Here is a 72,089-nt window from a genome sequence, read left to right as displayed (position 1 = left end):
CTTCTTCTTCTTCTTCTTCTTCTTCTTCTTCTTCTTCTTCTTCTTCTTCTTCTTCTTCTTCTTCTTCTTCTTCTTCTTCTTCTTCTTCTTCTTCTTCTTCTTCTTCTTCTTCTTCTTCTTCTTCTTCTTCTTCTTCTTCTTCTTCTTCTTCTTCTTCTTCTTCTTCTTCTTCTTCTTCTTCTTCTTCTTCTTCTTCTTCTTCTTCTTCTTCTTCTTCTTCTTCTTCTTCTTCTTCTTCTTCTTCTTCTTCTTCTTCTTCTTCTTCTTCTTCTTCTTCTTCTTCTTCTTCTTCTTCTTCTTCTTCTTCTTCTTCTTCTTCTTCTTCTTCTTCTTCTTCTTCTTCTTCTTCTTCTTCTTCTTCTTCTTCTTCTTCTTCTTCTTCTTCTTCTTCTTCTTCTTCTTCTTCTTCTTCTTCTTCTTCTTCTTCTTCTTCTTCTTCTTCTTCTTCTTCTTCTTCTTCTACTTCTTCTTCTTCTTCTTCTTCTTCTTCTTCTTCTTCTTCTTCTTCTTCTTCTTCTTCTTCTTCTTCTTCTTCTTCTTCTTCTTCTTCTTCTTCTTCTTCTTCTTCTTCTTCTTCTTCTTCTTCTTCTTCTTCTTCTTCTTCTTCTTCTTCTTCTTCTTCTTCTTCTTCTTCTTCTTCTTCTTCTTCTTCTTCTTCTTCTTCTTCTTCAACCATGCTTGCACTCTACTGTGAGACCTTCTTCTTCTTACATGCACTCTTCTGAGACCTCTTTAACCATGCTTGTATTGTACTGTGAGACCTTCTTCTTCTTGCATGCACTCTTCTGAGACCTCTTTAACCATGCTTGCACTCTACTGTGAGACCATCTTCTTCTTACATGCACTCTTCTGAGACCTCTTTAACCATGCTTGCACTCTACTGTGAGACCTTCTTCTTCTTCTTGCATGCACTCTTCTGAGACCTCTTTAACCATGCTTGCATTGTACTGTGAGACCTTCTTCTTCTTACCTGCACTCTTCTGAGACCTCTTTAACCATGCTTGCACTCTACTGTGAGACCTTCTTCTACTTCTTCTTGCATACACTCTACTTTGAGACCTCATTCCTTGTCGGTACACTCTACTGCAAGACCTCATTCCCCATGACTGCACTCTACTGTAAGATCTCAATCGTCGTGACTGCACTATACTGAACGACTTCATCTCTTCTGACTCATCCCTGGTGACTGCGCTCTACTTGGAGACCTTGTCCCCTGACTGCACTCCACAGAAAAGCTTTACGCCTATCACTATTTTAGTGACTGCACTGTTCAGACAGACAACCCTAGTTGTTTTATATAAACAGATAAAATAGTACTTAAAAAATAAATCTCTGTAATACTCACTGTGTAGAGACCCCCCTGATCCCGCTGCGATTTCCATACGTCCAGGCGTCCTACTGTGTTATAGTGGCGGAGGGGATGGCGTGCGCTGTTTCTATAGTATACAATGTGTGGGTGTCAGAGATCCATAGATACAAAGAGTGATCAGAGAAAGCACAGCTGGGGTGATGGAGTTTCTGAGCAGCAACATGTTGATGCAGCCTGTGTGTAACTGAGTCCATTGTAGGAGTGCAGGGATGAGCCTGACAGTTGGAGGGATGGGAGGATGGGGGCCGGTGTGTGATGCAGACAGAGGTGTGGACAGCAGCTGTGCAGAATTACTGGACACAGACAGTGCCGGACCTGTCACTGCATCTGCAAATAGACTCTGGATGAAGGCAACATTTATGAAAGCACAATTTTCTCTCCTGCATCATCTTGACTAGAGGATTCGTCAACTTACGGTCCTTGAACATATGATAAAAACACAACACTGCGTGACATGGGTTTAAAACGGCCACAGCAGCCCTTTTTATTTAACAAATTAATAATAACAAAATCAAACAATTTTAACACCAGGAGGGGGTGTTTGGGTGTCCTTAAATCGCATTACCGATCATGTCTTTAGCCGTGCCCCATCCGGCTCAAAGACGTTGCGATTTCCAAATTTTTACTTTCCCCCAGGGGACATAGCTCCTGGGAGAACCACCAACAACCAACCAGGTGGGAGCGCCATACCCTAGATGGGCCCCCAATTCTTCTACAATCTGACTAATTCTTGACCCGCCAGCTGCTGCAACAAAAGCGCAGCGTATTATATATACATTAGTGCTGTCAGTTAAACGCGTTATTAACGGCGTTAACACAAACCCATGTTAACGCCGTCAATTTTTTTATCGCGCGATTAACGAGGCGGCGTTCGGGGGTTATACCGGGATGATGCCTGCAGCCGCAGGCATCATCCCGGTACCGTTGTTTAGAGCGGGCGATCGGCTATCCAAACATAACAACCGATGCGACTAAAAGCCGCTCGGTTGTTATGCCGGAGGAGCGGGAGGGGACATCCCCCCCCTCCCGCCGCCTTTCGCCGCTCTGACCGGGCCTCCCGTCCCACCGGGAGACCCGATCCTCCATCCGGCGCCTTCTGTGTCCAGGCGGAGACTGACACTAAGCCGTAAACGGCTTTGATTCAGTCTCCGCATTGAAACCACGGAAGCGGCGTCATGACGTCACTTCCGGGTTTTTCGGCTGCCAATGGCGCCGGATTTAAAAAAGTACACAGTATTCAGAATCGCCGTTTTCGGCGATCTGAATACTTTGAAGTGCAAAGGAGGGCTCGGAGGTCTTTTAGACCCCTGATCCCTCCATAAAGAGTACCTGTCACCGCCTATTACTGTCACAAGGGATGTTTACATTCCTTGTGACAGCAATAAAAGTGATCAAAATGTAAAAAAAAAAAAACACAATTTAATATTATAAAAAATAAATAAATAAATAAGAAAACAAAAAAAAAATGTTTTAAAGGGTGAACCTCCTTAATCGCGCGATTAATCGTGAGTTAACTATGACATTAATGCGATTAATCGCGATTAGAAATTTTAATCGCTTGACAGCACTAATATATATATATATATATATATATATATATACATTACAGACCAAAAGTTTGGACACACCTTCTCATTCAAAGAGTTTTCTTTATTTTCATGACTATGAAAATTGTAGATTCACACTGAAGGCATCAAAACTATGAATGAACACATGTGGAATTATACATAACAAAAAAGTGTGAAACAACTGAAAATATATTTCATATTCTAGGTTCTTCAAAGTCGCCACCTTTTGCTTTGAATCCTGCTTGGCACACTCTTGGCATTCTCTTGATGAGCTTCAAGAGGTAGTCACCTGGCGCAGCACCCCATCACTCTCCTTCTTGGTCAAATAGCCCTTACACAGCCTGGAGGTGTGTTTGGGGTCATTGTCCTGTTGAAAAATAAATGATGGTCCAACTAAACGCAAACCGGATGGAATAGCATGCCGCTGCAAGATGCTGTGGTAGCCATGCTGGTTCAGTATGCCTTCAATTTTGAATAAATCTCCAACAGTGTCACCAGCAAAGCACCCCCACACCATCACATCTCCTCCTCCATGCTTCACGGTGGGAACCAGGCACGTAGAGTCCATCCGTTCACCTTTTCTGCGTCGCACAAAGACACGGGGGTTGGAACCAAAGATCTCAAGTTTGGACTCATCAGACCAAAGCACAGATTTCCACTGGTCTAATGTCCATTCCTTGTATTCTTTAGCCCAAAACAAGTCACTTCTGCTTGTTGCCTTTCTTTAGCAGTGGTTTCCTAGCAGATATTCTACCATGAAGGCCTGATTCACACAGTCTCCTCTTACCAGTTCTAGAGATGTGTCTGCTGCAAAAGGTGGAAGAACCTAGAATATGAAATACATTTTCAGTTGTTTCACACTTTTTTGTTATGTATAATTGCACATGTGTTCATTCATAGTTTTGATGCCTTCAGTGTGAATCTACAATTTTCATAGTCATGAAAATAAAGAAAACTCTTTGAATGAGAAGGTGTGTCCAAACTTTTGGTCTGTACTGTATATTTTTTTTTATGTATAAAAAACATTAAACATCAGAATAGTCCCCCACCCAGACTACCCCTTAAAAAACAGAATACAGGGCGGAAGGGAGGGACTCTTCAATCAACAGAACTTTTCGGAGTGATTACCCATCAGACCAAACCCTTGCAGCTCCACCCTGACCATCCTAATACACCAATCAGGTAAGCTACGTCCCATACCCCACCTCTACTTCTTACTTTTAAGCCTTCTCAGACCTGTTCCTCCCTTAGTCATGCCGACCCTGCGTCTATTTTTTCTTCTCCGGGTCGCACTTTATGTTTATTTGCAGTTATTTTCTGTAATTGCAGGAATCTCTCAGGCCCCGTACACACCATAGAATCCATCCGCAGATAAATCCCAGCAAATGGGTTTCAGCGGATAGATCCTATGGTGTGTACACGCCAGCGGATCTGTTTCCGCGGATATATCTCCCCTGGGATGGATTCCAGCAGATCGAATATTCGCTGACATGCAGAACATATCCATCTGCTGGAGTCCATCCCAACGGATGGATCCGCTGGTCTGTATAGACTCACCGGATCCATCCGTCCGAAGGGATCCCCCACATGCGTCGTAATGATTCGACGCATGCGTGGAATTCCTTATATGACAGCGTCGCCGCGTCATCGCCAGAGGATTTCGGCGCGGATTTCAATGCGATGGTGAGTACACTCCATCGCATTAAAATCTGCTGAAATCCTCGAGAGGATTTATCCGCGGAAGCGGTCTGCTGGACCGTATCGGCGGATAAATCCTCCCGTGTGTATGGGGCCTCAGTCTCAGGCCCCGTACACACCATAGAATCCATCCGCTGAAAAATCTCAGCGGATCGGTTTCAGCGGATAGATTCTATGGTGTGTACATTCCTGCGGATATTTATCCGCGGGAATTTCCCAATTCCAGCGGATAAAAATTTGTAGACATGTCTACAAATCTATCCGCTTGAATCGATCCCAACGGATTGATCCGCTGGTCTGTACAGACTCACTGGATCAATCCGTCCGAAGGGATCCCCCGCATGCGTCGTAATGATTCGACGCATGCGTGGAATTCCTTATATGACAGCGTCGCGCTCGTCGCCGCGTCACGTCATCGCGAGGGGATTTTGGCGCGGATTTCGATCCTATGGTGAGTACACTCCATCGGATCCAAATCCGCTGAAATCCTCGAGAGGATTTATCCGTGGAAACGGTCCGCTAGTACACACGAGATAAATCCTCTCGTGTGTACTAGGCCTAAGGCAATCCCACTTGTGTTCCAGGTTTTGGGACCCTACCTGTCAGTGTGCAGGGTTTAGGGGACCCGCTTGTTGGTGTTTTGTAAGTGGCTTTGTCCATTGATCCTGTTTATTATTGTGTTCATTTAAGAGGGTTGGAGTCCCTGCCTGTTATAAGATCCCACTTTGTGGATTGTTCTTCTTGTTTTGGGACAATCCTGTGATATGAATCTTGTGGCTCAGGCCCACCAGAAAATAAGGACAGAACCTGACGTTGGGCCTTCTCTGGGTGTGTTGGCAATTTTCATATAATGAAATTTAGGATTGTCCCGATACCACTTTTTTAGGACCGAGTACAAGTACCGATACTTTTTTTCAAGTACTCGCCGATACCGAATACCGATACTTTTTTTTAAATGTGTCCCCAAATGCAGCCATGTCCCCCCACAAATGCAGCCATGTCCCCCACATATGCAGCCATGTCCCCCCACATATGCAGCCATGTCCCCCCACATATGCAGCCATGTCCCCCCACAAATGCAGCCATGTTCCCCCACATATGCAGCCATGTCCCCCACATATGCAGCCATGTCCCCCACATATGAAGCCATGTCCCCCCACATATGCAGCCATGTCCCCCCACATATGCAGCCATGTCCCTCCACATATGCAGCCATGTCCCCCCACATATGCAGCCATGTCCCCCCACAAATGCAGCCATGTCCCCCCTATATGCAGCCATGTCCCCCCTATATCCAGCCATGTCCCCCCTATATCCAGCCATGTCCCCCCCATACCTAGATGCCGCCGCCGCATGGGTTAAACAGCGTGCGGGGAACATCACAGCTTTCATTTGAATAGCTGTAGTATTCCCTGCTGTGCCGCTTATAGACATCCCCCTTGCTCGGGATTGGACAGATCCCGAGCAAGGGGGAGTGTCTATACGCGGCGAGGTGGGAAATACTACAGCTATTCAAATGAAAGCTGTGATATTCCCCGCACGCTGTTTAACCCATGCGGCGGCGTTGTTGTGGTATGCGACGGGGTCGGCGGCAGCATTCGTTGCGGCAGGGGGGGTGGGTGTCTGGGTGGGGCAAGTATTCTATTTAGGTATCGGGGGTATTTGCGGGAGTACAAGTACTCCCGCAAATACTCGGTATCGGTCCCTAATGAAATTCTTCATCATTAATAACGGTTTTAAAACAATTGTGATGATGAAGAGGATTTCTAATTGCAGATGAACCCTTACATTCCCTCATACAGCTGGAGCTCAGCTAATGTTTCCAAGTCATATAAAGTGATTAATGAAAGGACACCGGACAGAGCAGTGTCCTGCCTCCACCCATATCCAATAAAACAATCAGCTATTTGGATCAATGCCCGCTGAGTGAAGCAGGAATTCCTCATGGTAAATCAGAGGCTTGTCTCCTGTTCGAGTTTCTTGCATTGCTTCATTCTACCTTCACATTTTCTGGAATTTCTGTTCCAACTTTATATCTCTCAATAAAAGTGCTACCTTGGTTAAGGTGACCAGATTTTTAAAATGAAATCCGAGGACATTTTTCTTTTTTACTAGTAATGGCGGCAATCAGCGACTCTCTGCCCGTCGCAGCCCGTAAAGAGTCATAAGCCCTGTACACATGATCGGTTTGTCCGATTAAAACAGACCGATGGACCGTTTTCATCTAACAAACCGATCGTGTGTGGGCCCCATCGGTTTGTTTTCCATCGGTGAAAAAAAATAGAACATGTTTTAAAATTTTCCTATGGATAAAAAACAGATAGAAAAAAAACGATCGTCTGTGTGGAAGTCCATCGGTTAAAAATCCACGAATGCTCAGAATCAAGTCGACGCATGCTCGGAAGCATTGAACTTCATTTTTCTCAGCACGTCATAGTGTTTTACATCACCGCGTTGGACACGGTCAGATTTTTGACTGATGGTGTGTAGGCAAGACTGATGAAAGTCAGCTTCATCGGATATCCGACGAAAAAATCCATCGGATTAGATTCCATCAGATATCCGATCGTGTGTACAGGGCTTTACTCTCCGGGCGCTACTACTGGGTGGAGAGCCGGAGAAAGATCACTCCGCCAGGGAAGGCAAAGAGATAAGCAGGCAGGAGGCTGGAACTTGAGCCAAGGCAGAAGAACATGCGAGTGGGGCTGAATGGGCACTGAAAAAATATTACCTCCGCTCCGACCAGCACATGATCATCAGAAAGGGGCACAGATAATGGGGGAAAAATTTCACCCCCCTAAGCTAGTAGGAGCGGCAGAGTGGGGGGGGGGAGTTGGGGTGTAATTCAGATATTTTTTTTTAATTCTGCACTGTCTTTGAAATTGCCCCAGCCCCTGTTCAAATCCAATCCGGGGACAAAACCGGGGACAGACTTGGTCCGGTGTCCTTAATCCAAGGACTGTCCCCAGAAACCGGGGATTTCTGGTCGCCCTAACCTTGGTACAGTAAGGATGGAGCACAATGCAGAACCTTTACCAGCAAAACCATATCATGATAGCAGTTCTATCCTCCATTAGTTAACCAGAAAATACAGAATCTACTCCATAATCTTGAGGCTAATGAAGGAAGTGTGGCTTGCTTCCGAAACGCATTCCCATTGCCTCTCATGGCGGATGTTCTGACAACTCCTCTCTACACTCCCGCTGGAGATACAGGGGGAGATTCAGATAGAGATACGACGGCGTATCTCCTGATACGCCGTCGTATCTCTGAGATCCGACGGTTGGATCTATGAGACTGATTCATAAGAATCAGTTACGCATAGATCTCCCTTAGATCCGACAGGTGTAAGTGACTTACACCGTCGGATCTTAGGCTGCAATCTCCCGCCGGCCGATAGGTGGCGCTTCCATTTGTATACGCAACGAATATGCAAATGAGGAGATCCGCCGATTCAGAAACGAACGCCCGCCCGTCGCTTTTTTTTTACGTCGTTTGCGTTCGGCTTTTTCTGGCGGATAGTTACCCCTGCTATATGCGGCGTATCCAATGTTAAGTCGGTCACGAATACGGATGGACGTAATTTACGTTCACGCCGAAACCAATGACGTCCTAGCGAAGCAATGCACGCCAGGAAAATTTGAGGACGGCGCATGCGCATTTAAATCGGCGCGGGGACGCGCCTGATTTAAATACTACACTCCCCCTTGCCGCGGAATTTGAATTCCACCGGGGGATTTACGATCCCCCGGCGCAAGTTTCGAGGTAAGTCTTTCTGAATACTGCACTAGCCTCTCAAAATTGCGCCGGCGGATCGTAAATCAGATAGATTACGCGGATCTAAAGATCCCCTAATCTATCTGAATCTACCCCTCAGACTTTGGACAGACATCTGAACACCGGAAGGACCATCACGACCACACAGGGCAGCCCGACACGGGTTCCCTCTGGGTGTATTCCAGGCTGATCTCGCTCACTCAATACGGCTTGCCTTCTTTCCTTTACAGATGGAGACCATAGCTCCCGGTTCATACTTGGACTTCCCATTCACTGCAAACTTTCATCCCCCACCATTACTGTTTATATCAATTTTTATTGGCGCATTTTTTCCCTTCCCTCTTGCATTTAAGATTGTGGATTCCCAGCCCACTTTTAATGGCAGCCTTGCAAGCATTTATGGTGTCAGCCAATCTCTTTAATATTGTCATTTTATCCTTATACCTCCAGGAATAATGACGTGTACACACAACCGTTTTTCGGATTGTAAAAAAATGACTTTTTTTTAATGTCATTAAAAACGACCGTGTGTGGGCTTTACGGAATTTTTCGGGTTCTAAAAAATAGCCAATTTTTTTTTCGAACATGCTCTATTTTTTCCACAATGTTTTTAACGTTGTCGTTTTTTAGGTTGTAAAAAATGGTCGTGTGTGGGCTTTAACGATGTGAAAAATCCGCGCATGCTCAGAAGCAAGTTATGAGACGGGAGCGCTCGTTCTGGTAAAACTACCGTTCGTAATGGAGTAAGCACATTCATCACGCTGTAACAGACAGAAAAGCACGAATCGTCTTTTTCTAACACAAAATCAGCTAAAGCAGCCCAAAGGGTGGCGTCATCTGAATGGAACTTCCCCTTTATAGTGCAGTCGTACGTGTTGTATGTCACCGCGCTTTGCTAGAGCATTTTTTTTTCACGATCGTGTGTAGGCAAGGCCGTTTTAACGATTGGGTTGAAAAATACGTTGTTTTTTCTAGAGCCTGAAAAACTTCATTTTTTTTTACAACCCAAAAAACAGTGTACGCGGCATAAGACTTTTTTGGCTGTTTATTTTAATCGGTTGCTCGAGTACATTCTTGACCACAGGATTGGCACAGAGATAGCACTGTAGTGTATTGTGTATTGTGTTTTTTCTGTTCCATAATCTGCCTACTGATTTTTCAATCCCCAAATAATCCAAACCAGTCCTGAACCTCTTTCACCCCCTATAAGAGGCATCTTTGGGAATTCTGTTCTTGTTAAAAAGATCACCTTGCAAATTGAACATTCTTTTTCCAATTAGCCCTGGTTCACATTGATTTGATTTGGCATGCGATTTGACATGCCAAATCGTCAGATATTGCCCACAATGGAGCCGTCCGAATCGGGGGGACGCCGACTTTGCAGTGCCGTACCGATTCCCAAAAGTAGTTTACTGTATATACTACATTTGGCGATTTCGGGTGCGATTTCAATAGACATCTGTGAAGAAACCGATGTCTCTGAAATTGTCAGACTGACATGCGAGAATGAAATTGTGCGCGATCAGCTGAACTTGCACGATTTCAATGCCACATCAATGTGAACCAGGGCTTAGTAAAGCAACCCCAATGTCTGGACAACGTAAGGCATTGGTGGCTGTGTTCTGGAAGGAATAGCAGTGCCCTGTTTAGTGTCTCTCCCTAATTACATGACACACTGTGAGAATTGAGCCACCATTGATCCAAAACTGGTAGAGCACACAGGGGTCCCATTGAAACTCATTTACATAATGTATATTTGCTGGGGTCACCCTCACATGGTCATCCCTGTTTAATGATTTGTAGCTCTGCAATCTTGACGACTCTTGTTGAGTTCCCGCAATCATTATCTGTCTTACTTTTCCCAAGACATTTTATTGCTACATCATTATTCTGATCAATATATACAGACGCTGTAATGAAAACCATGTCTGCTTTTTATTGGCTCTTGTGATAGGGCCAACATATGGGAAGATTACTGTAATGAGAACTCTCCATATCAATCCATCCAACGGGCTGCACTATGTATGCAGAGAAAATTATTTCAGTGGATCAATTACTTTTGCCAGAATTTTTTTGGGGTCAACTCTATTAGCACCGAAAATGTGGTAGACTGTACAGCAGTATACACCATATAAATAAATAATATGCTGCGCTGCGTATCAAAATGATTATCAAAATGAGTGATCAATATTGATATATATGAACATATGCATACATGATTAATGCGTGTATTGAACACATAAAATTGAAAAATGTGCTAATCAAAATTCATATAATATAAAATATAAAATAAATTAAAATAAAATAACATGTGCACACATAATAAACAACTGTGCAAACCACATATAGTGATACAAATGGTATTCAAGAGTTCATATGGTGTTAAATTCCCATGCAATTCCAAGGTAAATCTAAAATGAGTGCCAAGAATATCCCAGGAAACCGTGTCTGTTAGCAGGATAGAAGAAAGCCTCCACCTCTCATTCCTTATCTGCTTACCGACTGGATTTGATCTCTAATTAAAGAGATCACATACGCATGTGGCTCATCAGCCCTGCTGTTTCCTAGATATTCCTGTGTATAGTCTCCACCAAGTCACCCCGCAAATGGTGGCCCAGGAGGAAAAGAAAGGATGCCAACATAGAGTAGTACCCTAATATAAAAGCAATTTATTAAGATAATGGTTGCACTCACATTTCTGTAGAATAAAAATAGCGTGTAATAATATAGCCGGCCGGCTCTCTTATTCCGCCCGTCCTTCCGGATGGTCGTGAAGGTATACAATGGTGACGTCAGCACGCCGCTCCTCCCTACGCAGTTTCGTCCAATAGCAGACTTCTTCCAGGGGCACCATATACCGGATTAGTGATGGTGGAACCATGACATAATTATTATCTGACAGGATATGGAAAGGGATTTCTCTGTATAAACAGAAAAAAACACTGCGCTAACGTGTAAATTAAATAACAGTGAAAAATTGAATAAATAAAACAAATGTGAAAAGCTGCCAGTATTAATTACTAAAATACCATAGTAAACAAAGAAACAAAAAACAAAATAATACGGCGCTAATAAACCTGTGAAAAATATATGTGAAATATATCTAAAAAAATTGAATAAACACAATAGAAATGAATGTGAAATATATACCCAAAAAAATATATATGACCAAAAAATTAAGATTGGTGAATTGACAATGCGATAATCAATGTAACAAATCCATCCAAATGAATAAATAAAGTGAAATAAAGATAGTCCATAAAAAATCAGTGCAATTAAGTCCAATTAAGGTGAGCAGCTGTAATTAATCAAGAAAGGATCCTCCACCAGAAAGGTCACCCAATGTGTGGGAAATGAAATCTCCTTACCAGAGAAAAAGACCGGGCTTTCAACGGTCTAATTCAGCATAAGGATGTTTAAAGTCTTCCTTGAAAAGACTATTCCGGACACTGCTATGAATCACCAGTATGGATAACTCCAAAAGTTAGGATCCCGAAACACTACGTGTGTTCTCTTTGCGTGCAGCATCCATCGACACCGGGGTAGCCGGCCCGTGTTTCGGGATCCTATCTTTTGGAGTTATCCATACTGGTGATTCATAGCAGTGTCCGGAATAGTCTTTTCAAGGAAGACTTTAAACATCCTTATGCTGAATTAGACCGTTGAAAGCCCGGTCTTTTTCTCTGGTAAGGAGATTTCATTTCCCACACATTGGGTGACCTTTCTGGTGGAGGATCCTTTCTTGATTAATTACAGCTGCTCACCTTAATTGGACTCAATTGCACTGATTTTTTATGGACTATCTTTATTTCACTTTATTTATTCATTTGGATGGATTTGTTACATTGATTATCACATTGTCAATTCACCAATCTTAATTTTTTGGTCATATATATTTTTTTGGGTATATATTTCACATTCATTTCTATTGTGTTTATTCAATTTTTTGAGATATATTTCACATATATTTTTCACAGGTTTATTAGCGCCGTATTATTATTTATTTATTTATTTTTTTTATTATCTGACAGGACTCTATCTGACCTTGAGGTTTAAAGAAAAACTCCACTTTCGTTAATTACTATTATAACTGCAACATAAGCTAATCAGTAAATTATATGTAGCACTACCCCTGAAGGAGCTGCTGAATATTTCGGGCGGCATGTTACCTCTATCTTCTTGCTGTCCAGGGTAATAGAAGAAAGTTGAAAAAGATCAATGTCCACACTTTACGCTTCTTTTTCTAGGATTTATTTGCAGAACTTGGTAAAAAAAGAAGAAATTGTTGCAGGGGTGGAAGGGTAAATAGGTAGGCAGGTTCAGGTGCATAATCTCAATTAGGAAACACTCCTGCTTCTCGTCGCCACTCTAGCCAAAGTGGGTATTGCTCACCCGGATAGGTCCCTCTCACTGGCCTAGCAGCCGGAATATCGCACGGAATAAAGTACAGTCTCTGCCACAGACCTTCCTTTATGAGGAGACACTTTTGGTCTAGAATCCCCTGCCACAGGATTCAGCACCCGGATCTCTCCAGATTAACTTCTGTACAACTCAGATCTCACAGGCGATCACCATCAAGCCTCTCAGTATATGGTGCATCCTTCGATGAAGTTTCCAGGCCTTCTCCCAAGATACCAGCTTCTTACATGGTCCTCTCCAGGATAGGTCCTCCCTTGGCTTCCTTTATCAAGTGGCTTCTCCCCTTCAGAACAGACAGCACAGGATCACCTTGAAAGTGCAGACCCAGTCTAACTACTGGGCCTACTCAGCTGAACCACAACCCCGGACCAACGTGGTCCCGGAGCCAGGACTCAGGAGCACGCACCCCCGGTCAGGCGGGCCACGAGGCGCGTGGGATGACAGACCAACGACCTCAGTTAAATGGCATCTGTCCCTTAAGTACCCCTCCCCCTCATGCACAGCGGGAGGATCACTCCCCTGATTCGCTGCCGAGGGGGACACCCAATTCACCCTGACCTTGCTGCTGCCACCCTTGGCCTGGGATGGTAATAACACCCCCGGGCGAACAATGGTGGTTACTCCCAGGACAGCCATGGCTGGAACAGAGGCTAAATTGCCCATAATTACATTTGCCTGAGTCAATTAACAACTCAGACCCCCTCTAAATTTAGAGCAGCGCCTGTTCGACATGAGCAGGCCACTACATATAAAATAGTTCTTTCCAGTTCAACCTATAGCCAAGAAATACACTTGGTTCTTTGTAACCATGTTGAACATGGGGAGCTGTGTGGAGAACATTCACAAGATATCATTTTTTGGGACCAATAATACGACTGTAGTAGGTGACTGCACTGTCTTTGCGATCTCCATGCGGGTGCCAACTAATTGTTAACGGCACCCCAAACGCAGATTACAACGCAGCGCGTTTGTGGGCACCAAATCGCATTGTACTGCAGTACCATACAGTTTGGAGCAGTGCAAGAAGTGTTGTGCAAGTGAACTGGCCCTCAATCTTCTCATCTCAAGAAGGCACACAATGGTAAGCACCAGCTTTGATCTACACTCCAATTCGATTACGCATCTCAATCTCCTTGCTCATAAAACTACTAACAAAGTGGAAGAGGAGGTGACTGGGGATTAACATTCCCCCAAAAATCGGGTATTCAGAAAAAAATGCCTGAAAATGCTGAAGTTGATGCACTATCTGCAGAAAATATTTCAACTTCTTCAAGGGCTGTTTAGCTGCTGTCAGATACAAACGTTCGAGTGAATGTAGCCTAAAGTAAGACTTCATGTTACCTGTCTGGTATACAGTGTGGGGGAAATCTCAGCTGTTGGTCTAGTGTATGGGGAAGGCTCATGGTCACCAGTCTGGTGCGTGTGTATTTTTTTTTGGGGGGGGGGGTTACAGTCACGGCTCTGGTTGTGGGGGGTAGGGTTTTAGTCAGTCTGGTGTATGGTGTAGGGGGAGGCCTGTTATTACTGTTTTGATGTAGGGGGAGTCTCTCTTTCATTGGTCTAGTTATAGGGGATACAGAGATCATGGTCACCATTCTTGTGTAGAGGAAAGCGTGTGGTCTATGGTTTTGTAGGGCCCTGGAGTTTAGTCAGGGAGCTCCTCACAAATTTACTTTATCTAGTTCAATTGACAAGTATCCATTGATTTCTCCCTAAGCTTGGCCTTGTTGCACTTTTCTCTTCTACAACTAGGGGGCCGGGTACTTGGTGGTACTAGGTATGAGAAGGGCAACCTAAGGTTGGTTTATGGGTATGTGGGTGTCCCAGCCAATGGGCAGGGGTTTCCTTTAATCCCTTGGCCTGCTGGGAGAGCCTTTATATTCGGGTGAGGTCAGGTGATCTGTGTTCTGTGCCACCTGGACGGCTGTCTGGGTGGACATGTGTCGTATGCCCCGGGCTGCTTGGCTGGAAATTGGGCCTATCCCAGTGGCATCTGACTGCTAGGCTGTGTGAGGGCCTATCCAGAAGTGAGAGAGCAGCGCAGGGTTAGGATTGCGGCTTGCAGTCCAACCAGAAGTGACGGTTCTGCCAGCCGATCGGACCAATCGCCTTTACCAGGGACCACAGTGAGTAATTAAAAAAAGTACCAGAGTCATATTCTCACTGAAAGGGCACAGTGGAAAATCAAGAAACTTCAGCCGGTGATCAAGTCAGGGACCCAACCAGTGGAAGTGACGCTTGCAGAGCAGCCTTGTGTGTCAAGCTAGGGACCGAGCCGGTCAGCAGGGGTGAAGCTTGAAGGTATCCAAAGTGCCAAGCTAGAGGAAGCATACCACTGCAAAAGCTTTGAGGAGCTCATGGAATTCAGTGTCAGTGAATCAGAGGGTCCAGTGAGAGACCAGGAACTTTTGCGTTTGAGTTAGGAACTGTTAAAGAACTGTTACCATAGGAGACCGCAATCCTGCATGTGCAGATGTGGTGCCTTGCTGGGGCCTTTCCCTGTACAGCTGTCCACCTATTGAAGTCTCGGAGTCTGCCAATTGAGTTTGCAACTATCTAAGGGTGTCCGGCTGGTCCTAACCATTTTTCCCCCAAAATATATAAAAAGGACTGTCAAAGAAATAAAACCTCTTTTACATCCAAGAAGTGTCTGGCGCCCAATGACTTTAACCATCTTTGCACCCACCCTTCCTCACAACCCACCACATATTGAAGGATGTCACCTATCTTTGGCCTTGGAGGTCCACATTAGACTAAAAGAGGTAAAAGACCTTGCTACAGTATGATGTAAGGGAAGGTTCACAGTCACCAGTATGGTGTAGAGGTGAGCCAGCAGTCACTTGTCTTTTCTAGGGGTAGACACATAGTTGCCGTTCTGGTACACAGTGTAGAGTCTTATGGTCACTGATATGGTATAGGGGAAGGTCACTGTTACTGGTCTACTGTATTGCGTAGGGGAAGGGTTACCGTTTCCTGTCTGATGTAGGGTTGACTCACTCACCCTCACTGGTATGGTGTAGAGCAGGGGTCTCCAATCCCCGGTCCGCGGCCCACTACCGGGCCGCAGCCTGTTTGCAGGTGGGCCGCGAAGCCTGCGCTGAGGTGCGGCGGTGACGGGCGAGCAGAGCGATCGCCGCCATCAACGCACTTTCGCCCACACAGCCCCGCCGCACTTCCGCCCACACAGTTAGGGGTGAAGCAGGCGAGCAGAGAGATGACATTTTCTCCCACATCACCGCTGTTCAGCAACAGCCCCCCCCCCCCTCCGCGAGTGAAGCCAGGCAGCGGTGGCAGCGCTCAGAACAGCGGCATCGCTCGGCTGTGAAATCCAGGGCAGGGAGAGCTAGAGATGAGCGGGGGGGGGGGGGATCTGCATCTGGTGGCATGTGGCTGGCAATCTGCATCTGGTGGCATGTGGCGGCATTATGGTGAGTTTAACTATTTATTTTTATTATTATATTGTAATATAAAATTAATGTGCTTCAATCATCCTGATTAACCATGGTGTTGTGATGATTGAAGTGCTAACACCAGCCATTTCCTGTCATATTGGCCGCGAAAAACCGCATCGCCGGCCCGCATCATCGGGCCTTGGCACAATTTTCATCCACAATGCCGGTCCCTGGTGCCAAAAAGGTTGGGGGCCACTGGTATAGAGGACAGCTGACTGTCACCAGATGATGTAGGGGGAGCTCATGGTCTCTGGTCTGATGTAAGGGAAGGTGCATGCTTACCAATCTGATGTAGGGGGGGGGGGGGGACTCATGGTCATGGGTCTTGTGTAGGGGAGGCTCATGGTCTGGTATATGATAGAGTGGAGGCTTATGGTCACCAGTCTTGTTTATACTGTAGAGAAAGGCTTATGGTGGTTAGAAGTCTGGAATATAGGTGAGGCTCACGGTCACTGGTCTGGTATATGGTTAAGTAGCTAATCAGGCTTTCTTCTCTGGCCTACCATGGAGGGAAAATTTATGACTGATTGTGATATTAAGATAGAGAATTAATTAGGAAAGAATTCCTGGCCTCAGCTGCTGGTGCTTTTTGTGACCCGGTCAGTACAGGAAATTAGATGTTGACACGTTTGTCCTTGCTACACGGCTTGTTAAATTTACAGCTATATGAGGACGTTGTGTGATAAAAAAAATAGCAAATGCGATTTCTCTAATGAGAAGTTAAACCCTTTTCCACTCAGATTATTGAAGGTCAAGGTCACATGACATTTCCAGATACCCTTAATCCAGACCTTCACCTGGCTTTCTGCCGAGTCTCCATGTTTAGGCCTGGGTCACACCTATGCAAATTGAATGTGACTGGCTCTCTATGGAGACGGTTCACATATCTCCGCAGCGGGTCCAGTGCGGTGTGCCCGAAAAACACGTGCCTTTTTTTGTGTGTTTCAGGTTCGATTTCAGCCCAAAATTTGGGCTGAAATCCGACCTGAACCGGTGAACTAGCACGCACCGGACCCCAGATGCGCGCCACATGCGGCGACAATATGAACCCGTCCTTATAGTGGGATCCTAGAGAAGGATCCATAAATGGACAGAAATTAGTATAGGATGTTTCTACACAAGAAGGGAAATGTTGTCCCATACTGGGTGGGTAGTAGGCACATGGAAAAAATCCTGGACTCATGGGAAACTGCTCACATCTATATGTTTTACCTGCTTCCTGCATTTTTGGTGCTGGAATGTCTCTTTACATGTTATCTGCAGACTTTATATTATTGTGTATGAAAGAACCACCTCTCTGCTGCCTCTGCAATGTCTATTCTTTACTTCACGGATGTCCTTGAGTAATTTCCAGCACTGTATAGTGCTTATTACAACAAGAAACATGTGAGAGAACACAGTGTGCTAGTCAGACCTATCTACACAGACAATAAAAAGTATAGCCATGACTGCTCTGGTGCAGGTTAGAAAATGCCTCGTTCACACCTTTGCACTCTGTATGGTCAGAACTGTTTTGTCCCTACTTCTCCTATGGATCACAAGAGTTCAGTCCGTTCTGCACTCCTGTGACCCATTTTCAGCTGACAGTGAGCAAAAGTCTGCTGTCAGCTGACATCACTCAGCATTAGGGTGACCACGTGTCCCGGATTTCCCGGGACAGTCCCGCAATTTGCAGGTCTGTCCTGGGTACCTTTATGCCAGAACAATACAGTATCCCGGAATGAAATTAATGAATGGTAGTTTGGAAATGTGGTCACCTAAATAAGGCTGCATTCACACCTAAGCGTTTTGTCACCTGAAGCGCGACGCTCAAATACGCTAGAGGGGAGAAAATACATTATACCCTATGGAGATGGTTCACATCTGCACGCCTAACGACTGAAGCTCAAACAAGTTCCGGACCCTTTTTTGTCACGCGTATCGGGCGGTTTGGGCGTATTTGAGCGTTTCCATTTCCCATAGAAAGTAATGTAAACGCTCGATTCAAGCGACTTGCGCGACAACGAGCGTTTGCTACGGGCGTTTCGTCGCTTTACTCAATAGAACTTTTCACCCAGGCAGAAGATTAAAAAAATCTACCAACATAGCAACAAGTGATGAAAAGATGATAATTTTTCCTATGGGAAAATAGACTGGAAATAAAACCTATAACTTTAAATAAAATGTTTTATACTCTAAAATTTATAAAAAAGACGCAGACACTTGTTGGATATTAATGGCCGCGGATGTTTATTATTGGTTTTAATTAACTGGATAATAAATAGTTATATAAATAAATAAATAAATAAATAAATAATAACTGATGGGTAATAATAATTTAAAGAATAATAATAAATATATATATACATAACTTTTAGCAAGCCTAGCCAACACGGCTCAGGCTGCAACCAAAAATACCCATTCCAAAGTAACCAAAGCACTGAGCAGAATGACATAGCATAAAACCCAACTAATAATAATAATTTTTTTTTTTTTTTTTTTTACTTTATTCACACTTCGTCCCCCTCTGTACAAACACAAAGGTGACCCAACCACATAATAACACCCGCGACATAAGTAATGAGAAAAAAGGGGGGGGGGGGTGGGGGAGAACACCACAGTTCTTCTGTCTCTGAGGCGACTGAGCTCCGGGCCGCCGGAACCCTTCTTTAAATAGCCCTAAAATCAGCTGGTTCAAACTAGATTTGAACACTTTGCGCGGGCTTCTTTCCCTGTTGCTAGACAGAAAATTCAGAAAACTGTTTTTTACTTGTTTAAACTTTAGGCGGGCTTTTCCAGTTGCTAAGGGAAAAAATCTGCCTGTCCCCTCAGACCTGTGAGCCCGCCAATTAACCCCTTAAATCCTATACTACCTAATCTTGCCTAACCTCCCGCCATTTTCCCATGAGGAAAATGGGGCAGAGGCTGCCATATCCCTTTTCCCTTCATTGGCTAAAATAAAAAACGTTGAAGTACAAAATAAGCATGAATATGCGCGAAAAAACGCCGGAAAAAAAAGCCCGAACGACCGACGCTCAGGTGTGAATGCAGCCTAAGCAGGGTCCAAGGGATATGGTACTATAAAAGCCTTGTGTTCGCAGCTGTTTAACTATGTGTGAACCCTCACTGCCTTGCCATGGATCACGTTTATGAACTTGCCATCTGCCTAAGGTAAAACAACTTCCTAAATGAACTAATGTATGCTGCGCTAAAAAGTGACACAACATATATATTTTTTTGTAGAATTCTCCTTTAAAAGGGGCATGGCAGGGGGGTGTCCTATGCCTACATACATTTTGTTAACAGGTGTCCCTCAGTCCCATCTTGAAAAGTTGGGAGGTATTGGTTAATCAGGCTGTGAAGTTGGCGGGAGATGCGGACGAGTGTCGTTGCCATAAGTAGCCAGTGAAGAATATTATAGCAGCCAGTCAGAGGAAGGTTAGTGCCATGGCATAGGAGATGGCGTGCGCAGCCTAATACATTAGGGTGTGCACCAGTGGCAGTGCGTCCATAATGGGCGCATGGGCGCCGCCCCCTCTGTCCTGCACCGTTCTATCGCCATAGATATATTTATGCACTGCATTGTTGTTGAAATTTATTACTATTGTGATTCGGAGATTCAGATAAATACAAATCTGTGAATAAAGAAAATTTGGTCTGAATTTCGATTTGAAACAAAACAAATCACACATTTTTACTGTGTAAAGCCCAATCCACATATGGCTTGCTGCATTAAGGTATTCTTTGCATCTTTGATTACTCATTGTGTTGTGATATGCTGCTTTCTCACATCTGTGCACTGTGGTGCCCATTAGAGTAGGTGCATTTTTTTTTTACTGTACAAAGTGTGCATAGGCCATACCGCCTGATTGTTTTTGCCCTCTTCATGCTTCCTATATTTCATTTATTGTCAAGCCTTCAGCTGTACATTGTGTGTTTGTCACCCTCGTATAGGAAAGAGCCTCAGCTGGTGATGTGCAGCACTTTGTTTTTTTAGCTGCAGCAGTGATATTGGATGATAAAAGTCATTTGATCTAAAGAAGTCTTTGTTCCCACCTGTTTGGACACTATCTCCCCTGATTCCATTCACATCTGACAATAGAGAGAACGGCTATCACCTCGTGTTCAGAAGCCCTCGCACAGAATAACTGCATTAAAAAAAAACATTTCCTGCTTGGTGAAGTTAGGCCCCTTTCAGACTGGGGCGGGAGCCGCGGTGGCGGTATAACGCCGCTAAAAATAGCGGCGCTATACCGCCGGGATTGCCACGGGAATCAGCCGCTAGCGGTTCGGTAATAACCCCCGCTAGCGGCCGATAAAGGGTTAATACCGCCCACAATGCGCCTCTATAGAGGCGCATTGCGGGCGGTATTGCCGCGGTTTCCCATTGTTTTCAATGGGAAGGAGCGTTGAAGGAGCGGTATACATGCCGCTCCTCTCACCGCTCCAAAGATGCTGCTGACAGGAGATTTTTTGGTCTCCCGCTTTCACATCGGGCTTTCACATTGAGTCTGCAGTGAAGGAGTTTTTCAGGCGGGATAGCAGCGCTAGTTTTAGCGCTGTACCGCCTGAAAAACTCCTCAATGTGAAAGGGGCCTTAGGCAGGCCATATGCAGTGCTAACAAACCTCTTAAGGCCGGTCATATACAGTTTGAATCTCGACCGGTTCAGCAGGAACCAGACGAGATTTCAACCGTTAATGGGCAGGCTGAATGTACTAAATTGATTGATCGATCGACTTGGGTACAACAAGCCTACCGGATTCTCTTATGATTATCGCTAATGGCCGCTATAGCTGCTAGCGATAGTCACTGTCCCCCCGCCTGCCCCTGCCGGAAGCAGACAATTGCTAGGCAGGAGGGAATCCCCAACTGTGCAAATTTCTATCAGTGACAGTGACTATTGCTAGCAGCTATAGGAGCCGTTAGCGATAATCATGAGAGAATCCGGCAGGCTGGTTGTACCCAAGTTGATAGATCAATCAATTTAGTACATTCAATCTGCCCATTAACGGTTCGAATGTCGGCTGGTTCTTCTTGCTGAACGGGCCAAGATTCAAACTGTATATGGCCGGCCTTAAGTGGCTTGTTAAAAATTTGCTCTACTGGGAACTCATTCAATCTGCTGTTGGTCAGATATGCCAATTCCCTTGTCAGATATCTGTCTTCAGGCTATACACACCAGCCTTCAGCATTTATTTTTCTATAGCTATAATAGTCTTATTCTGGGACATGCTCCTTAGGCGCCTCCAGAACTGTGACCAAACTGCCACCGACAGCTCGCGGTCAACTACTGGCAATCGGGAGATGGTAGATGAGATCTGGATGACGCAAGAACTGCGTAATTGATGTCAATCACAGTGCTGAGTGGTCAAGAGCCCCTAATATCGACCTTGGGCATCACAGACCATTTAAAACATTGACTCCAGCCAACGTAAAAGTATCAAGAGTTTCAAGACAAGTATACCTTTATAACCCATTATGTCTGTTGGACTGTTCTGCCCGCCAGGCCTTCATTGAATTACTTGTGTTTATGTGCTTTAATAACATGTTGTTTTTTTTCTTGATTTACACCAAGCTAATTATGCAGAGCGCAGGCGCCACCTACTGTTCCTTTTTTGGTATAATTTTAGCTGTTTGTATTAGTTACATACTGTAATTTCTTAGACTGTGTTAATAAAGTTATTAGGACCCTGTGCATTCTGGGAGATTTCTCTTGAGGAAATTAGTCAGTCACCATTTTAGGTATCTTCAGCAGGGCAGTCCCCTCAGCAATTGTATTTGTTATCTTATTCTGTTTTATAGAGCATTGTTTCTTCATTATATGCAATATTGTACTGATTGATGTTTGTAGTTTCCCCTGGCTCCAATAAATCTAAGATCAAAGAAATATGGTATCTGAAGTTTATGGAGCAGACAAGTTTAGCTCTCTGTCCTAGAGACAGAACATGGACAACAAACCACATAAGGGGGTTAATATATTTTACACAATCTGACAAATATTTTTGAGGCTGCTTTATGTAGAGCCTTTTAGGGTAAATATTTCTCTCTACACTACAGAGTATGGGGGGGGGGGGAGAAATCCACAAAAAAATGTCTGGAAGACCCGAAGTGAGGCAGGAGGAGACAGGCCAAATCCATGAGGACCCAAGCATACTAGTCCCCCAATTCAGTGTGTTATGATGTCTGGAGCCTTCTTATGGAGTTTAGCACTACCATTCATTCTAAAAAGCATAGAAATTATCATATATACGTAAAAACAGCGTGAAACAAACAGAATAGTCAAGAGTCAAGAATATAAACTTACATGGGTTTTATTTTTAAATCTAACAAAATAGTTTCTCTAGACATAGTTACATACAATGGTTAGCGTGGTTGAAAAAAAAGTTAAAAGATTTTTTTAAGGTTGGGTTCGCAATAGCGGTTGCTAGAGGTTACTGGACATCTATACCACTCACTAATTGGTTGCTAGAGGTTACTACACATTATTACTGCTCACTGATTGGTTCCTAGAGGTTACTGCATATCCTTACTGCTCAATGGTTGGTTGCAAGAGGTTAGTGCACTGCATTACTGCTTACTGATTGGTTGCTAAAGGTTACAGCACATTATCTCCTCACTGCCTGCACACCATGGACTGTGGATGTGAGGGGACCCATCAATAGACAGAAAACTCCTAGGAATCTTTGGATCATTGGCAATTCTGGGGGAGGGGGGGTGATTAGTGTTAATGCTGGGGGGTTGATTGGATCAGTGGCAGTGATGGGGGGATGGGATGAGTTAGGAGGCGGTACATTATGACCAATTCTGAATCATGTAGAGCAAAGCTGGAAATCTTTGGCATGTATATAGTGGGGGATTCTACCAATGTAATGGGGAATTTACAATGACCACCAAGGTTACAGCACATCATCTCCTCACTGCGTGCACACCATAGACTGTGGAGGTGAGGGGACCCATCAATAGACAGAAAACTTCTAGGACTCTTGGGATCATTGGCAATGCTGGGGGGTTGATGGGATCAGTGGCAGTGATGGGGGGATGGGATTGGCTAGGAGGCAGTGACCAATTCTGAATTACAGTGTCCCGCTATATGCATTGCATATATCTTCTTTTTTCCATGACACACATTGGCCGCTGAGAGCTGTCTTAGGAATCAGGTGTTTTATCAACCTACTCATTCAGCTCCAATCAGTGTCTCTGTTAGCTGTTTGGACAAACAGCCGTGAGGTAAGCTGCTAGCACACTCACAGGTGTTATCACTGAAGATTTCATTTTTGCACGCTGCATCTTGGGTGGAGGTGTTTCATCTAGACAGTGTTCCGTGGAGGAATTACTGGACTTCTAGATCTGATCTTTATTCATGGACAGGACTTTATCACATGTGTGATTTTGACAGTTTTTGCTCTTTTTTCACTTATTTTTATGCAAGTTTTGGTGTTTGTATATGTACTAACAATTTTACTAGGGCCGAAACAACTAATCGATTAATCGGCAACTAATCGATTATGAAATTAATCGATTACAATTTTTATAATCGATTAATCGGCCAGTAACATAATGGGGTTAAAAAAATTTTTTGCCCTTTATAGTACAAAAAAGAAAATCGCTACTGTAAATATTACTTTCACTGTCCCACAGTAAAAAAAATAAACCTCTTAGAGTAGCGATTATTTGCTCTTTTTGTACTTATTTTTTTTTTTTTTTTAACCCCATTATGTTACTAAACATCTCAGACCTGGATTCACACCTCTGTTTTTTGGTGTTTTTTGCAGAAACACTACAGTTCATTCACATGTTTTCTTATGGGACACGTTCACATCCATGATTTTTTTTTTTCAGCTGCTGCGTATTTGGAAAGGGCAAGGACTTTTTAATGCAAAACGGTGCTATTTTGTTTTTTTTGGTTCAATATACTTCAATGGAGAAGCTGCAGAAAAGCATGTAATGTGCTTTTGTGGCAATTTGTGGTAATCTGCCCAACAACAAATTGGCCCAAAATTTTTAAAAATGCAATTTTTTTTTCTAAGGCTATTATCCACTTAATCGAAACAATAATCGGCCAACTAATCGATTATGAAAATAATCATTAGTTGCAGCCCTAAATTTTACTATGCATTTTCACTGTTAAATCTTTACAGGATTACAGGTGTTCGTTCACTTTTATCTGTATTGTCCATTTCAGTATCATTAGATACCCTCTTTTTTTCTTTCACTGTTTAAGTTCACCCACGATCTCTTCATTCCTCCTTGCCTTCCACTTCCCCTTCCAATTCCACCCCCACAGTGCAGCTACCACACTTTACATCATTATCATTTTTTCTGTTAGGATCAGATCCACAGGTGCTGCTGCAGTTCTCCCTCCCAGTCCATCAGATAGCGCCGGAGTTCTCCCTTTTTTTAATATGTAGAGCTAAGCTGGAAATCTTTGGCAAGTATATAGTGGGGGATTCTACCAATGTAATTGGGAATTTACAATGACCACCAATGTGAGGGGGGATTAACGCTGACCATCAATATAAGGGGGAATTTGCACTGATCACCATGTAATGGGGGATTTTACGCCACCCACCAATAGAAAGGAGGGATTTATACACTGACACCAATTTAATAAGAGCATTTACTCCAACCACCAGTGTAAGAGGGGAATATACAGTGACCTCATGTAAGGGGGAATTTAGCCTGACAACAATTGTAAAGATTTGTACTGACCACCAATGTAAGGGGGGATTTACACCACCCGTCAATGTAAAGGTGGATTTACACTGAGTGACCACCAGTGTAAGGGCAATTCTGCACTTACCACCAATGTAAAGAGAAATGTACACTGATCACCAATGCTATGAAGAATTTACACTGACAACCAATGTAATGGGGGATTTTACATCAACACCCAATAAAGGGGAATTTCTACACTCACCACCAATTTAAAGGGGGCTTCTACATGGACCACCAATATAAGGGAGGATTTGAACTGACCACAAATGCAAGTTTGGATTTTTTTTAATGATTACCAATATAGGGCCAGATTCACGTAGAATCGCGGTGGCGTAACGTATCGTAGATACGTTACACCGCCGCAAGTTTTCATCGCAAGTGCCTGATTCACCAAGCACTTGCGTGAAAAATTACGCCGGCGGCCTCCGGCGTAAGCCCGCATAATTCAAAGGGGCGTGTGCCATTTAAATTAGGCACGCTCCCGCGCCGGACCTACTGCGCATGCTCCCGAACGGCGACGTGCGTAGCGTACTTCCGTATTCCCAGACGTCTTACGCAAGAAGGAAAAAATTTAAAATTTCGACGCGGAAACGACGGCCATACTTTATACAGCACATACGTGTGCTGTGTAAAGTTAGGGCAGCTAAAACGACGACTAACTTTGCAACGGGAAACTAGACTAGCAGCGACGTAGCGAACGCGAAAAACCGTCGTCGATCGCCGTAACTACCAATTTGCATACCCGACGCTGGTTTACGACGCGAACTCCCCCCAGCGGCGGCCGCAGTATTGCATCCTAAGATCCGACAGTGTAAAACAATTACACCTGTCGAATCTTAGGGCTAACTATGCGTAACTGATTCTATGAATCAGTCGCATAGTTAGGAAGACCCTAAAACAGAGCGTATCTCTTTTGTGAATCTGGGCCATAGAGGAGTTTCTACACTGGCTACCAATGTAATGGGGATTTACACTGACCACTAATGTAATGGGAGCATTCACAGTAACCCCCAATGTAAAGAGGGATTTACACTGACCACCAATGTAAGGGGGACCTTTACACTGGCCACTAGTGTGAATGAAATGATTGCACACTGAGCCCCAGTGTAATGAGAAGATTTACACTGACCACCAATGTAACTGAGACATTTAGCCGGCATTCACATTTGTGTGGGTGTCAGGAATGCATGCAAAATCTCTTTCCTGACTAAACAGAACCAGGAGACACTAAAATAAGTGTATTGCACATAATGGAGATATTGATTTTCATACTTGCTGTAAACCTACAGTATTGGTCTGATAACAGGACAAACCTGTCTTACCTTTGCATGTCACTGGTCCCTATATTGTCCAGGCTTCTCCTATCACAAAGGTCATACCCCCAGAGGCGTCTTCAGGGTCTTGTAACAATAAGAATTGACCACAACCCTGGACCTGTATAGGACTCTGTGGCCAACTACATTTGTTGCACTCACTGTCAAGGCGAGCGCCAAGGCAGGACCTAGTGTCTGAAGAAAAATTACAGGCCATCCCTACAGCGTAGGGTCTAAGTATGGTTGCCAAGGTTATACTGACCTCAATGCACTATTGTTATAATAAAATATAATGAAGAATTTGAAATAAGAGTTGGATAAAGAATTCAAAATAAGGCATAACATTTTTTTTTTTATGTGAAATTAGCAAAAGTAAGGCACTACAGTACTATGTGCTCAATAATAAACCATAAATTAGTACATACATAAAAAATGTGAAAGAATGCAAATTAAAAGATGAAAAATAATAAATCCCTTTAAATGAAGTCAAAATTTCTTGAGAAGATTTCAATCACTGTGATGAAAGTATTGGTGCACTACTCATCAACTCCTTCTTATAGTGCTCCACCAACCGTGTGTGTAAAATGCACACTCACCAACCATCAATAAATAAGCCTTTATTCCCAGCCACTTGTTTCGAGCTGGCGTGCGTTCCAAGGACAAACCAGAAGTGACGTCAACTATGGCGGACACGTAGCCTGACGTCACTTTCGGGTTGTCCTCTGGCTCAGCTTCCAGTCATTGCAATGCACGCCGGCTCGAAACGAGCGGCTAGAAATACACTGAAGGCTTTTTATGTTGGTGCCGACTATAGCACCATTAAATGTAAGTATGCATTTTTTCAACTGATAAATTTACATTAAAATACTACACAATGATACTTTGTATCACTTTCTCAGGGTGTTTTCTGTAATCCTTAATGAGAGCTATATGGAGAGTCAAGGTTGGTGAACCCTCTATACTACCACGAGATCTCCTGGTCCCAGTTTATGGTTGGAGAAGCAGGAGCTGATAATATCTGAAGGCTGATTTTATATTGACGGTTGCTGAGTGTGCATTTTACACACACGGTTGGTAGAGCACTATAAGAAGGAGTTGATGAGTAGGGCACAAATACTTTCATTACGGTGACTGGAATCTTCTCAAGAATTTTTGACTTAAAGGAGTTGTAAAGTCTCAATGTTTTTCACCTTAATGCATTCTATGCATTAAGGCACAGGTGTCAAACACAAGGCCCGTGGGCCGAATCCGGCCCTCCAGGCCATTTCATTACTTTCTGCTTTCAAGCAATGCATCCAGCTTCTTCCCAGTAGCATCATAAGGAAAAGGGGGTGCACTGTGATGTAAGGGAGAGTGGGGGACTCAACTTCTGATGGTGCGTTGGCTCTTGACATCTAATATATGGGGAGGGGATGTGCTGGACATCTAATCTTACAGATAGAACAGGACCCTATGAGGGCAATCATAATGCTGATGCAGCCCACGATGAAATTGAGTTCGACACCCCTGCATTAGGGTGAAAAACCTTCTGTGCTGCAGCTGCCCCTCTTTTTCCTTACCTGAACCCGATAGTTCCAGCGATGAGAATGAGCCCAGCAGTTCCAGCCGCTGTCTCGGGTCCTCATTGGATAGATTGATAGTAGCAGGAGTCATTGGCTCCTGGTGCTATCAATCAAATCCAGTGACACGGGAGTCGGGGTCGAGTTCTGTTGTCTATGTCAATGGATGCAGCAGTAGGACTCAGGAGCACGCCCCCATGGAATGCAGCTTTCTGTGGGGGGCACTCAATGAAGAGGAGCCAGGAGCCCCGCCGAGGGACCCTAGAAAAGGAGGATCGGGGGCCGCTCTGTGCAAAACCCTTGCACAGAGCAGGTAAGTAGGACATGTTTGTTATTTAAAAAAAATGTACCTTTACTTGATGGGACTTATTATTTTTCATTCTTCCACATTTCTTATGTATGGACTAATTTATGGTTCATTATTGAGCACATAGTAGCACCTTACTTTTGCTCATTTCAGTTTTGAGAGCGGTCATACCACTTAAAAGCGGCAGCTGCATTTTTGATTTTGCAATTTTTGAAATTATTTCATGCTATATATGTTGATTAAGGTTTGTGTTCGTGCCACATTTATCATTTTTTTTTTTTGAAATACAAAAACTTCTCCATAGGGAAGAAAAGATCCATCACCTAAGGACACTAGCAAAAAAACTGAAGTTTCAGTGAGTTGGGTATGGTTATAGGGGAATGCCCAAAGGAAGGTGTCCAAAAGCTTTGACAGTGTCAAATCATCTGAAAGGTAGCAGCTTAGAACATAAGGTCTATGAATATCCAGACTGCATCCTATACAATAACTTTTTTGTAACTTAAAAAAAAAAAAAGAAAAGAAATGCACATTAATGAAATTATAGCATGCATTATATTTCTGTGAATTGCATCTGTCATTGTGTACAAGTTATAAGTATTGTCCCTTGGTATATTACATTCTGACATTGCTCAGAACACAAGAACAGCCAACTCTGAATTCTGCAAGATGCGATTTAGCTGGTACCCCAATACCAGTGTGAGAACCCCCCAAAAAAGGAAACACTGCAATAAACTGGGAATACTGGTAGACTGCAACGCACCCTCTATATTGTACAGATGATAAATATTTATTTTTCATTCAGTTATAGAAATAGTGCACAATATGTAACAAATATAGATCTCACAACAGAACAATCTCTGGTGTGTCTTCTGTCCTCCTAACCCCAGATTGTCTGTACCACCTTTCCCAGCATCCTCTTGACCCCGTTATTTGCCGCGTCACCTTCTTGGGGGTTTAGGCATATGCCTTGAAGTCCATTGCATGCCACAGTTTGAATGCAGCAGACAGACGGGAACGCGTAGAACAACGCAGCTGCTGGTTTTATTATGAGAACCTGTACAGCAGTGAACCAGTATCCTTTGATTAATCTTCTCGCAGGGTCATCATTAACAGACCGCCCTCATATTTCAGCCATTTTTTTGCAGACTCGCGGGAAACGAGGGCGAAGATTAATCTGCTGTTCAGAAGGAATCGAACCTGTCTGTCTATGAGAGAATCACACAGAATATAAAGGAGCTATAACAAGCCTAATGTTAGTCCATCACTGGAGCTTGTCCCAGTTTACTCTCAAGCATTGTGTTAAACAGTAGAAGGTAACCCAACAAATATCTCCTTTCTTCTCGTGGACCATTATATATCTGTTACCGGTTTTAAATGAGAAAACAAAGTGCAGCGTGACAGGAAACCCGAACTGAATCCCAGAGCGCAGAAATAAGGAGAAACCCAGAAATAAGGAGAAGCCCGAACTGAATCCCAGAGCGCAGAAATTAGGAGAAACCGGAACTGAATCTCAGAGTGCAGAAATTAGGAGAAACCCAAACTGAATTTTAGAGCGCAGAAATTAGGAGAAACCGGAACTGAATTTTAGAGCGCAGAAATTAGGAGAAACCGGAACTGAATCTCAGAGCGCAGAAATGAGAAGCCACGAGCCAGGATATCCAACGAAGGCTACCACCCACATCCAACAGTGACCAGTTTATAGAGCAATGCAGTCTGCAGGAAGCATGGGAAGGGGATATATATATATATTCACACAGTCAATTTACAATCTGCTGCCATCCTGGTCTGAACTGTAGAAACCCAGGTCCACATTTTGGGGCCAGTCTTCTTCTAACTAGTGGCCTCCTCCTCCGTGTGTCCAGTGGCAGCCTTGTTACCATGTCCATGTGTTCCCCAACATGGAGGGGGAAACTCCTCAAACAATTTCCTATGAAGTCGATCACATGTCACGTGTTTCACGTTCAGCTTCAGAACTGTCCATTGCTCATGGTGGCTGTTCACATTCTCCACAGACTGTGCTGTCATGAAGGACTGGTTTACACTGACTGATGATGTCCAGGAAATTAATAAAAAAAATACAGGTGCAATGAACTGGGAGTGTTCTGCAATAACCCACCAGGAGTTTTATATTTACAGATATGAGAATATGGAACACTTACAGGGTCATTTCCTATCTTTTTATACAGAACGCAGCAACTAAAACGCAGCACACGGAACTTGCCACCCATAAAGAGAAACCAATTGGACACCTAAAAGGTAAAGCACCTGGAGGGGACAACGCAGGACAGGAAAGTGAGACTGGGTACTGGTTAGGGAAAGGAGTCATCCTGTACAAAGCAGATCCATTGCTGAGGGTCCATCCTCAACAATCACATGTCTGTAGCAGCAAAGTTCAAGTTTTCTTTAATAAAAAAAAAAAAACATTTATATATATATACATCTAAAAAAAAACACTCCTCTTCAACTCAATGTCCACATCAGCCAGCGTTTGGTGGGAGAGGTCAGGAGAAATCACAGCAGTCACAACATTCCATGACGCTGGAATACAGGGCCCATGTACGATCGATCACCAAGGACCCCTGCTCTTATCTGTAGTTCTGAGAGCCGCTGCAGGAACCACCTGGAAGATAAAAAGGGGGTTAAGAGTTAAACGCTATCCTCACAAAGACTTTGAGCAAGTAGGTGGGAATAGCTGGGGCTCTGTAAGATACACACATGGGAGCCAGGAATACAAAGGTGTATAGAGGAGTTTAATCTTTAAAGTGGTTGTAAACCTCAGACATGAAATATGAACAAAGCATATCCCTCTATAGCAGTGGTTCTCAACTCCTGTCCTCAATACCCACTAACAGGCCAGAAGTATTACCTTGGGGCAGGGGTAGGCAACCTGGGGCCATCCAGCTGTTGCAGAACTACATGTCCCATCATGCCTCTGGAAGCAATTGTAACTGCCAGTCTTGCAATGCCTCATGGTAAATGTAGTTCCACAACTGCTGGAGGGCTACTGGTTGCCTACCCCTGCCTTGGGGAGATGCAGACGAGAATACTGCAATCACTGAGCAGCAAATGGTATCACCTGTGATGTAATTCAGTTATCTTGCAAACCTGGCCTGTTAGTGGGTCCTGAGGACAGGAGTTGAGAACCACTGCTCTGTAGTGTGTACTTGTCTCAATTAAGAGCACTAAGTGTAATTTCTGTCTGCTGCTCCCTTCCTCTATCATCATGAGTCAAGTCTGACAAGTTTTCCTCAATGAGGATATGTGTCAGCATACCACGGATCATCAAGTAGAGTCAAAGGATTTTTATTGAAGCCTGATCACATTGCCAAAAGATAATGCAACGTTTCGGAGTCACGCAGGACCCCGTTTTTCAGGTATGTGAGGAGGTGAAGGGGTCATGTGAGACTGCAAAAATGTTGCACTACCTTTTGGCGATGTGATCATGCTTCAATAAAAATATTTTGGGCTCTACTTGATGATCCGTGGTATGCTGGAAAATATCCTCATTGTGGCTTTATGATCCAGTCTCTAGCTGGTGGTTGCTGCAGCACCCAAAACTTTTAGAGCATGGGTCTTCAAACTACGGCCCTCCAGTTGTTCAGGAACTACAATTCCCATCATGCCCAGTCATGTCTGTGAATGTCAGAGTTTTACAATGACTCATGGGATGTGTAGTTCCGCAACAGCTGGAGGGCCGTAGTTTGAGGATCCCTGTTTTAGAGCTTTATCCAAGAATGTGTGTGATGGGAATATGGAGTACTACTAATGACAAGTTTTCAACCAAGAGAAAATGGGAACAGGGAAGGAGCTCCAGCTGATTGACAGCCTCAGCTTTGTTCCTGTGTGTTGTGTAAAAGGGGGGGGGGGGGGGGGTGTCTTCCCTCCAATCGTTTCTCAGAGCTCTAAAGCGACGAACCGTTGTCTTACAGCGTGTGATCGCGGGGTTGCCTGGGACGGGATCCGGTGTAAGTTCAATTTACAGATTTTCAATAAAGTTAAACTTACACTTTAAGAACTATAGGATAAGTATTATAACCACAGATGCTGCATCTTTCAAAATAAATGAGTACACTGGCAGCTGCCATACAACTATAGGGACTGGTTCTCTTTACTACAGCGCACACAGAACATTCCATCACACTCTGTGTGCAATACAACCCTCCCAAAGTGAAGTACAAATCAGACAAAGATCTGCATTATGCACCAAAATCCCCACTCCAGGCAGCAAAAAAACAACGTCGCAGCAGGGACAAGAGTTCAGCTTTAAAGAGTAAGTTCACCTTTGGTAACCATATTCAGGTTGTAACATGTCACAAACGGACCGACCCCTGCAGCCCCCGATCTCTGCCATGACAGTTTCTTCTCCCTCCCTGCTAGCTGCCGCATCACCGACTGACAGGGCTATGTGCATTGAAAGCTACAAGGCCCTGCAGCCTTCAGTTTGTAGTTTTCAATTAAAGCGTAGTTCCACCCAAAAATGGAACTTACGCTTTTCGGAACCCTCCCCCCCCTCCAGTGTCACATTCCAGACATAGATACCTGAGCCACCCGCGGGTATCTGCGCCACTTCCCGTCCCCTCCGCTGTCTTCTGGGAGGCACACCGTTCCCAGAAGACAGCTGGGACCAGTGGCGTCGTGCATGCGCAGTAGGGAAGCAGGAAGTGAAGCCCCGAAGATGGCGGCGGCGGCAGCATCCAAGGGTCGAGGGATTGATCGGCTACGGGTGCTGACATTGCGGGCACCCAGGACAGGTAAGTGTCCTTATTTTAAAAGTCAACAGCTGCAGTATCTGTAGCTGCTGACTTAAAAATAAAAAAAATAAAAATTTGCGCTTTAACTACCACAGTGCTCCACAGCTCAGTCATGCATTCATTCATGCTTACTGTCAGATTGTATCTGCTTGCCCATACGGGATGTACAGGGTAGCAGATACACTGACAGATCTGCTGGAGACCTGCATGGCACCAGTGATCTGTTGATCGCCAGTGCAATGCGTTACAGGCTCAAAAAAAAAAAAAAAGAATGCATGTTTTTTTTTACCAGCAAAAAAATTTGCATTTATTTAATTTTTTTTTTTTTTCTTTGAAAGAAACGTTCCTGCTGGAGGTATAAACCAAGTAGTCCCCACGCTGACATCATACCATGTGGTGCAGAAGTAAAACTGATGTGGGGACACTTACTGTATGACAAGTCGTCTCCAGCTCTTTTCCGGGACTGGTCTCCTCTGCAGGGCGAAAGGAGAAGATGAGAATGGAATGATGCCAAAGCAATATTTTCATTCTGACTGTGCTAAAATCTGATTGGCAGATGCAGCTTACTACACTTTACAAACCATCACTGCTTTCCACAGCACTGCACAATGAATCATACACAGATTAGCTACATCATCTCTAATATATACGATTTCCCTGACATATCTTTGAATACAGCATTAAGAAAACAATATTTGTTGAAGAGTTGCATCATCACTGACATTCATAACATTTCCCCTCCAAATCTATGAATAGGTCATAAGAGATTGCATGACGATGAGCTGCATCATCTCTAATATATATATATATATATAAATAAATAAATAACATTCCCACTCATGTTCTCTGAATACACCAATAGGTAATATATGTCAATTAACTGTATCCTGTATGAGTGAACATCCCCCATTGTGATCATTGAATACAGCAGCAGGAAAACTATTTTTTTTTTTAGAGCTGCATCCTCTCTTAAGGGTCCATTCACACTGGGCGGCTTACACCTGCGATCCACTTGCTCAACAGGGATCTGTCCGCTCATCCCCATTGAGAAGGGGGATGAGGACTATGTCCATTTATGCAGAGTGGACATGGACAGAGCCTGCTCTCCCCTAGGAGTGGTCAGATGTAAACAGACCACCTGCGTTTACACCCGACTGCCATGCGAACTAATCCACTGAATGGAAGAGGAATGGATCCCCATCCATCTGTTTTAGCGGATCAGATTGGATGTTGGCAGGTGTAAACAGACATGTCCGTTTACACCCGCAACTCCACAGAGACCTCCAAGGACCCAGAGGACCACAGTTTTGAGGAAACGCATTGGGTGGAGTGTATGTTACGTCATCACGTACCGCCGGGTCAGGAGACACTGCAGCCAGTGTGGTTTTTATTTTTTACATTGATGCCTTTCAATATTGCCTAAATGGAAGTGTAACTCTCTTTTTTTTTTTTTTTTAATACTTTGGCTATATTGCATGAGGTTTTTCCTTGCATCTCACATATGCTCTTGCAGAGATTGACTCTTTGATGCCATAAAGGCACCAGGTTCTCATAGTCCATTGCTGTCTACTGATTAAATACACTGGGAATTTGTTGCCAATGGGAGCCTCTTGCCAGGAGATGGAGTTTGTGCAACTCTTTTTGGTAAGTGGCCTTCCTCTTTTTCATTGTTTTTAAAGAAGCATGTCAGAGCACTGAAGCACTGTGAAATTAAAATTTTTACATCACTTTATTTACCATTAACTGCACAAAGACTTTGTATTATATCAGGGGACTTTTGTGGTGGACTTTATGGGGTATATTCAGATAGAAGTTACACTGGCGTATCTATTGATACGCCGCGTAACTTCTAGGATGCTCCGGCGTATCTTCTTTCTGTAATCAGAAAACAAGATACGCCGGAATTTGGCTAAGATCCAACTGGCGTAAGTCTCTTACGCGGTCGTATCTTAGTTGCATATTTACGCTGGCCGCTAGGTGACGCTTCTGTCGATTTACGCAAGGAATATGCAAATTAGGTAGATACGCCGATTCAGAAACATACGTCCGCCCGGCGCATTTTTTTACGTCGTTTACGTTAGGCTTTTTCCGGTGTAAAGTTACCCGTGCTATATGAGGCGTATTGTATCCTATGTTAAGTATGGACGTCGGGCCAGCGTCAAATTTTCCATCGATTACGTCGTTTGCGTAAGTCGTTCGCGAATAGGGCTGTGCGTAATTTACGCTCACGTCAAAAGCATTGGCTTTTTGCAGGTTAATTTGGAGCATGCGCACTGGGTTACGTTCACGGACGGCACATGTGCCGTTAGTCAAAAACGTCATTTACGTGGGGTCATGATTTATTCACATAAAACACGCCCACCTCTTCACAATTTGAATTGGGCGCGCTTACGCCGGCAGATTTACGCTACGCCGCCGTAACTTAGGGCGCTGGTTCTTGGTGAATACAGAAACCGCCTCACAAAGTAACGGCGTCGTATCGTATCTGAGATACGCTACGCCCGCACAAAGTTACGGCGGGCTATCTGAATCTAGCCCTATATCATTAAGGCTGGGTTCACACTAATGCGATGCCAGACACCACATGTGATTCGCACCGCATTGCTGTGCAAGTCACATGCAATGTCTGTGTGAAGCGAATTCAACCATACAGTTTGGCTGAAATTGCATTGTATTCGCACCAAAATGGTGCAGGACCCTTTTTTGATCTCCATTGGAATCCACGATTCTACAGTTCGCACTGCGTTCTGCGAACCGATTTGAGGGTGTCATTAACTTTCTACAGAAACCCGCACTGGTTCGCAGAGAGTAGTGTGAACTGCCTGCGAGTTAGATGCAATGTGGGAACCCGCACAGGAATCGCTGTGGTTGCCCCCGCATTGCATATGTGTGAACCCAGCCCAAGAGTCGCTGTATTTTATTAATTTGCATATATTTTGGAAATTATTGCTTATCTTGTACATATATTTTGTGATTTCATGTATTAGTAGTTTTCAAGACTTATTTGCTTTATTGCACTTATTCACCAATTCATACACTTAAAAAAGAACAGTGCACACCTTTTTTAGTCTAGACACGTCAGTTTACACTCGGTGCTCCATAGAGGAAAATTAAGGTTTCTAAAACCTTCATCTAAAAGGGGCTTAAATACATAATAGGATTTTTGTACTTGCCATACATTTTTGTTCTTGGTTTATTGGGGGGTGCATGACATTTGGGTTTTACTGCTGCTGACCAGAGTAGTAGGACACTAGCAAACAAAAAAAACAGTGACCAGCCTGGTATAGCCCCTCCCCCATCCAGCATACCTTGTAACAAAGCAGTGCCGACAGCAAGATCATAAAACACAGAGGGCAGGGATCGGTGCCCCACAATGAACTCCAAGAAAAGGATTTTACAGCAAGTACAAAAAACGGATTCTTTCTCGTTCATTGAAGGACACAGGATTCAGAGACATTTGGGATGACCAGAAGCAGCCCAACCGAGGAGTGGGCGACAAAGCAAAAACACTATAAAGAACAGATAAGTGGGAACTGCCTGCAGTGAAGGAAGTCACTTGAAGGACATTACACCTGAACAGAGGTGGCTCAAAATTTACTGACAAAAACTAAGAAAAACGTTGTTTTCTTTCAAAATGTTTAGTCTTTTTTTTTTTTTTTTTATAATAAACCCAGCAGTGTATAAATACCACCAAAAGAAAGCTCTATTTGTGGGAAGAAAATGATAAAAAAAAAAAAATGTACATACAGTGTAGCATGACCGCGCAATTTTCAAAGTGTAACAATGCTGAAAGCTTAAAAATGGCCTGGGCAGGAAGGGGTGTAAGTGTCCGGTAGTGAGATGGTTAAACATTTCCATAGGAGAGGCTTTATAAGCCTTTACAGGCTACCAGTTTACAGTTGCACAGGAGGTCTGGTGTTGGAATTATTGCTCTCGTTATAACATTTGCAACGATACGTTTGGTGCAAACATTGTTTACATATGCGTGACCGACCTACATATGCGTTCGCCTTTTGCGCCCGAGCATGGGGGGAAAGGGGCGCTTTAAAAAAAATATATATTTTGTTATTTATTTTATTTCCATTTATTTATTATTCTTTTTTTTTTTTTAACACAGCCTCTTTACATTTTTTTTTCCTTGTTATCAACTTTATTGCTATCACAAGGGATGAACAACATCCCCGATAATAGCATGGGTAGAGACAGGCACTTTTTACTGAGACAACAGGGGTCTATTACACCCCAGATCTTTCCCCTGTTGTTAAAAAGCTTCTGATCAAACCGAGATATGTCTGATTAGAGCCTGTTTACATTAGACCGTGACCGGTTGGCTTAGACCATAGAGATGATTAGTGACATTTTCGGTCCTCTGTTATCTCTATGGTAAGCCGGTGGAGCTGCTGGTTTCATTCCCAGGCTCCCTGGTGGGATGGGAGAGCATAGGAAGGTGGTGGGACCCTCTCTGCCACATTTAACAGCAATCCAGTGGCTTTTTAGCTTTTACTTTTACATGAAAGAGCATCACTGGCAGAAAAAAAAGCGATACTGGGGGCAGCCATGGCCCCGATATAACCACTTCAACCAGAGGATGTACGGGTACGTCCCTTTGGAGGAAGTGGTTAAAGTGATACTAAACAGAGACGTGTTAATTGCCATAATTCATTCACATATATCATATCATGCCACTGCATTTTGTTTTTTTCCCCCCTCTAAGTACCTTATTCCTGCAGCGCTGTTGTGTGGTCACATGATCTTTCCCTGTTCTTTGGCATCTGCAGGAAAAGATCTTTAGGAGGGGCTTCTATTACTCTGCTGATGTGTGCCCTCTACAGTATGAGCCTGTGTCTGGCCAGCCCTGATTGGTGCTGTGCCGGTCACTTGACTAAAAACAAAACAACAAAAAAAACACAAAAAAAAAAAAAATCAAAATTAGATTGTAAATATCAAAATATCTGTTTTACAGCTCCCAATAAATCTTTATTGAACATAAAATGTGTCTTTTTTGTGCATTAATATGGTGTAGGCGGAGTCAAAAATAATTGACACTAGCTTTTATTTTGTTCAGACAGCATCTGCATCTGAGGCTCCTTTTACTTTATAAGTATTAGCAATTACATTTGATATATTTAATACGGATTTAGATAAGACTAAGCGGTTTTGTGAATTCTTTATTGAATGTAATCAATCGGCATACTATATACTGCCTCCATAGTGTTTAGCAATAGGAGAACATGGAGGAGGGAGGGGAGTGTCATTTACCACTGTGTATACGCCCACATGTGTGACTCTATAGTCATGTAAGCTGCAGATCAGGAAAGAAAGGGAAAAGCTTAGAAGGGAACTGATATTGGAGCATGCTGATCTACACAACCTGTAGATCTGCGACACAATAGATGGGAGGGACAGCTGAAGGCATGATCAACCAGGTATATGTTACTCTACACAAAACAAATGCTTTAATGCTTTAGTGGCTTTGTGAGTATGAACACTCTGTTATATAGCATGTAATGAGAGTTTTTCATAGTCTGGGTTTAATGACACAACACTTTAAAGAATGAGAGGTTAGCAGTCTCTGGAACAAGATTTCAAGCGCTAGGTTTGACCCTTGGTGGTAATCAGACAACTGCTGGTTCAGCTCTAATCATAAAAAAAGTCAGAATATGCCGCGCAGAATATTATCCGGGATAAAAGTTTATTTCCTCTCATCAAGCAATCAAAGTCTTCTATGTGCGAGAGTAGACTTTTAAAAGTTTAGAGACGCCTCCATCCTTCAAGACCTGGGCTTCAGCAGCCATAATGGTAAAGTCACTGGGCTAGATTCAGATAGGTTAGCGGATCTTTAGATCCACGTAACCTATCCGATTTACGATCCGCCGCCGCAAGTTTTTGAGGCAAGTGCTTTATTCAGAAAGCACTTGCCTGTAAAGTTGCGGCGGTGTATCGTAAATCCCCCGGCGGAATTCAAATTCCGCGGCTAGGGGGTGCCCGCGCGCCGAACGAACTGCGCATGCGCCGTCCGCTAAATTTCCCAGCTTGCATCGCTCTAAATGACGTCACTAGGACGTCATTGGTTTCGACGTGAACGTAAATCACGTCCATCCGTATACGCAAACGACGTAAAAAATAAAAAATTCGATACGGGGATTACGCCCATACTTAACATAGGATACGCCGCATATAGCAGGGGTAACTATATGCCGGAAAAAGCCGAACGCAAACGACGTAAAAAAAACAACGCTGCTTACACCTGTCGGATCTTAGGGAGATCTATGCGGAACCTGATTCTATGAATCAGGCGCATAGATCCGACCTACGGAACTCAGAGATACGACGGCGTATCAGGAGATACACCGTCGTATCTCTATCTGGCCCAATGACCGTAAAGTAGGAAGGTAAACTAATGTTTGGGATAGAAGTTCCTGAAGATGTCGAAGGTCCCATGGAGTGTCTGCTTAGGTCAGTAACATCAGGAGTAACACATCCACCTGGGTCAGTCTAGAGATATATATATATATATATATATATATATATATATATATATATATATATATATATATATATATATATATATATATATATATATATATATATATAAATAAATCTCGTGGGAATGCCCCAGATCCAGATCCTAAAGAACAGTCGAGGAAGATGTTCCAGGAGAGGAAGGCTGCAGATCTGGTATTGTTCCCACAGAGTTACCAGAGCTCCCGCCAGAGAGAGAATCTGCACCTGGGGCCAAAACTGTTAAGCTTGTTGGTGAACCTCAAGAACAGGAGGTCCACATTCAGCACCCCCACCTGCAGCACGGTTTCTCGAACACCTCTGGAGTAGAAACCATTGCCCTGGATCCAGGTGCTGCTGGCTGAGGTACTCTGCCTGCCAATTATAAAAGGCTGGAATGTCAACAGCGAACAAGGCTGGAGCACAAAGCTGTGCCTAGGACAAAATTCTCGCTACCTTTTGTTGCCACAGCATGACTTTTGGCTCCTAACAAATGGCTGATGTACACCATTGACATAGCATTCTGTGATCAGAATACCCTCAAGTCAGGATGTCCCAACGACATTGCCCATAGCTCCAGTATGTTGCTCATAGAGTTGGAATTCCTCTGCCTACCAAATCCCCTGCTGCAACAAGGTGTCTAGGACTCCTTCTCAGCCTGGCAAGATGGCATCCATTGTGATAATCTTTCAAGAGGTCAGAAGGAAGGATTTCCCCAGCTCCAGAGCTGGATTCTTGAGCCAACAGGTCAGAGACAACCTGGTTCTTGGTGTCAGGTGAATCGGTTTTGCAAGTGACTAAAGCAAACTCGCAGTTGGTTTTACAAGGCACTTGGGTGAATGGGGAGAAGTACTACATGTACCCCCCCATCAGGAACTGAATAATGCTAAATATATAAATAATTCTTCTTTAACCATCTGTCTACCAGGGCAATTTAAAAAACATTTTGCGCACGTTAAAAATCTAGATTTTTTTCTAGAAAATTGATTTAAAACACCCACGCGTTCCTGGATCTACTCTTGCACAATATATTGGGGAATTTTTCCATGGTCCCGGGCTCCCTGAAAGATCAGGAGAGTCTGGCACCAGAGGGGCAAGAGGGGCTTGGCTCTTTGTTGGTACTGTAAAAGTGATCACGTTACTTTTTAGGGCTGTTCCTTCAACACAAGGATTATCTAGACACCCCATAATGGAGATTTCCTGTGAGAATAATTGTGCAAAGACAGAGGCTAGAACTTTAGAAAACACTTATGCCGCGTACACACGATCATTTTTCGGCATGGAAAAAAACAACGTTTTTCCAACTTCATCATTAAAAACGACGTTGCCCACACACCATCGTTTAAAAAAAAAAAAGGATGAACAAAGCGCGGTGACGTACAACACGTCAGACGGCACTCTAAAGGAGAAGTTCTATTCGCCTTTGGGCTGCTTTAGCTGATTCCGTGTTAGTAAAAGACGATTTGCGCTTTTCTGTCTGTTACAGCGTGATGAATGTGCTTACTCCATTATGAACAGTAGTTTTACCTGAACGAGCGCTCCTGTCTCATAACTTGCTTCTGAGCATGCGCGGGTTTAAAACGTTGTTTTAGCCCACACACGATAATTTTTTACTACCCGAAAAACTACATTTTTTAAAACGACAAAGCCGAAAAATGATGTGAAGCCCACACACGATCATTTTAAATTACGTTTTTAAAAAAGTAGTTTCTTTCATGCAGAAAAATGATCGTGTGTACGTGGCATTAGGGTTTCTAAGGACAGGCTGAACAGCAGGATCACAAACAGGAAGTGTTGAGGATCCATAGCAAAGCAAAGGATGTTCCGACATACTACTGAAATAGGGACACGCAGATACATGTTATTGATGTCTACAGAGGCCAGCAAGTCTCCCTGATGAAAGGAGGCTATAGCAGACCTGATGGATCCCATTGTAACAGTGAAAAGGTTAAAATTAGGGATCGACCGATTATCTGTGCCGTCGATATTCACTTTTTCAGAAGTATCGGCCAAAAAAACTGACTGATATTACCGATATTGCTTCAAGGGGTTTTACCGGGGTAATGCATGCAGCTGCATGCATAACACCAGTACCGTTCTTCAGAGTGGACTGTCAGCTTTATTGTAATAACAGATGCAGCTCAGCAGTTGTTCAGCTGTTATTACAAGCAGTGGGAGAGGACAACTCCCCCTCCCGCCACCCACCCCGGGCTCTCCCATCCCATCGGAAGGCCCGAGCAACCAGTCGGTGTACATGTCCACCGGCTGGCCGAAGACCTGAACAAGGCCGATGCTTCGTTCAGGTCTCGGATCTAGTAGCACAAAAGCCATGTCATGACACCACTTCCCGGGTTACTGGCACCTTAAAGGCGCCAGTTTTAAAAGATAAAGTATTCAAAAACGCAGATCTTGACATTTTGAATACTTTCAAGTGCAGAGAAGGGATTTGGTGGTCTTATAGACCCCCAGATCTCTCCATAAAGAGTACCCGTCAATACCTATTACTATCACAAGGGATGTTTACATTCCTCGTAACAGCAATAAAAGAGTGATAAAACAAAAAAAAAAAAAATGTAAAATAACAGTGATTTTTTTTTTTTTTTAAATGTACAAAATATCGGCAAATATAATCAGCAGTAGAGGTGGCAAAAATATTGGTAATGTATCGACACCGAAAAAACAACATCGGCCGATCCCTAGTTAAAATAAAATTCCTGAAACCTTTCTGCCACAAAAACCTAGGCGATAACTACTTGCTCCAAAAGACCTGCAAGGGCTATATGGAGACCTGTTTATTTGTATGGTGACACTAAAAGGTTGAAATAACGCAGGGAGGGGGCTGGGACTGAAACTCTAGTTTTTACCCCATGGAAACCAACTCCCATACCCAGGCATGCAAGATGATGGCCCCCCAATTTGTAAATTGGGATCGCTGAAAGGTTTAAGGACACAAGGTTTACAGTAAATCTCAGCTCCTGGGTTGGGTTTTGCTTTTAGAGGTTGAGAACTGAGAGTAATGAACGAAACTCCTTTTGGCCTCAGAACGGGGGCAATTCTTCCTAGCTTTAGTACTAGACTTTTTCTGCTACGGTGGATGAGTATTCTCATCCTCAGTAACATCCTCCATGAGGGTGTCCAAAGAAGTTCTGAACAGACATTGTCCCTCAAAAGATCATGCGCAGTGTTTTTCTCTGCATTGTACCTAATTTTTCTCTGCATGGTAAAGGATGGACTAATCTGGAAAAGAAGAAGACAGGAGACATCCACTAACTTCAATACACAGTACTAAAGAGCTGTTGGGATGAACTCGAATCACTCCATAAAGGATTCGGATGGAATAAAGCTGGATCCCTTGCCATGAGTTTTGTCCATTCACCTAATGTTTGACAATCTAACTACACTGCCAAACAGGTTGTGAAGCAGGATCTGCTACAGCAAACAGGGTTTGGAAAAGGATCTCAGAACCTTTATTTATGGGATCCTTAAAGCGGAGGTCCGGCGTTAAAAAAATAATAATTTAAAAGTCAGCAGCTCCAAACACTGTAGCTGCTGACTTTTAATAAGGACACTTACCTGTCCAGAGTGCCCGCGATGTCGGCAGCCGAAGCTGAGCAATCGCTCGGATCTCGGCTCCCCCGCCGCCATCCTCGGTGAGGGAATCAGGAAGTAAAGCATTGTGGTTTCACTTCCCGGTTCCCTGCTGTGCATGCGCGAGGCGCTATTTGAATGGGCGGATGTCTCCGGGGACACACATAAGGTCCCAGAAGACACCGCTCCCCATTTCCCAGGAGGAAGCACAAGGAGGAGAAGAAAGAAGACCATCGCGGATGAGGCATTGGCAGATTAGGGTGATCTGCCTAGTAACAGACATTTCGGGCAAGTATAAAAAAATATATAAAAAATAAAAAAAAATTGTAGCCTTTTTGGCTATTTTTTTTTTTTTTTTTTTAGGGTGGTCCGCCGCTTTAAATACTGGTGCATCCTCCACAGGATTTGTCAGTACCTTATGAGGACACTGCCAGATCAACTGTGGGAACAGTCAACTTCCTAATAAAGATACCCTCAAACATGTATTGGATTGCTATACATGTACACCCTGGGAACAGGGTGTACATGGGAAGTTTTAATAGACCCTGCCAAGGATCATAGGCTGGTAGTAGCACTGCAGGAAGCGGTTGGCTGTTCCTCCATCTTTAGGCTGGCATGTGCCACATCAAAAGCCAATATAGTGTCTCTCAGCTTGGAATTTATAGCAGCTGCCTGTGACTAATCAGGAACAATCTCAAAGGCTACAGGTAGGGCAGATAATGAATCAGCCGGGCAAGGCATTGAGGTACGCTTATGGCTTTTGCAATCAGAGTCATCAATCAAAATCCTGCATAACTGCAGAGAAATCCTCCTGTTTTAGAACCAAGGAGGGAGCCACAGCCAATAGAGTTAAAGAAGACTCCAAAGAATCTAGAGACTAAAACATTCCAGGCAGTCCGTCACAGTATCTTCAGGGGAAACACTGCAGACTGCCCCGGAATTCTTAGTGGCTTGTGAGCTGGAAGGACCTGGTATAGCAGGACTGCTCCGCGTGTTTGAGATTTAAGGTGTTGTACCTCCAGCAAGGACAACCAGACTCTAGTACGAGATTAAACCTTGAGCACTAAAGACCCAACTGCTGGAAGATGGCAAATTTCATGTAGCCAAAAAGGACCAGGTCACTATAGGCGTCAGCAAGGACCACCTAGAATGAAACAGAGTTGAAAAGAAACAATGTTGGGAACAAGAGCGTGGAGTGTGCAAACAAGACACTTCATTAAGGCCCCATTCACTCACTGTCAGTTTTTTAGGCGGACCTGAACAGATGCTCCGTGCACCTCTATGGAGTGATGGATGTCAGCGGTGACATATCCGCTGACATCCGATCCACTAAAGTGTGACAGCTGGAAACCCTATTTTCCATCCATCTGGCGGATCGGATGAAAAACTGACTCTACGGTCCATCTTCATCCGATCCCCCATAGAGGAGAGCGGCGCTCTGACAGGTCGGTCCCTGCACAGTGTGCAGACACAGACCTGTCATCTGCCGGCTCGACGGAGCGATCCCTGCTGAGTAAAGCGTAGCCCGTACACTGACACGTCATGTAGCCAAACAAGTCTACTAAATAAAGTATCTCTCAAAGGGTCAGCCAGAGCTCTTGGGCTAACAGTACACAAAGGTCTGAAAAGTGTCACAATGCAGAGCCCGAAGCAGTGGCGGTTCGTCCATAGGGGGCGTCGGAGCGCCGCCCCCTCTGGCTTTCGCACTGCCACTGAAATACATAGATTCATGCATTGCATGAATCTATGTATTTTCGCTGCTGCCGCTGACTATTCAGATGGCCGGATGGTGAGCGCCGGCCACCTGAATAACGGCAGCTGGCTGGCTGTGTGGAAGTGCCTATCAGAGCCGCGCTGGCTCTGATAGGTTTTCCGAATACAGCCCTCAGGCTGTAGTTGGCTTCCTGATGCTTATCCAGGGGACGTAAGGGGGGTGTGTTCCTTGGATAAGACTGACAGGGCGGGAGAGGGCGGGAGAAGACATTGAGGGACGTGGAAGGAGGATAGCTGACCCCCAGAAAGGTATTTTACAGGGCACAGCGGCGACAATGGGCACAGTGGCGACAATTAAAGGGTACAGTGACATCATTGGGCACAGTGGCGACAATGGGCACAGTGGCGACAATGGGCACAGTGGCGACAATGGGCACAGTGGCGACAATTAAAGGGCACAGTGGCGACAATGGGCACAGTGGCGACAATTAAAGGGCACAGTGGCATCAATTGGCACAATGGCAACAATTAAAGGGCACAGTGGCTGCGTTTAAAGCATTGGCACAGTGGTGACAATTGATGGCACAGTGGCTGCGTTTGATGGCATGGCACAGTGGCTGCGTTTGATGGCATGGCACAGTGGCTGCGTTTGATGGCATGGCACAGTGGCTGCGTTTGATGGCATGGCACAGTGGTGACAATTGATGGCACAGTGGCTGCGTTTGATGGCATGGCACAGTGGTGACAATTGATGGCACAGTGGCTGCGTTTGATGGCATGGCACAGTGGTGACAATTGATGGCACAGTGGTGACAATTGATGGGCACAGTGAGGCTGCAATTTTTTTTTTCATTTGCGCCCCCCCCAAAAATTTGGAGCACCAGCCTCCACTGGCCCGGAGTCTGAATGTCACATTCCAAGCAGGCCTGGCAATCTTTGGTCCAGCTTCAAAAGGTGAGCCAATATGGATAGCTACATAGACTGACAAGCTATACAAGCAAACAGTGTGTAGATGAAGTCTTAATAGAACAAAACATAATCCTGAAAACTGGAAAAAAAATAAAACCGTAAACTTTGTTTCAGAGAAAAGATGTCTATCCTGCTAGGACATATTGAGAGTGGGAGGGGTTAAACCAGGCTGATCACATTTTTTTTTGTTTGCAAGTGTCCAAATCCTCCTGTAATGGGCAGTATAACCCAAATGTCTCAGAATCCTGTGTCCCTCAATAAAATGAGAAAAACTAAAATTTCCCCTTCCAATCTAGAAATACAGCGGAATAAAATAGGTTGACAAACTGAACCATCTATAAAATCTATAATGCTTCCCCCACCCAATCTATAAATAACATAGATGGAAATATATGTTGACAAGTTGCATTGCCTTTGATAAATTTTCAATCTGACCTGTTAAATCCGTTCTGCATGAGTTCTCTCTGAAGCTTCTGGTCTTGTGCAGCGTAGTCCTGCAGCTCCGACTCCAAGGCGGGAGGCAAAATATTTGGGATGAATTTGGAGAAGAGCGTTGGTGCGAGTTGGACCCATTCTAAGAGGGGAGCAGAGACCATTTTTTTTTATAGATTAGCAGAGATCAAACATTGTACAGAACAGGTATATCCATCCCCAGTCTCTGCTCAGTATGAGATATATAGAGGAGCTGGGCCATGTCAGACTGGGGGGTTATTTACGAAAAGGCAAATCCACTTTGCACTACAAGTGCGAACTACAAGTGCAAAGTGCACTTGGAAGTGCAGTCGCTGTAGATCTGAGGGGGACATGCAAGGAAAATAAAATAAAAAACAGCATTTTACATTGCACATGATTAGATGATAAAATCAGCAGAGCTTCCCCTCATTTCAGATCTACCCCTCAGATTTACAGCGACTGCAATTCCAAGTGCACTTGTAGTGTAAAGTGGATTTGCCTTTCGTAAATAACCCCCACTGTCTATATTGCTGGTGACCTACATGCAGCCCACAGTCCCCAACAGTCAGTAGCTGGAGCATTCATTTGTAAAGAGACCTTTAACAACAGCAATCTCTAGCAGTTAGACCCCTTTCCCACTGGGGCCTAAAGTGTCGCTCGTTTTACCGGCGCTTTGCCACTGCTTAAGCGGTGCTTTTCAGCCTCTTTCCCACCCAAAGAAGGGGTTAAACACTCCCATGTTGCATCACTTTTGAAGCACTTTTTAGGCGTTTCCGAAGCGCTGCCCATTTATTACAATGGGCAGGACGCTTTGGGAGGGTTAAATACAGCACTCCCAAACCGCCCCAAAGATGCCGCTTGCAGGACTTTTCCAACGTCCTGCAAGCGCACCGCCTGAGTGTGAAAAGTCACACTTGAATGAATGTGAGGCAGTTTTCAGGCGCTTAGCAGAGGCTATTTCCAGCGCTAAAGCACCTGAAAACCACCCCACAGTGTCAATCTGGTCTTAGATGTAACATGTCTGTAGTCTCCGATTATCTCCTACAGGACAACTTCAGTCTCCAACCACTTCTGTAGATCAGTCTCTGACCACTCCTAGTAGTGAAGGGCTCAGGGGTGTTCAGATCGTAAACCAGCGTCGGGTATGCAAATTAGGAGTTACGCCGATCCACGACGGATTTTCACGTTCGCTACATCGCCGCTAGTCTAGTTTCCCGTCGTCGTTTTTGGTGCCTTAACTTTACACAGCAATCGTATTGCTGTATAAAGTATGGCCGTCGTTCCCGTGTCGAAATTTAAAAATTAACGTCGCTTGCGTAAGCCGTCCGGGAATACGGAATTACGCTACGCGCGTCGCCGTTCGAAAAAATGACGTCACCGCGCGTAAAGCACGGCGGGAATTCTGAAACGGAGCATGCGCAGTAGGTCCGGCGCGGAAGCGCGCCTAATTTAAAAGGCACACGCCCATTTAAATTACATGGGCTTACGCCAGAGGCCGTCGGCGTAGTTTTCATCGCAAGTGCTTTGTGAATCAGGCACTTCCGATGAAAACTTGCGGCGGTGTAACGTATCTACGATACGTTACGCCGCCGCGATTCTACGTGAATCTGGCCCTTAGTCTCAACCCGAGTCAGCCAGCTAGGACCTGAACTGGACAAATCAACTGCAGCCGGGGCATTCCCAGTAGGCGCACATATACAATGGGTATGTATACATTCGAGCGCATGATTAATCGTTTTAAAGATCGTGATCTTGATTTGACTCCCCACACGATCTTAATCCAGCATTTCCACGATTCATGTAAAAAGTGCAGAGCAGTTCCCTGCTCAGAGCTGTTGAAAGAGACAGATAAAAAGAAACATTGTATCTTCTTATCTGTCCATCTGTTTATTCATTTACAGACCAAAAATCAAGTTAATTTACTCTACTCAGCCTTATTAACTCTTTATTCTCCTTCTCCATTTATTATTTTCCTGCAGATTTTTTATTTACTTCGATTTTATAAACTATTAATAACTAAAACTTTTTTTTTCTTTATTTACAGGCTTCACATTGAAAAAAAGCTCAAAAATAAAAAAAATAAGTGTTTTATTTAATTTGTAAAATGCCTTGTACCATTGCTAACAGCTGAAGTGTAAACAAAAAAGTTGTGGAAGGTATTGGTACCCGCGAGTACAAGAAAAAAAAAAAAAAAGACCCCAATATAACTTAATGGTAATTTTTTTTATTCTTTAGATTATTTTTCTTTAAATTTGATTGAAACAAAGCGTATTAGGTCTTTTTTTATTGCCATCTTAATGTTTAGGGGTCGTAAAGCTTTAAACTAAAAAAGTTCCTAAGAATCGTGATCTTTATTCTAAGCAAAATAAATTGTGATTTTCATTTTACCCAGAATCGTGCAGCTCTAGTACACATACAGCTGTAAGGTGGGGAATGCCTTGGCAACTTATGACTGGCCCAGTTCAGTGAAAGCTTCTTGGCAGGCTTGCTTAGGTGGTTCAGATGAGGATCTGAACACCACCCAAGCTCATCTTTAGTCTACAGTCTATGATAGTCTTTGGGGCATTACATATAAAATATATTATGTGCAACCTAGAGCTGCACAATTAATCGTTAAAAAATCGTGATCTCTATTCAACCGCCCCAACGATCTTTAATGCAGTTTGCCGATTCTTTCATATAACAAATGGAGAGACTTTATCTGCTCACTCAGCTGTTAAAAGAAAATACCTGGGCAGTCTGCCAAGTTTTTAACAGGAAACATAGGGCCAGATCTACAAAAGGGATACGCAGGCGTATCTGCTGATACGCCGTCGTATCCCGGTTTCTATCTATGCGGCTGATTCATAGAATCAGTTCCGCATAGATATTCCTAAGATCCGGCAGGTGTAATAGTTTTACACTTAAAGTCTAAGGCCCGGATTCAGAAAGGAGTTACGTCGGCGGGCCGTCGCATCTCAGGGCCTGATTCATAGAATCAGATACGCCTCAATGTTGCCTAGATACGAGCGGCGCAAGTCTCCTACGCCGTCGTATCTTAGGGTGCAATATTTATGCTGACCGCTAGGGGCGCTTCCCTATACTTCCGCGTTGAATATGCAAATTAGGTAGATACGCCGATTCAGAAACGTACGTCCGCCCGACGCATTTTTTTTACGTCGTTTACGTAAGGCTTTTTCCGGCGTAAAGTTACCCCTGCGCTATGAGGCGTAGCCAATGTTAAGTATGGACGTCGGGCCAGCGTCGAATTTTCCGTTGTTTGCGCAAGTCAAGCGCGAATAGGGCTGTGCGTAAGTTACGTTCATGCCTAAAGCATTGACTATTTGCGGCGTAATTTGGAGCATGCGCACCGAGATATTTTCATGGAGGGCGCATGCAGCGTTCGTTAAGAACGTCAATTACGTTGTGGCCCGCTGTACGTGGATCTGGCCCATTGTAACCAATACTTCCTTCTTAGATCAAGGGGATAAACTTCTGTGTGTAAAGAAAATATCTGGGCAGTCTGCCAAGTTTTTCACAACATGAAACATTGTAACTAACTTCCTTCTTAGATCGAACTTCTGAGTGTAAATGCAGAAAGTTTAACCACTTAAAGTCTAAATCTTTTTCTGACATTTGTTTCTGAAGTTAAAAATCAATATTTTTTGCTAGAAAATTACTTGGAACCCCCAAACATTATATATATTTTAGCAGAGATCCTTGGAAATTAAATGGAAATTGCTGCAATATTTTATGTCACACTGTCTTTGCCTAGCAGTTTTTCAAATGCAATTTTTGGGGAAAAATTACACTTCAATGAATGTGAAAGATGATGTTACGCCGCGATTATCGTGATCTATCTTCTAACCAAAAAAATTGTGATTTTCATTTTAGCCAGAATCGGGCAGCTCTAGTGCAACCCTTTGGAGAAATCAGTGGTTGCGTCTGAGGCCCCTACACCTTGTAAGTTGACAACCACTGGTCAATATGATGGGCTTATAGCATCTATACAGTTTTACATCCACTTATGACTACTCACCAGGTCTCAGTGTGTAGAGGCCCTTTACGATGCTGGCCATGGTGGAGGGGGTGATCTGGAACGGTGTAGACTGGGCTTCTATAAGTAATGCTACATAGGGAGAAACACAAAAAGATTATATCAGAAGAGAAGATGGGTCATCTTATAGATGGCTGGTCTGAGCTTGGTTTAGAATTAGAAATTTGAGGTACATGGGCCCAGGCCCTTCAACCTCAGTGAGGTGAGACCTACCAAAATATAATGCTACTAGGCGCCTGCCTATAACGCAAGTGTGAAATCACATTCAAACCTGCACAGAATGGACATTCAAACCTTTTTGGTATTTAGATGTATGAGGAGGTTCTTCCTATAGACTTGGGGGCAGATCCACATACATCTGCGTGGGCGCAGCGTATGTGAGATACGCTACGCCGATGTAACTTACTTTTCTTTTCTTTGAATCCTGAAAGAATTTGCGCCGTAAGTTACGGCAGCGTAGTGCATCTCTCGCGGAATTCAAATTGGGCGGGTAGGGGGCGTGTTTCATTTAAATGAAGCGTGTCCCCGCGCCGAACGAACTGCGCATGCCCCGTCAAAACACCCAGGGTGCATTGCTCCAAATGACGTCGCAAGGACGTCATTGTTTTCGACGTGAACGTAAATGGCGTCCAGCCCCATTCACGGACGACTTACGCAAACGATGTAAAATTTTCAAAATTATACGCGGGAACGACGGCCATACTTAACATTGAGTATGCCACCAGATAGCAGCTTTAACTATACGCCGGAAAAAGCCGAACGGAAACGACGTAAGAAAATGCGACGGCCGCTCGTACATTCGTGGATCGTCGGAAATAGCCAATTTGCATACTCGACGCGGATTATGACGGGAACGCCACCTAGCGGACGTCGAAAAATTGCATCTAACATGAGGATTTAAAACAAAGATACGACGCAGGAATTTTGAAATTACGCCGGCGTATCAATAGATACGCCGGCGTACTTTTTGTGGATCTACCCCAAAGTTTTTAAATCTGCCAGATACAGTGGACTTGGTGGTCCTCCTCTGGATGTACAATGTATCTGCTTCAGCCCCGGAAGATTTTACCCCCTTCCTCACCAGAGTACTTTTTACAATGTGGCACTGCGTTGTTTTAACTGACAATTGCGCGGTCGTGCGACGCTGTACCCAAACAAAACGTTATTTTTTTCACATAAATAGAGCTTTCTTTTGGTGGTATTTGATCACCTCTGCAGTTTTTATTTTTTTGCGCTATAAACAAAAGAACAGCGACAATTAAAAAAACACAATATCTTTGACTTTTTGCTATAATAATTATTCTTCTACATATTTTTTGTAAAAAATTTGAAAACAAATAAAAATCGCAATAAGCGTATATTGATTGGTTTGTGCACAAAAGTTATAGGGTCTACAAAATAGGGGATATACCGTATTTATCGGCGTATACCGCGCACTTTTTTCCCCTTAAAATAAGGGGAAAATCGTGGGTGCGCGATATACGCCCATACCCGCTTCCTGCGCTCAGTTTGAACGCCTGCACTGACATATACCGAGTGCAGTACACTCGGCTACATTCGGCCAGCCTCGGCTTTGCTCGTGCTCACGCATAAACGTCACAGAGCGTGAGCACAAGCCTGGCCGAATGTAGCCGAGTGTACTGCACTCGGTATATGTCGGCGGAGGCGTTCAAACTGAGCGCGGGAAGCGGCGATTAGACGGGGAGACAGCGCGGGAGAAGCCGGGAGGACACCACTGAAGCCGCAGACGGACGCCGGACCCGACAAGACCGCCGATGGACGCCGCGCAAGACACCAAAACTAAGTACCAAAATGTTTTTTTTTTACTGGAATTGCGAGTCCACATTAGGGGTGCGCGCTATACGCCGGAGCGCGCAATACCCTGATAAATACAGTAATTATAGCATTTTTATCATTATTTTTTTTTTTACTAGTAATGTGCGATTTTTTGCAGATTGGACACTCTTGACAAATTTTTGGGATCAATGACAATTTTACAGCAATCATTGCTATAAAAATGCACTGATTACTGTATCAATGTCACTGGCAGGGAAGGTGTTAACACTAGGGGGGCGATCAAGGTGTTCCTCCAGTGTGTTCTAACTGAAGGGGGGATGGTACTTAGTAGGGGAAATTACCGATCGCTGTTAATACTTTGTATGAACACACAATCAGTCATTTCTCCCCTGAGAGAACCGGGCTCTGTGCAAGAGCGGGGTCTGTCAAGAGCGATCACATTGGCTCCGGGGGTGAGCAGTGGACACACGCCCCTAGTGGCCACAGGGCGAAGCAATGTAACATAATGTCGTAAAACGTGAGGCGGCTGGTCGGCAAGTGGGTATAGTACACCACCAGGGGGGAAAGAAGAGGGGTTGGGGCGACTTAATCACATGACAGGATGGGGACATTCTGGGCCTACTCACGCATCAGGTTGTAGATGTGCTTCTCTGCCACATGGCGGGTGAAGAGTTGGATCAGATCGTCCTTCAGGTCCCGGTTCAGTTTAGTTTCTATATAAAACTTATTCTGAAACACAAACAGAAGATTGTGAACCCGGGGGAGGGCCGGAGGGAGGCCACGTCCTAACTCCTTTCACAAACTCATATACAGGGTACGCCACTCACGTGTTTGTTTTCACCGTCATGATAGTAGAAACCAAAGACAAATACTCACCATATAGATGAAGAGAGGGACGATGCTGTGTAGAGCTCCCATATACTGGCCCAGGGCCACATTAAACTTCTCTATATACTGCTCTGGAGAACTTGCCTGAAACATCAACATGGAATAATGTCATCTAGGGCTGAAACAACCATTTTCAGAATCAATTAGTTGGCCTGCATACAAGAACACATTATTTGTTTATATATCAAGAAATAAAGTGCAGCACACATACAACTCAGTACACCATCCATACATGTCAGTATACACAGTGGAGCTCAGTACACCGTCCATACATGTCTATATACACAGTGCAGGACACATACAACTCAGTACACCGTCCATACATGTCAGTATACACAGTGGAGCTCAGTACACCGTCCATACATGTCTATATACACAGTGCAGGACACATACAACTCAGTACACCGTCCATACATGTCCATATACACAGTGCAGCACACATACAGCTCAGTACACCATACATACAGGGCAGTACATGGTTGGTTTAGTAAAACTGGAGTGTGCAAAGTAGCCAATCAGCTTCTAAGTTCAGTTTGTTCAATTAAAGTGTTACTAAACCCAGGAGCCCGCATTCACTATATATTTTTTTTCCAGGTACTTGTATAGCGCCATCAATTTACGCAGCGCTTTACATATTTTTATTAGTGCTGTCAGTTAAACGCACTATTAACGGCGTTAACGCAAACCCATGTTAACGCCGTCAATTTTTTTATCGGCTAAAAGCCGCTCGGTTGTTATGCCGGAGGAGCGGGAGGGGACATCCCCCCCCTCCCGCCGCCTTTCGCCGCTCTGACCGGGCCTCCCATCCCACCGGGAGACCCGATCCTAGATCCGCCGCCTTCTGTGTCCAGGTTGGAGACTGACACTAAGCCGTAAGCGGCTTTGATTCAGTCTCCGCATTGAAACCACGGAAGCGGCGTCATGACGTCACTTCCGGGTTTCTCGGCTGCCAATGGCGCCGGATTTAAAAAAGTACACAGTATTCAGAATCGCCGTTTTCGGCGATCTGAATACTTTGAAGTGCAAAGGAGGGCTCGGAGGTCTTTTAGACCCCCGATCCCTCCATAAAGAGTACCTGTCACCACCTATTGCTGTCACAAGGGATGTTTACATTCCTTGTGACAGCAATAAAAGTGATCAAAATGTAAAAAAATAAAAAAACACAATTTAATATTATAAAATAAAATAAATAAGAAAACAAAAAAAAAAATGTTTTAAAGGGTGAACCTCCTTAATCGCGCGATTAATCGTGAGTTAACTATGACATTAATGCGATTAATCGCGATTAAAAATTTTAATCGCTTGACAGCACTAATTTTTATATATACCATATTTATTGGCGTATACCACGCACCTTTTTCCCCTCAAAATCGTGGGTGCACGATATATGCCGATACCCGCTTTTCCGCGCCGAGTTTGAACACTGCGCCGGCATATACCGAGCGCAGTACACTTGTGTATAGTCGGGCAGGCTCGGCTCCTCTCGCGCTCACGTCCTGGACGTACAGGACGTGAGCGCGAGAGTAGTCGAGCCTGCCCGACTATACACAAGTGTACTGTGCTCGGTATATGCCGGCGTAGTATTCAAACTCGGCGCGGGAAAGCGGGGAGGACTTCGGACCCGACGAAGAGGACACCCGAAGCCGCAGACGGACGCCGGACCCGACGAGGCTGCCGATGGACGCCGCGCAAGACACCAAAACTGTAAGTACTAAAATGTTTTTTTTACAGGAATGTCGGGTCCACTTTAGGGGTGCGCGCTATACGCCAGAGCGCGCAATACCCCGATAAATACGGTATATTATACATTCACATCAGTTCCTGCCCTCAAGGAGCTTACAATCTAAGGTCCCTAACTCACATTAGGGTTAGGAGTTAAATGGCATGTTGGGTAGGTGAGATGCCATGCAGTGAACAGACCCTTGGGTAGGTGGGATGATATGAGAAAGCTGAAGTGTTGGGGGGGGTAACACGTGGTGTGTCACGAGTTAGGTTGAATCCTGGATAGGCTTGAAGTCATGTGGTGAACAGACCCTTGGGTAGGTGGGATGATATGAGAAAGCTGAAGTGTTGGGTAGGTAGTATGTAGGGTGTCATGGGTTAGGTGGAATGTTGGGTAGGTGTGGTGTTGTGAGTTAGGCAAAGTATTTGACAGGTAAGGGGTGACATAAAGGAAGATGAAGTGCTGGGGTAGGTAGTAGGTGGGGTGTCATGAGGTGGGCAGTGTAGGGAGGGAGGGGTTTGTTACAAAGGTAGGTGGACCGTGGAGGGGTGTAAATATGTTGGCAGAGTGTTAGGGATGGGAGGGTAAAGGATGTCATAATGTGGTTGTAATGCTTGGGATTGGCGAGGGGGAGGTTTAGTTGGGTGAACTGTCTTACTATAGGCGGAGTGTTGGATATGGGAGGGAGGAAAGTGTCATAATGTGGAGAGGGTGTTGCATATGGAGAGAGTGTCATGTGGGCAGAGTATTAGGTAGGTGTGGCAGGGTACCTGCAGCTCCTGGGAGACCTGGTGAAGGTGCTGGGTGATCTTACACAGGAGGTCGCTGTACATCTGCTCCGAGTGCTGCTGACACACACACTTGTAGACACAACTGCAGGAGAAAAGAACAAGGTCACCATCACAGAAGAACGGATCTGATCGAAGGATATCAGGGTGTGACAACACAAAGACAATCTCTGATATTCCGATATGACATATAATGATATAAATGACCAACAATCTAGATACACACCTGTAGATCTGCTCGTATGATATCGGGATATAGTCTCCAGCGGTTTGTGTGAGCAGTTGTTCGATGGCGCTCTCCAGCTTGGGCCAGTACAGACGCTTATAGTCCTCTACTGTGATCACATTCATCACTGGAGGAGGAAGAGGGGAGAGAACCAATCAGCTGCAGCTCCACACAATCTTCCTAGACTGACCCCTACCTTGTCTTCCTATTGCCCCCACTGACCCTCCTACCCTACCTCATCTTCCCACCACCAATGTACCTCAACCAACCCTTCCCCTCTCTACTTACCACCACCACCAATGACCCCCTACCCCATCTTCCCACCACCAATGTACCCCTACCCCATCTTCCCACCACCAATGTACCTCAACAAACCCTTCCCCTCTCTACTTACCACCACCAATGACCCCCTACCCCATCTTCCCACCACCAATGTACTCCAACCAACCCTGCCCCTTTCGACTCACCACCACCAATGACCCCCTACCCCATCTTCCCACCACCAATGACCCCCTACCCCATCTTCCCACCACCAATGTACCTCAACAAACCCTTCCTCTCTCTACTTACCACCACCAATGACCCCCTACCCCATCTTCCCACCACCAATGTACCCCTACCCCATCTTCCCACCACCAATGTACCTCAACCAACCCTTCCTCTCTCTACTTACCACCACCAATGACCCCCTACCCCATCTTCCCACCACCAATGTACCCCTACTCCATCTTCCCACCACCAATGTACCTCAACCAACCCTTCCTCTCTCTACTTCCCACCACCAATGACCCCCTACCCCATCTTCCCACCACCAATGTACCTCAACAAACCCTTCCTCTCTCTACTTACCACCACCAATGACCCCCTTCCCCATCTTCCCACCACCAATGTACCCCTACCCCATCTTCCCACCACCAATGTACCTCAACCAACCCTTCCTCTCTCTACTTCCCACCACCAATGACCCCCTACCCCATATTCCCACCACCAATGTACCCCTACCCCATCTTCCCACCACCAATGTACCTCAACCAACCCTTCCCCTCTCTACTTACCACCACCAATGACCCCCTACCCCATCTTCCCACCAACAATGTACTCCAACCAACCCTGCCCCTTTCGACTCACCACCACCAATGACCCCCTACCCCATCTTCCCACCACCAATGTACCTCAACCAACCCTTCCCCTCTCTACTTACCACCACCAATGACCCCCTACCCCATCTTCCCACCACCAATGTACCCCAACCAACCCTGCCCCTTTCGACTCACCACCACCAATGTACCTCAACCAACCCTTCACCTCTCTACTTACCACCACCACCAATGTACCTCAACCAACCCTTCACCTCTCTACTTACTACCACCATTGACCCCCTACCCCATCTCCCCACCACCAATGTACTCCAACCAACCCTTCCCCTCTCTACTTACCACCACCAATGACCCCCTACCCCATCTTCCCACCACCAATGTACCTCAACCAACCCTGCCCCTGTCTACTTACCACTACCAATGACCCCCTCCTGTGTCGTCCCACCATCAATGTACCCACAGTTAAAGCGGTAGTTAACCCTGATGTTTTTCTTTTCTTTACACCCGTAAGGCAAACGGCAAAATTAGCTAGTATATAACGCATACTAGCTCATTATGAAATATTTACCTTAGAATGAGGCGTCAGGCGTCCCTCCCGGTCCACGCCGAGGCAGCTGACATTTTGCTTCGGCATGTCTCCGGGTATCGCAGGCTCCAGCGCTGTGAGTGGCTGGAGCCGCGATGTCGTCACTCCCGCGCATGCGAGCGGGAGACTTCTTTCCGGCAAGGTGCGGCTGCTGCCGGGCCTTAAGCCGAGAATCCCCTGTGCGCATGTGCCGCTGCATTGCGAGCTGCATTTTTTTTACCTACAGGTAAGTCTTATTATAGGCTTACCTATAGGTAAAAGTAAAATAAATAACTTTACTATCACTTTAAGTGGAACTTCACGGGAAAAAATAAAAATGGGCTAACAGGCAGAATTTTAATGCAAAAGAGACATACTGGGGTTGCTTTACTAAAAAGTATAAGACGGTGCACTTTGCAAAGTACAGCTGCTCCAGAGCTTGGTAAATGAGCAGAAACTCATCCAATCATGTGCAAGCAAAACATTTTTTTTTTTTATTATTTTTCTTGATTGGGTACTCTTTGCAAAGTGAAGCCTTACCTCATTTACTAAGTTCTGGAGCAATTGCACTTGGAGGGGGCAACTGCAAAGTGCACAGTCTATTTGCCTTTAGTAAATCAACCCCATAGTGTGTCATTTCTTTATTAAAGTCATTTAGCTACCTGTTCGCCCCGGTACAGTCAGCGGCTGGCAGGGAACTCCAAGAGGCTGCATCACTGGAGTTAAGGTGAGTAGAGTTCCCCTTTACATAGCTGGTAAGGTTAAAAAAAAAGAAAAAAAAAAAAGACATCGGTCCATCCGGTTGAACCCATGTTTGTTTATGCCACTACAATTTCCCATATCCCTCTACATTGTGTTTGCTAAGAAACATATCTAAAAGTCTTCTGAATTTATTTACACTCCCCACTGATACCACCAACAGTGGAAGGGAGTTCCACATCCTTACAGCTTTAGCAATAAAGAGCCCCCTACACAGTTTAAGGCTTACATCTGTGCGGGGAATTGCCACTGTGGGTCCGCATCTACTCCCACACTGCACTTGTGGGTCCCCTGCGGGCTGCAATTCCAAAAATGGAGCAGATACCTTCTCCCTGCTTTTCAAGATGCTGCTGTGCACAAGCAAAACAGTGCCACATGGGTGTGAACCGGGCACTTCAATACCGGGCACTTCAATACCGGGCACTTCCCCCCTTCCTTACAATTGCGATGGCATGCAACACTGTACCCAAACTAAACTTTTATGATTTTCTTACCACAAATAGAGCTTTCTTTTGGTGGCATTTAATCACCACTGAATGTTTCCGTTATAAAATATTGTTTTCTCCTTCACTGACAAGGATGCACTAATATGAAGCATAGATGGGCACTAATAGGCGGCACTGATATGCAGTACTGATGGGCACTAATACGCGGGACTGATGTGCACTAATAGATGGCACTGATGTGGAGGTACTGACAGTCAATACTAATTGGCATCTGTGAAGGACACTGACAGGCGTTACTGATGGGCACTGACTGGCATTTTGATGGGCACTGACTGGTTCTCCCTGTCAGCACGAAATAAGGAATTACTGACACTTCCTGGTTACCGCTGTGATTGGTCACAGCCGATCACGTGGTAAAGAGCCTACGTCATAGGCTCTTTACTAGGATCGGAGATGCGATGTGTCATCGCCGCTCTGCGTTCCCCCAGGGGCACGCATGGGCAGCTTATCCTGCTGGATGTCTTATGACGCCCAGTCAGGATAATGGAGCCACATTGCTGACGTCAAGCCGCAATGAGGCGGGCAGTGGTTAAATAGAACATCTTCTCATCCAACTTCATCATGTCCCCTTGTGACCAGTTATCTATCCAGGTACATACACTATCCTCAATGTCAAGAGTAGAGGTCGACCGATATGGGTTTTTCTCTGGCCGATGCCGATATTTGGAAATCCGGGCGGCCGATTAACGATATATGTTGCCGATTTTTGCGGCTGATATTTTAGGTCGATTTTTTTTCTTCCCCTTCATCTCAGAAAATCTAGGGTGGAGAGGACATTATTGTTTAGGGTGGAGAGGTGGGGTGCAGCCTATTAGTACCTATTAGTACCTGTCAGTGTCCATCAGTGCAGCCTGTCAGTGCCCACCGGTACAGCCCATCAGTATCCATTAGTGCCCACCAATGGAGCCTATCAGTGCCACCTCAGTGCCCACCAGTTCAGCGCCTGTCAGTGCCACCTCATTAGTGCCCACCAGCACAGATCGTCATTGCCCCCAGACAGCGCAGATCGCCATTGCCCCCAGACAGCGCAGATCGCCATTGCCCCCAGACAGCGCAGATCGCCATTGCCCCCAGACAGCGCAGATCGCCATTGCCCCCACAGTAGAGATTGTCATTGCCCCCACAGTAGAGATTGTCATTGCCCCCACAGTAGAGATTGTCATTGCCCCCACAGTAGAGCTTGTCATTGCCCCCACAGTAGAGCTTGTCATTGGCCCCACAGTAGAGATTGTCATTGCCCCCACAGTAGAGATTGTCATTGCCCCCACAGTAGAGATTGTCATTGCCCCCACAGTAGAGATTGTCATTGCCCCCACAGTAGAGATTGTCATTGCCCCCACAGTAGAGATTGTCATTGCCCCCACAGTAGAGATTGTCATTGCCCCCATCGTTCGTGTCCCAGCTCCGTTCCGTCCCGTCCCCTCGCCAGGCCAAAGACGGCTCTATTCGTCCCCTGACATGCTGCGCGCCTCGCCTCTGCCTCCAAACTACAAACCCCAGAATGCAGCGCGGCGACTAACAGCCAATCGGCGGCCGCCGCCGACTTCCTCCACTGAAAAAAAAAAAAAAAAAAAAGTCAGACAGTGGCTGTGGTAGCAGCCGTTTAGAATAGACGCTGGGCGAGGATTTCCAGCCAGCACACCCCTGCCTCTGACCCCTCAATATCGGCCCTTTTGTGCATAATATTCGGCCGATGCCGATTTCTCTAAAAACTCGAAATATCGACCGATATATATCAGTCGACCTCTAGTCAAGAGACCTCAATTTGTAAAATAAGGGTTCATGGGGTACAGTATGGAACGCTTTCTTGAAATCCAGATACACCACATCCGCGGGCCTTCCCCTATCCAGATTACAGCTCACCTCCTCATAGAACGTTACCAGGTTGGTCTGGCAAGAACAATCTTTCATAAATCCATACTGGTTGCTACTAATGATACTGTCATCGGCAAACGCTCAGTCCCTTATCATTGCTTCTAATAGTTTACATACTATTGCTGTCAGGCTGACTGGTCTGTAGTTCCCAGGTACACATATCTACCATGTTCGCTTTTCATCAGCAGCTGGCACCATTCTGGTCACTGAGCTGTCTTTAATGTCAGGCAATAACATGACTAAGTTCCTTGAGAGCCCTTGTAAGCCATCCCGTCCTGCTGATTTGTTAACATTACGTTTTCCTAGAGAGGAGGGGGGGTTCTGTAGAAAGGCTATGGTATGTAGAAGGGGGAGGGTTCTGTAAAAGGGGTGTAGTTGTGTAGTAGGGGAAAGGGTCCTGTAGATCAGATGGGGTTATATAGGGGGTTCTGTAGAAGTGGTAGGGTATGTAGAGGGGGGAGAGTTCTGTAGAAGGGGGGGGGGGTCTGTAGGAGGGATGGGTTATATAGGGGGTTCTGGAGAAGGGGTGGGGTTTTGAAGGAGGGGGCTCCATAGAAGTGGTGGGGTTATGTAGGGGGTTTCTCTAGAGGGGGTGGGGTTCTGTAGGAGGGGTGGTGTTACAGGATGGGGGAGGGTTCTGTAGAAGGGGTGGGGTTATGTAGGAGGTTCTGTAAAAGAGGTGGGGATTTTCAGGGGGTTCTGTAGAAGGGGTGGGGTTGTGTAGGATGGGGGAGGGTTATGTAGAAGGGATGGGATTATGTATGGTGGGTTCTGTAGAAGGGATGGGATTGTGTATGGGGGGGGGGGGGGGGTTCTGTAGAAGGGATGGGATTATGTATGGTGGGTTCTGTAGAAGGGATGGGATTGTGTATGGGGGGGGGGGGGGGGGGGGGGTTCTGTAGAAGGGATGGAATTATGTATGGTGGGTTCTGTAGAAGGGATGGGATTATGTATGGGGGGGGGGGGGTTCTGTAGAAGAGATGGGATTGTGTATGGGGGGGGGGTTCTGTAGAAGGGATGGGATTGTGTATGGGGGGGGGTTCTGTAGAAGGGATGTGATTATGTATGGGGGGGTTCTGTAGAAAGGATGGGATTATGTATGGGGGGGTTCTGTAGAAGGGATGGGATTGTGTATGGGGGGGGGGGGGGTTCTGTAGAAGGGATGGGATTATGTATGGGGGGGTTCTGTAGAAAGGATGGGATTATGTATGGGGGGGTTCTGTAGAAAGGATGGGATTATGTATGGGGGGGTTCTGTAGAAGGGATGGGATTGTGTATGGGGGGGGGGGGGGGTTCTGTAGAAGGGATGTGATTATGTATGGGGGGGTTCTGTAGAAAGGATGGGATTATGTATGGGGGGGTTCTGTAGAAAGGATGGGATTATGTATGGGGGGGGTTCTGTAGAAAGGATGGGATTATGTATGGGGGGGTTCTGTAGAAAGGATGGGATTATGTATGGGGGGGTTCTGTAGAAAGGATGGGATTATGTATGGGGGGGTTCTGTAGAAAGGATGGGATTATGTATGGGGGGGTTCTGTAGAAAGGATGGGATTATGTATGGGGGGGTTCTGTAGAAGGGATGGGATTGTGTATGGGGGGGGGTTCTGTAGAAGGGATGTGATTATGTATGGGGGGGTTCTGTAGAAAGGATGGGATTATGTATGGGGGGGTTCTGTAGAAGGGATGGGATTGTGTATGGGGGGGTTCTGTAGAAGGGATGGGATTGTGTATGGGGGGGTTCTGTAGAAGGGATGGGATTGTGTATGGGGGGGGGGGGTTCTGTAGAAGGAATGGGATTATGTATGGTGGGTTCTGTAGAAGGGATGGGATTGTGTATGGGGGGGGGGGGGGGTTCTGTAGAAGGGATGGGATTATGTATGGTGGGTTCTGTAGAAGGGATGGGATTATGTATGGGGGGGGGGGGGGTTCTGTAGAAAGGATGGGATTATGTATGGGGGGGTTCTGTAGAAGGGATGGGATTGTGTATGGGGGGGGGGTTCTGTAGAAGGGATGTGATTATGTATGGGGGGGTTCTGTAGAAAGGATGGGATTATGTATGGGGGGGTTCTGTAGAAAGGATGGGATTATGTATGGGGGGGTTCTGTAGAAGGGATGGGATTGTGTATGGGGGGGGGGGGGGTTCTGTAGAAGGGATGTGATTATGTATGGGGGGGTTCTGTAGAAAGGATGGGATTATGTATGGGGGGGTTCTGTAGAAAGGATGGGATTATGTATGGGGGGGTTCTGTAGAAAGGATGGGATTATGTATGGGGGGGTTCTGTAGAAAGGATGGGATTATGTATGGGGGGGTTCTGTAGAAAGGATGGGATTATGTATGGGGGGGTTCTGTAGAAGGGATGGGATTGTGTATGGGGGGGGGGGTTCTGTAGAAGGGATGTGATTATGTATGGGGGGGTTCTGTAGAAAGGATGGGATTATGTATGGGGGGGTTCTGTAGAAGGGATGGGATTGTGTATGGGGGGGGGTTCTGTAGAAGGGATGGGATTGTGTATGGGGGGGGTTCTGTAGAAGGGATGGGATTGTGTATGGGGGGGTTCTGTAGAAGGGATGGGATTGTGTATGGGGGGGGGGGGGGTTCTGTAGAAGGAATGGGATTATGTATGGTGGGTTCTGTAGAAGGGATGGGGTTCTGTAGAAGGGATGGGATTGTGTATGGGGGGGGGGGGTTCTGTAGAAGGGATGGGATTGTGTATGGTGGGGTTCTGTAGAAGGGATGGGATTGTGTATGGGGGGGTTCTGTAGAAGGGATGGGATTGTGTATGGGGGGGTTCTGTAGAAGGGATGGGATTGTGTATGGGGGGGGGGGGTTCTGTAGAAGGAATGGGATTATGTATGGTGGGTTCTGTAGAAGGGATGGGATTGTGTATGGGGGGGGGGGGTTCTGTAGAAGGGATGGGATTATGTATGGTGGGTTCTGTAGAAGGGATGGAATTGTGTATGGGGGGGGGGGGGTTCTGTAGAAGGAATGGGATTATGTATGGTGGGTTCTGTAGAAGGGATGGGATTGTGTATGGGGGGGGGGGTTCTGTAGAAGGAATGGGATTATGTATGGGGGGGTTCTGTAGAAAGGATGGGATTATGTATGGGGGGGTTCTGTAGAAAGGATGGGATTATGTATGGGGGGGTTCTGTAGAAAGGATGGGATTATGTATGGGGGGGTTCTGTAGAAGGGATGGGATTATGTATGGTGGGTTCTGTAGAAGGGATGGGATTGTGTATGGGGGGGGGGGGGGTTCTGTAGAAGTAATGGGATTATGTATGGTGGGTTCTGTAGAAGGGATGGGATTGTGTATGGGGGGGGGGGGTTCTGTAGAAGGGATGGGATTATGTATGGTGGGTTCTGTAGAAGGGATGGGATTGTGTATGGGGGGGGGGTTATGTAGAAGGGATGGGATTATGTATGGTGGGTTCTGTAGAAAGGATGGGATTGTGTATGGGGGGTGGGGTTCTGTAGAAGTAATGGGATTATGTATGGTGGGTTCTGTAGAAGGGATGGGATTATGTATGGTGGGTTCTGTAGAAGGGATGGGATTGTGTATGGGGGGGGGGGGTTATGTAGAAGGGATGGGATTATGTATGGTGGGTTCTGTAGAAGGGATGGGATTGTGTATGGGGGGGGGGGGGTTCTGTAGAAGGAATGGGATTATGTATGGTGGGTTCTGTAGAAGGGATGGGATTGTGTATGGGGGGGGGGGGTTCTGTAGAAGGGATGGGATTATGTATGGTGGGTTCTGTAGAAGGGATGGGATTATGTATGGGGGGGGTTCTGTAGAAGGGATGGGATTGTGTATGGGGGGGGGTTCTGTAGAAGGGATGTGATTATGTATGGGGGGGTTCTGTAGAAAGGATGGGATTATGTATGGGGGGGTTCTGTAGAAGGGATGGGATTGTGTATGGGGGGGTTCTGTAGAAGGGATGGGATTGTGTATGGGGGGGGGGGTTCTGTAGAAGGGATGGGATTATGTATGGTGGGTTCTGTAGAAGGGATGGGATTGTGTATGGGGGGGGGGGGGTTCTGTAGAAGGGATGGGATTATGTATGGGGGGGTTCTGTAGAAGGGATGTGATTATGTATGGGGGGGTTCTGTAGAAAGGATGGGATTATGTATGGGGGGGTTCTGTAGAAGGGATGGGATTGTGTATGGGGGGGGGGGGGGTTCTGTAGAAGGGATGTGATTATGTATGGGGGGTTCTGTAGAAAGGATGGGATTATGTATGGGGGGGTTCTGTAGAAAGGATGGGATTATGTATGGGGGGGTTCTGTAGAAAGGATGGGATTATGTATGGGGGGGTTCTGTAGAAAGGATGGGATTATGTATGGGGGGGTTCTGTAGAAAGGATGGGATTATGTATGGGGGGGTTCTGTAGAAAGGATGGGATTATGTATGGGGGGGTTCTGTAGAAAGGATGGGATTATGTATGGGGGGGTTCTGTAGAAGGGATGGGATTATGTATGGTGGGTTCTGTAGAAGGGATGGGATTGTGTATGGGGGGGGGGGGTTCTGTAGAAGGAATGGGATTATGTATGGTGGGTTCTGTAGAAGGGATGGGATTGTGTATGGGGGGGGGGGGGGGGTTCTGTAGAAGTAATGGGATTATGTATGGTGGGTTCTGTAGAAGGGATGGGATTGTGTATGGGGGGGGGTTCTGTAGAAGGGATGGGATTATGTATGGTGGGTTCTGTAGAAGGGATGGGATTATGTATGGTGGGTTCTGTAGAAGGGATGGGATTGTGTATGGGGGGGGGGGGGTTCTGTAGAAGGGATGGGATTATGTATGGTGGGTTCTGTAGAAGGGATGGGATTATGTATGGGGGGGGTTCTGTAGAAGGGATGGGATTATGTATGGGGGGGGGTTCTGTAGAAGGGATGGGATTGTGTATGGGGGGGGGGTTCTGTAGAAGGGATGTGATTATGTATGGGGGGGTTCTGTAGAAAGGATGGGATTATGTATGGGGGGGTTCTGTAGAAGGGATGGGATTGTGTATGGGGGGGGGGGGTTCTGTAGAAGGGATGTGATTATGTATGGGGGGTTCTGTAGAAAGGATGGGATTATGTATGGGGGGGTTCTGTAGAAGGGATGGGATTGTGTATGGGGGGGGGTTCTGTAGAAGGGATGGGATTATGTATGGGGGGGTTCTGTAGAAGGGATGGGATTGTGTATGGGGGGGGGGGGTTCTGTAGAAGGGATGTGATTATGTATGGGGGGTTCTGTAGAAAGGATGGGATTATGTATGGGGGGGTTCTGTAGAAAGGATGGGATTATGTATGGGGGGGTTCTGTAGAAGGGATGGGATTGTGTATGGGGGGGGTTCTGTAGAAGGGATGGGATTGTGTATGGGGGGGTTCTGTAGAAGGGATGGGATTGTGTATGGGGGGGGGGTTCTGTAGAAGGAATGGGATTATGTATGGTGGGTTCTGTAGAAGGGATGGGATTGTGTATGGGGGGGGGGGGGGGTTCTGTAGAAGGGATGGGATTATGTATGGTGGGTTCTGTAGAAGGGATGGGATTGTGTATGGGGGGGGGGGATTCTGTAGAAGGGGTGGGGTTATGTATGGGGGGGGGGGTTCTGTAGAAGGGGTGGGGTTATGTATGGGGGGGGGGGTCTGTAGAAGGGATGGGATTGTGTATGGGGGGGGGTGTGTGGAGGGTTTTGTAGAAGGGATGGGATTGTGTATGGGGGGGGGGTTCTCTAGAAGGGATGGGATTGTGTATGGGGGGGGGGGGGGGTTCTGTAGAAGGGGTGGGGTTATGTATGGGGGGGGGGGGTTCTGTAGAAGGGATGGGATTATGTATGGTGGGTTCTGTAGAAGGGATGGGATTGTGTATGGGGGGGGGGGGGTTCTGTAGAAGGGATGGGATTGTGTATGGGGGGGGGGGGTTCTGTAGAAGGAATGGGATTGTGTATGGGGGGGGGGGTTCTGTAGAAGGAATGGGATTGTGTATGGGGGGGGGGGTTCTGTAGAAGGGATGGGATTATGTATGGTGGGTTCTGTAGAAGGGATGGGATTGTGTATGGGGGGGTTCTGTAGAAGGGATGGGATTGTGTATGGGGGGTTCTGTAGAAGGGGGGGGTTCTGTAGAATGGGGGGTCCTGTTGGTGGGGTTCTGTAGGATAGGGTAGAGTCCTGTAGACGAGGTGGGGTTCTGTAGGATAGGGTAGAGTCCTGTAGACGAGGTGGGGTTCTGTAGGATAGGGTAGAGTCCTGTTGAAGGGGTGGGGTTCTGTAGGATAGGGTAGAGTCCTGTAGACGAGGTGGGGTTCTGTAGGATAGGGTAGAGTCCTGTAGACGAGGTGGGGTTCTGTAGGATAGGGTAGAGTCCTGTTGAAGGGGTGGGGTTCTGTAGGATAGGGTAGAGTCCTGTAGACGAGGTGGGGTTCTGTAGGATAGGGTAGAGTCCTGTTGAAGGGATGGGGTTCTGTAGGATAGGGTAGAGTCCTGTAGAAGGGGTGGGGTTCTGTAGGATAGGGTAGAGTCCTGTAGAAGGGGTGGGGTTATGTAGAATGGGGGGTCCTGTTGAAGGGGTGGGGTTCTGTAGGATAGGGTAGAGTCCTGTTGAAGGGGTGGGGTTCTGTAGGATAGGGTAGAGTCCTGTAGAAGGGGTGGGGTTCTGTAGGATAGGGTAGAGTCCTGTAGACGAGGTGGGGTTCTGTAGGATAGGGTAGAGTCCTGTAGACGAGGTGGGGTTCTGTAGGATAGGGTAGAGTCCTGTAGAAGGGGTGGGGTTCTGTAGAATGGGGGGTCCTGTTGATGGGGTGGGGTTCTGTAGGATAGGGTAGAGTCCTGTAGACGAGGTGGGGTTCTGTAGGATAGGGTAGAGTCCTGTTGAAGGGGTGGGGTTCTGTAGGATAGGGTAGAGTCCTGTAGAAGGGGTGGGGTTCTGTAGGATAGGGTAGAGTCCTGTAGACGAGGTGGGGTTCTGTAGCATAGTGGAGGGTCCTGTAGGCTCGAAGGATATAGAGAGGGGGAGGGGTGTTTGAGGCACAGCCATGCTCCCTCTTAGGGGGTGTGGTTCAGTGACAGAGAGGTATATGGAGGGGTATACAGGTGAGGGAGGAATATGTGGAGGACTATAGGGGGGAAGGGTATGTGTAGGGTGTATAGAAGTGGGGGTGGGGTATATGTCTCTGGGGGGAGGAGCCATGCACACAGAGTTTGTTGGAGTGGGTGGGCTATAGTTATATAATGTATGGTGTACACATGGTAGAGGGCGGGGACATGAATGGGAGGGGCCAGTGGATATATATGGGTGGGGGGTGACGCACTCACAGAATTTGTTGGTCCCGGGGTTGATAGAGATCGGTTTCCTCAGGTAGTCAGGGTTGGTCGGTGATCGAGGTCGGGTCGGCCAGTGATTGTGGTTGGGATCTTCTTCCATCGTCGCCTCCTCCATCTACCGGCCACAGAGACACCATCACCCGCTACTTCCGGTCACCTGATCCCAGGCCCCGCCTCCGACGACACTTCCGCAGTGGGAATGAGGAAGAGGGCGGGGTCCATCCGCGTCCACAGCTTTGCGTGCGCGTCCCCGGACTGCTTACGCGACGCAGGTCCCTTCCCCTGTAGAGAAGGAGGGATGGCTGAGAAGCGAGCACGCAGTTCATGACTGTCCTATGACTGAACCTCAACCCTTCTCTGCTCCTACTACAGGAGCCCCAACCCTTCTGTCCCTCTTCAGGACCCTTCATCGATTTCTCCTCTATAGGAGACCAGAATCCCCTTCTGTCCCTCCATCAGAATCCTCAACCACTCTCCTCCCCCTCCATAGGACCCAATATCTGCTCTGTTCCTCTATAGAAGCCCCAATTCTCCCCCCACAGGACAGGAAATTCCCTAGCTGAGCAGAGAGGGGATTTTCTGTCAGAAGGAAGAGGGGCCTTTGTGGCTGTGTGGTGAAGAGATGAGCTTGGCGTGTTATTTGGATATACTGCCCCGGATTCAGATAGAATCGGTACGCCGCCTTAACTTAGGGCGCAAGTTCCGTATGCAGAAACAACTTGCGCCCTTAGTTACTGCGGCGTAACGTATGTGTGGCGGCGTAAGCCCGCCTAATTCAAATGGGGATGATGTGGGCGTGTTTTATGTAAATTAACTGTGACCCCCACGTATTTGACGTTTTTCACGAACGGCGCATACGCCGTCCGTGGAATTTCCCAGTGTGCATTGCTCCAAAGTACGCCGCAAGGACGTATTGGTTTCGACGTGAACGTAAATGAGGTCCAGCCCCATTCACGGACGACTTACGCAAACGACGTAAAATGTTCAAAACTCGACGCGGGAACGACGTCCATACTTAACATAGGATACCCCTCATATAGCAGGGGTAACTTTACGCCGGAAAAAGCCTAACGTAATCAACGTAAAAAGATGCGCCCGCCGGACGCACGTTTTTGAATCGGCGTATCTACCTAATTAGCATATTAATCGCGTAACTATACGGAAGCGCCACTTAGCGGCCAGCGTAAATATGCAGCCTAAGATACGACGGTGTAAGACACTTACGCCGGTCGGATCTTAGGGAAATCTATGCGTAATCAGTTGCATAGATACGACCTCCCGCACTCAGAGATACGACGGCGTATCCGGAGATACGCCGTCGTATCTCCTATCTGAACCCGGGCCACTGTATTTATTGACATATGAACCTTCACTTTAAGACCCCTTTCACACTGAGCCGCCCATAGCGTCGGCGGTAAAACTAAATTTTTACCACCGACACTATGGGCGGATTTGCGGCGCATTTCGGCCACTAGCGGGGTGCTTTTAGCCCCCGCTAGCGGCCGAGAAAGGGTTAAAACCGCCCAAGCGCATTGCCGGCAGTGGAGGAGTGGTAAACAAACCGCTCCAAAGATGCAGCTAGCAGGACTTTTTTTTACCGTCCTGCTAGCCCACCGCTCCAGTGTGAAAGCCCTCAGGCTTTCACAATGGAGCAGCAGTTTGAGGGTGGATTGCAGGCGCTATTTTTAACGCTATAGCGCCTGCAATACGCCCTCGGTGTGAAAGGGGTCTAAGGGAAATTTCAGGGGGAAAAAACTTACATTTTAAATAAAGAACCGTGAAGCAAAATAAGGGTCAGTGCCCATCAATGCAGCCTAATCTGTGGCCATCTGCAGCACAAGTGCCATGAATGCAGCACCACCATTGCCATGAATGCAGCGACTCACCGTTGCCATGAATCTAGCGACTCACCGTTGCCATGAATGCAGCGACTCTCCGTTGCCATGAATGCAGCCACTCACCGTTGCCATGAATGCAGCGACTCACCGTTGTCATTAATGCAGCACCCGCATTGTCATGAATGCAGCACCACAATTGCCATGAATGCAGCACCACCACCATTGCCATGAATGCAGACTCACCATTGCCATCAGTGCAGCCCCGCCACTGACATGAATGCAGCACCCTTATTGCCATGAATGCAGTGCCACCATTGCCATGAATGCAGTGCCACCATTGCCATGAATGCAGTGCCACCATTCCCATGAATGCAGTGCCACCATTGCCATGAATGCAGTGCCACCATTGCCATGAATGCAGCACCCTTATTGCCATGAATGCAGTACCACCATTGCCATGAATGCAGCACCCTTATTGGCATGAATACAGTACCACCATTGCCATGAATACAGCACCCTTATTGCCATGAATGCAGTACCACCATTGCCATGAATGCAGCACCCTTATTGCCATGAATGCAGCACCACCATTACCATCAGTTCAGCCTGATCAGTGCCCATCTGCAGCCTTGGAGGGGGCGGGATGAGCGCCAACAGATTACATGCAGAGAATCTGTTTTCTCAGCGACGTCTTTAATACAAAGTCCTGCCTCCTACAATGATAGGAAATTCTCCTGTATGTACGGCACTCATCCCGCCCCCGCCCCCTCCCTGTCCCCTCCAAGGCAACCAGCATATATATCTTTTGTGGCCCCCGGCACTCAGGGATTCGTTGGGGGCCACAAATGTCCAAATTACCAGACGGGCCGTTCGAAACTGAAACGCAGGCCGCATTTTGGACATGCCTGCTCTATAGGAACTTTCCCCCATTGGCCCTCTCTGTTCCCCAATAGAACCCCACATCCCTTCCCTGTTCCCCTACAGGAGCCCCATTCACTTCCTTCTGTTCCTCTTTATCATCCAAAAGCAATTTCCCCTCTGTAGGACCCAAAATCCACCCTATGTCCCTCTATAGGAGCTCTAAAACTTGCCCCCATAGGACCTCTGATGCCCTCTCTTTCTCTATAGGAACCCCAACCCTTATTGGGCAAAGCTTTGCCCAATCAGGGCGCAGAAGGCACTGTGCAGGGCTCAGTGCATTGTAGGGTGTTCTTTATGGCGAACACCCTGCATATTCGGGTGTTCGGAGAACGGCCGAACAGGCAAATGTTTGGCCCAATCTCGTGCTCGGGCCGAACTGTTCGCCCATCCCTACACATAATGTTTGGAGGTCAAATGGCACTGCACATCACCCCAAAAACACCCCCCATACCAACAGTGAAGTTTGGAGGTGGGAACATCATGGTGTGGGGCTGTTTTTCTGCATACGGTACTGGCAAATCATTGAAGAAAGGATGAATGGAAAAATGTACAAAGACATTATTGATAAAAAAAAAAATATCTGCTGCCGTCTACCAGGATGATGATGAAACACGGGTTTTCCTTTTTCTAACTTCTGTGATTGATGGATTTCAGACTGCAAACCTCTGTGGGTATGGAGTATAGAGCGTCCTTCTCTACATGGTTGAGGGGATTTGCACCTTCCAATGCGGAGGAGGTACTCCGAACTCCATCAAATCACATTGTTACTAAAAATAGAAAGACATACTGCAACTTCTATGTTCTATAGTTTCTTTGAAAACTTTAACCACTTAAACCCCGGACCATTTTGCAGCTAAAGGACCAGGCCCCTTTTTGCGATTCGGCACTGCGTCGCTTTAACTGACAATTGTGCGGTCGTGCGACATGGCTCCCAAACAAAATTGGCGTCCCTTTTTTCCCACAAATAGAGCTTTCTTTTGGTGGTATTTGATCACCTCTGCGGTTTTTAGTTTTTGCGCTATAAACAAAAATAGAGCGACAATTTTGAAAAAAAATTATATTTTTCACTTTTTACCATAATAAATATCCCCCAAAAATATATAAAAAAACTATTTTTTTCCTCAGTTTAGGCCGATACGTATTCTTCTACATATTTTTCGTAAAAGAAAATCGCAATAAGCGTTTATAGATTGGTTTGCGCAAAAGTTATAGTGTTTACAAAATAGGGAGTAGTTTTATGGCATTTTTATTAATATTTTTTCTCTACCGTTCATGGACGGACACAGCAGCCTTTGACCTTAGGGTTATATCCGCTTCCTTCCAGGAGAGTTAGGCAGAAACAAAGCACTTTAAGTGTTAACAACACTTTCCTCAGTGCAGCTCCTCCCAGGGGGCGTGGTTCCTCAGTTATAACCCACACCCTGCTCTAGCAGCTCCAGTTTTTCTCTGCCTAACGTCAGGAGAGGTCAGGCACTCTGGAGTCCTGTACTCTGGAGATTTTTTTCTTGCTTTTTATTGTTTTGTTCCTGCATTTTTGGATCCTGAGATTCTTCTATCAACTGCTGACTGGGTGACAGGCTGGGTCTTGACTCTTGTAGTCCCCCCATGTTCGGCCATCGAGCGTGTGCCGGCCCTCA

General features: G+C 45.7%; 1 protein-coding gene across 2 annotated transcripts; it reads right to left on the bottom strand.

Moving 5' to 3' along the window:
* Positions 1 to 30,580: 30,580 nt before the first annotated feature.
* Positions 30,581 to 67,894, bottom strand: CACUL1 (CDK2 associated cullin domain 1). Of its 2 annotated transcripts, XR_005750786.1 has the most exons (10): positions 67,685 to 67,894; positions 55,592 to 55,718; positions 55,348 to 55,450; positions 52,843 to 52,938; positions 52,593 to 52,695; positions 50,152 to 50,241; positions 46,116 to 46,254; positions 37,627 to 37,791; positions 33,339 to 33,382; positions 30,730 to 30,778 (listed from the first exon to the last, which is right to left on the bottom strand). XR_005750786.1 is itself a non-coding variant. In XM_040361482.1 (9 exons), the coding sequence occupies exons 1-9, from the start codon at positions 67,806 to 67,808 to the stop codon at positions 30,744 to 30,746; spliced, it is 861 nt and encodes a 286-aa protein (XP_040217416.1). In that variant the 5' UTR covers positions 67,809 to 67,893; the 3' UTR covers positions 30,581 to 30,743. The 2 variants fall into 2 exon arrangements, 1 of the variants encoding a protein (XP_040217416.1); XM_040361482.1 differs by lacking the exon at positions 37,627 to 37,791 and having other exon boundaries at positions 30,581 to 30,778; positions 67,685 to 67,893.
* Between the last annotated feature and the right edge of the window lie 4,195 nt (positions 67,895 to 72,089).

The sequence above is a fragment of the Rana temporaria genome, chromosome 8 (assembly GCF_905171775.1).
Source record: "Rana temporaria chromosome 8, aRanTem1.1, whole genome shotgun sequence".
NCBI classification, from domain to species: domain Eukaryota; kingdom Metazoa; phylum Chordata; class Amphibia; order Anura; family Ranidae; genus Rana; species Rana temporaria.
Note: the sequence above shows the minus strand (reverse complement) of the source record. Positions and strands in the feature narration are given on the sequence as shown.

Bases quoted from the DNA above. Each gene is read 5' to 3' on its own strand.
- CACUL1 (XM_040361482.1), bottom strand. From the start codon at position 67,808: ATGGAGGAGGCGACGATGGAAGAAGATCCCAACCACAATCACTGGCCG. The intron at 55,451-55,591 runs GTGTGTATCTAG...TTTCTCCTGCAG, and splicing joins TCATACGAGCAGATCTACAG to TTGTGTCTACAAGTGTGTGT. The intron at 33,383-46,115 runs GTCAGATTGAAA...TTCGCCCTGCAG, and splicing joins ATGCAGAACGGATTTAACAG to AGGAGACCAGTCCCGGAAAA.